The sequence below is a fragment of the Schistocerca piceifrons genome, chromosome 7, assembly GCF_021461385.2.
Source record: "Schistocerca piceifrons isolate TAMUIC-IGC-003096 chromosome 7, iqSchPice1.1, whole genome shotgun sequence".
NCBI lineage: Eukaryota > Metazoa > Arthropoda > Insecta > Orthoptera > Acrididae > Schistocerca > Schistocerca piceifrons.
The window spans coordinates 293,257,933-293,330,021 of record NC_060144.1 but is presented as its reverse complement, the minus strand read 5'-3'; the positions used below and the strand labels follow the sequence as shown (position 1 = coordinate 293,330,021).

Genomic DNA, 72,089 nt, shown 5'->3' with positions numbered 1-72,089 from the left:
GGCAGAAAACTGATGATTACAGACTCAAATTGAAATAACAAATCTGTACTTATGATTCTAGGAGGAGGGTGGATGAGTGGGGTGGGGTGAGAATCAAGTGCCCCCTCTCGCCTACCCTCCCCCTTTGCGAACACCTGTGTATGTAGTATAAGTATCTACATCTCGTAAATCACTCTTACTATGTTTTGTGTTATAGGGAAATTCAGTGCTGACAATACGACAAATTACAGAGTGAGACATTTTGATGCTGGGAATAGCTCAGAGTGACGGTGACAGATTGAAGCTGAAGTTGAATTTAATCACTCAGTGGAAAGGGAAATATTCTGAAGAAATCCGTGCAGTAGTGTGATATATGGCAACATAAGCAGCCACACATACAGCGAATTCATTGCTTTTATTTCAATTGCAAAAGTCTTTACCCCAATCATAAGTGTTGAAAGTATGTAGCCAAAATTGTATCCTTTTATTCAGTGAAAGTATCAGTGATAAGATTGTTCTAAATTAATTATTCAGCAAACCTGCATCTGACTGCGTCTGTGAACTTGTTTCTTCCACTCCTCCATTTTGCCAGAAATGCAACAGACTCAGCTATCAAATTTAAGAGAATAATGCCGTTTGTGCACTGGCATTAAGATGGTACTGGAAAATTAACTTTTGGCCCTGGTGTTTACTTGGTTCTTTCATTGGTGGGTAACTTTAGTTTACTACTCATTTTCATATTCAATACAAGCAAAGGATGTGGATTATGATTCACGCTGTTAGATTTAAACACAATGTTGATCTCAGTATACATAGGTTTAAAATTTTAAGTCATACACAAAACCTACTATTTCAAATATTTTCGTAGCACGAATCACTCTTACAAAAAATTTTACAAAACTCTTACTGCGTCAAACCTTAGACATACAAATCCTAACTCTGAACAGTATCTAACAAAAGCCAACTTGAAATGATTATATATCTTCTCTCATTTACATGCTAAAGTTTGGTCAGGGGCAGCGACCTACCTTAACGCTGTCACCACACGTCTGCTTCCTCCGGGCACCTAGCTGCGACTCCTCCCTTAAAGCTGTTTGCACACGTCTGCTTCCTCCGGGCACCTACCTGCGACTCCACGGTATTTAACTACGCGCGCCCGGCTGTCTTAACCAAGATTCTCCGACTCAATGATATTATACTCGTTCCACCTTGCGGTTGGCAACTACCGACTATTTTCTGGAGCTACCCTGATCAGACCTTAGCACATACCTTTCAGTGTAAAAGCGCTAACATCGATAATAGTGTCAGCATATTCGAGTGAAATTCTTATGCAGATCGCCGTCATTCCAATACGAGTGTTGTCCAGAATGTAAGTTCCGATCGGTCGTGAAATGGACACCACAATGAAAATCCGATGAAGCTTAGCACATATGTGATGGGTAGTGTCTCCAGTATGACCATAGATCGCATTAAGACGCTCTTTTCAGTTGTGAGCGCACTGTGTACGATTAGAGGTGCCTATAACAACAATGTCTTCCGCCAAGTAAGAGGGGCTGCCGAGAGGCTTCGCCTTTATGAATGCAGCCCACCTAACACAACTGCCACGCACTTCTTTCTTCATAGCAATTCTTAGCCGCACTGGGCAGTGGCAGTGAAGACGCTCGTGCAGCCTCTTCGATCTGAAGTTTTCGTTTACCCGCAAGACAGCCCTAATTGACTCGTCCTGAGTATCATCTCTGTTCTCATGAAACGCTGTATATGAAGACAACACGTGGGCTCAGGCTACGCGCTATAGACCAGCATAGAGAAGTATCGGAAAGCACAGGCGGCTGCCTATTATGATGATCGCGTTGCAAATTTGGTATAATGCTCAGACAAATGTCTAAGTTGGAGCGGCGATTATGTAGAGAAGTATCTGGAAAGTATAGCTAACTCTTGCTAATAAAATGTTTCTGATTTTCACTGTGGTTTCAATTTAGCGATCGATCTGAACTTACTTTCTAAACAACCGTCGTATTGCCTATATCGACGTGCATTCGTAGCGTGGGAACGTTGTAGCACTGCTGACAGCAAGGTCTAAGTAACCTTAGCTTCGGCAATATTATGAAAAGATTGATTGCTACTCACCACACGGATGACATGTTGAGTCGTAGACGGGCACATCAAAAAGACTGCTAAACATGTGAGCTTTCCTCCAAAAGGCCTTCTTCGAAAATAGACAACAGACACACTGTCAACGCAAGCACAACTGGCACACACAAGACTGCTGTTTCCACCGATGCTTGTCTTCTGGGCAAAGACAGTGGTCATGTATGTGTGAGCTGTGATTGCGTGAATGAGTGTGTATGTGTGTGTGTGTGTGTGTGTGTGTGCGCGCGCGTGTGCGTGCGCGCGGGCGCGCGCGTTTGTGTGTGTGTGTGTGTGTGTGTGTGTGTGTGTGTGTGTGTGTGTGCGTGTGTGTGTGTGTGTGTGGTAGTGGGTGTGGGTTTGTGTGTGTGTGTGTGTGTGTGCGTTATCTAGTTTAAAATGAAGTATTTTGCACGAAAGCTCACATGCTTAGCAGACTTTGCTTATATCTTTCTCCGAATCAACATCTGTATTTGGTGAGCAGCACTATATCCTTTTCGTAATACTGTCATTATTCCATCCCGTATTTTCGACCGTAGTTTTGCGTTTTGACTAGGGGACTACAAATAGTCGGTTGTACGTCGCAATCACAAGTAGGCATCCACTTTCACATATAATCGTCCATCCACACACGAAGCATGCCGCAAGTAGTACTTCTAATTCTTCGACTTGTCTTGCTCATAGAGAAAGCGGGAAGAATTCTAAAATCTCGTCTTCACCGTATCTACGAGACCGACACATATGTCGGTGTGGTATGTTCCTAGATGTTGAGCGTACAGGGTGACAGTTATTGAACTATATAAAATAATATCGTCGTAGATTCTGAGCGGTTTGCACTACGACGTTCAAACTGCGCTGTTAGCCGCGGTTTATGATGGGAATTAGTATCCGCTGTATGGTTTGGTTTCGCGACGAAGTCCACTTTCATTTCGACGAGTTCGTCAATAAGCAAAATTGGCGTATTTGCGGGATTGAGAACCCGCATTTCGCGATCGAGAAGTCTCTTCACTCTCAGTTAGTGAGTGTGTGGTGTGCAATGACCAGCCACGGAATAATGGGTGCGATATTCCTTGATACCACAGTGACTACCGAACGATTTGTGAAGGTTTTGGAAGATGATTTCATCCCCATTATCCAAAGTGACCCTAATTTCGACAAGATGAGGTTCATTGAAGACGGAGCTCGACCTTATCGAAGCAGAAGAGTGTTTAATGTCCTGGAGGGGCAGTTTGGGAACCGCCTTCTGGCTCTGGGATACCCAGAGGTGCTGGAATTGTCCTCGATTGGCTGTCATATTCGCCGAATGTGAACACATGCGACTACTTTTTGTGGGGCTACATTAAAGACAAGGTGTACAGCAATAACCCCTAAACCATAGCTGAGCTGAAAGCAGCCATTGAGGTCATCGACAGCATCGATGTTCCGTCATTTTCGCGGGTCATGCAGAATTTCGCTATTAATCTGCGCCGCATCATCGCCAATGATGGCTGTCATATCGAACACGTCATAATCTATATCCAAATATCTCTAGTGACATTTACATGTTGAATAAAATGTGTGCACGCCGTAGATTCTAAATAAGTAACTTTTTTTCGTATAGTTCAATAATTGTCGTCCTGTAATAGTGGATTTTGAAATTTTGTAGGTAATGACTGTATAAGTGGTTGAGAACAATACCACTTCCTTAAATAATTTCCAAATCATGGAGAAAAAAAATTAGCCGATATTTACGGCAAAAGTAAGCTCACGGTGTGTATGCTTGTCGGTAATTTCCAATTAGCTACGACGCAGGGAACACATTGCAGGTGCTACTGACACTGTAATTAATATTAGGGTGATCTTGAACTTATGCGTTGACCTATAATACTGCAAGTATATTAAAAAATCAAGCAGATATCAACTTCACTATTAAACGGAGAAATTGTTAACTTCCAGTCGAGGGCTATAAGTAATAGTCCAGCAATTATTTACTTCCATAAACAATTTTATTCACGCGACTTTACACTTCTTCGAGTAAACTGGCAAAAACTCGATTTTTTACAAGATCGAACTCACGTGTATAAAGGAGCTGAAAACGTTTGACTGCTGTACAAATGATTTAATGTGTTAAATATTTGACGTTAACGAAGTAAGCGTCAGAAAGGTTGGAGTAGGTTTGAATTTATGCTTAAAGCGTGTTAGAAATTGCTAAGTGGTCTTATTATGAAACAGTGGATGAATGTAGTCTGGGAAATTTATGCCCCATTTCAAACAAGAGCTAATTTTCCATGCATCTAAGTGATGATGACGTCATTTCCCCTAACTATGTCTCGCACAATGAGTAATTTCGCAAGTACGTTCAGTGGTATGTGTAAATACTGTCTGCAAATAGTGTTTAGAAGAGGATCTGTAGTAAAGAAGTGATGAATTTTGAACAGAGGCTAGTTGTTTTACTGTGCTAAACTTTCATGACGTCATATCTCCTGAACTATGAGTCTTAAAATGATATAATTTTGTAGGACCATTCTGTTGTGTACGTGGATACTATGTTGCCAATATAATTGGCAGTAAAGGAGCAGTATTAATTTATATCTAATGCCGCTGTTTTATTGCACGTACAGCAAAAATGACTTAAGCGATAAACCTGTAAGGCCCCCATTACGTGTTTCTGTCTGAAATTTAGTCCAGCCTTACCTCTCACTCTATAAAATCCTACGTATTACCAAAACTACATGCCCACGAACTGTTATTCAACTTAAACTCGTATGATAACCTTTGACTACACAGAACCTAATTTGAATTGAACTGTAACTGGTCTTAAGGTAACTAATTTTTATTCTTAATGCGGAACTGAAGTAACACAGGTATCAGGCCGTCATCAAAATTTCCACTTACCTCGCGTCTTGACAACATTGTTGCAGATTTGTCAAAAGTACAACAGCAAACAGGCAGCGGTTAAACTAGATTTCAATTTTTTAATAAAATTTCCAGAGAATATTCAAACTGTTGCTTACCAAGTGGTGCAACCTAGTAATGCGTAATGATTAACCCTCGTTAAACAGTGGGCTGGTGAGAGTAACTATTCCTATGGAACGATATTCCAAGACAACGATTTTTGATCAGAGTAAGTTTTAAAAAAGACAGAGTAAAATTTCGCGTAATCTTCACACATATCACTGGTCTGAACAGTACTACGCTTAACAAAAGGGATACAACGCTAACAGTGAATTTCTATAAAAACCACACAGCCTAAACAGCCTAAAAGTTTATATCTTAATGCATGACTCAGGGAAGTGGAGTAGTCTTTCTAATAATCATTCCGAACAAGTAGCGGCGCCGAGCTGCCGTCTTATCTCAAACTTCTCCTCTTCAAAAATAATAATACTATTCAAAACTTATACTCTTTTGTTTCATATTCTTTCTTGCTGTCCTTTACAATAAATATCTCTACGTCGAACAGATACAGTCACAAGTCAACATAGCACTACTGAAAATGTTCGTCAACCACCACACTTCCGCTAAGAATGTATCAGACTGCGCTGCGGCAAAGACAAGATCAACGATTGTTTGACAGAAACATAACTTGAAACTTCTCTTCATTCTAGTAACAGAACTTGCTTTCACTCTGATGTGCACATCGATAACTTACAAAAATCAAAATGACCTGCCCACCTTACAAATTAGTTTCCTTTATCATTTTATGGAGTACGTCAGCGGAAAAAAAAATCTTAAAAAGTTTGAAATTATGCGTAAAGTTAGTTGGAAGTCGCCAAGTGCTCTCGTTCTCAAATACTAGATGAATAAAGTCCCAGTACTGGCGCGCCGTTAGTTTCGCTTCCTCAACAGAAATACACAAGCTCCAATTCAAATACTTGCCTTGTTGTGTTAAATTTTTGAACAGGAGCATACCTCTTAATGAATAGATTATGACAACATTATAGTTTTTTAAACTCGCCCAATCAACACTCGAAACACTGAAATCTTTTTTTTTTGTCTCTGGCAGCTGGCAGACAGGCAACACCTTCACCTCTCCTCCTTCATTCTGAGTTACAGTGGATATCTGTCACACTTCCTGCGAGCTGATTTTGTTCCCTAGCCCTGACACCATTTGGGGCGTCATAGATGTTGCAATGAATGTCGAAAGTGGACGCAGGAATGGCGAGACTTTGTTTTCCCTGGGACCCTGGTTCAGCCTGGGTGCAGACGTTTGTTACGCCAGACGCTAGTGGACGCTTACCTGGGCAAATATTTGACCTTGGAAGAGTTAGCTCACCAACACTGCACAAGTAGCTTTTGCAGTGTTTCTGGTACTGTGGTTCCGTCCACAGTGCAGGAAATAATTATTCAGCACTGATGGCTGACCAAGGAAGGCAAGGCACTTTTACAGAAGAAATATAAAAAGCATGCCTTAGAGATCTACACACTACTCAGATGCGAAGTACTCAGTTGAACAAGAAATTTACTGAAAGCCTTTAATCGTTAACAACAACCTCTTCTACTTAAATATTATATTTATGTTTTCATGGTACGGTTCACTCACCTCTAATTCACTTAAAGATTGCTTTTCATTGTTATAAACCTTCATTATAGTGCTTAGTAGTCTCTTAAGTCTCAGTATGTATATGAGCCTCTTCTTTCTGCAATACATTTACATGTAATTATATTCTTATCCGCTCCTGTAATAATGCGCCGTTACAGCTACAACTGTAGCTATTGTTAAAAAAGAAAATTATGACGACGTAAATATGAACAGCAACTATTCAGTGATTATAAATCGGCTTTCGATTTATTTTCCTTGAACGGTTCTGGTATTTTGGTACACATGTTCAAAATTTCAGCCTTACTGTAACTTTGTGAAATGGGAATTTAAGCACCTGTAAACACCCTCTCCCTACATTTTTTTGCTAAGGCTTAATTTTAACAGTTTGGTTTTCGGTGATCACATATACCAAAGAATGATTTCAGACTAACAGTATTGCGTAAAGTGCATCTTCTTAAACTGGAGCAAAAGTATCCCAAGAATTATAAAGCAACTACGAACACTATGGCCACACAAATTAAGATTTTAATGTCTTCTTGTCAAGCATTTAAAGTTGGCCTCTATTACCAGTTTAAGAAGCATTTTTTTTAAATTTGTATGTAACAGCTGAAACCATCAGATTCAATAACCACTGCAAACATGATGATCAAATGCCAAAACACATAAATGTAAAGATGAAAAACAGTTCGAAAGTAGCAAAAGTTGCCAGACAGGCTGCTAAAAATGCCTGGCTGAAACACGAAATTAAATCATTATATGCAGAGAAACAGACATTAAACCAAGAATGATACGAAATTCACCTTCAGCTAGCACAGTAGTTAAATAATCCGGCTATTTTTGCTTCATTGTGGGAAAAGTCGAAGGCTGCACACGCAGAGTTTTAAACAAAATGCGACTAAAGCATAACAAGAAAATTAAAAATCTCAAATCGCGCGACACAGAACCCCACAACAGCAAACACATTCCCACACACCATGTCTATCCTATGATCGTTAATCTTCTAGATGAAAACGAAAAACAACTCTTAGGAGAAATTGTGAACAAAAAAATGAAAACAGTAGTGTAAACACAGGGCCAACTATGGAGTTAATAAAAGAAGAAATTAAAAGCATAGCAACACAGATTAAAAAAGAAAACAATACGTTTAAAAATAATACTAATGATACAAAGCTTAAAATTCTAAAGAAAAAAACTGCTAGCAGAAAACCTCATTATAACAAAATCTGACAAAGGTAATAGTGTTGTACTCATAAAAACAAAAGAATACATAGAAAAAACAGAAGAACTCATCAGAAAAAATAACATAAAAAAGTTAAAATTAAACGAAAACTAACAGATTTCAAACATATGTCAAAAACACACTCAAAATCATACAGTATACACTTACAGACACTGAGAAACAGAGACTTTAACAAGAAAATCCTCAGGCCCCTGACATGAGATGTCAAGCAAAGGTCCATAAAGAAAACTGTCCAGTCCAATAGCAAATTGCAGAGCAGCTCCTACATACCTACTAGCAAAATAAATGCAGTCACAGCTCACGCAGTATTGTAAACTAGAAAAAGATAGAACAGTCAGAAATACCTTCAAACTGGTACAACATATAATAAAAAACTAAAATCCTTGACACGGCAACTGTGCTCTCCTTTGATGTAGAATGTATGAACAGTTTCATCCCTGTTAATGGCACCATAAAAGGAATTGAAGAATGCCTGAAATCACAAAACCATCTACCTCATGAGCACACAGATGAAACAATAAAAATATTACAGTTAATAACACAACAAAATTATTTTACAGGGTGATTCAAAAAGAATACCACAACTTTAAAAATGTGTATTTAATGAAAGAAACATAATATAACCTTCTGTTATACATCATTACAAAGAGTATTTAAAAAGGTTTTTTTTTTCACTCAAAAACAAGTTCAGAGATGTTCAATATGGCCCCCTCCAGACACACGAGCAATATCAACCCGATACTCCAACTCGATCCACACTCTCTGTAGCATATCAGGCGTAACAGTTTGGATTGCTGCTGTTATTTCTCGTTTCAAATCATGAATGGTGGCTGGGAGAGGTGGCCGAAACACCATATCCTTAACATACACCCATAAGAAAAAATCGCAGGGGGTAAGATCAGGGCTTCTTGGAGGCCAGTGATGACGTGCTCTGTCACGGGCTGCCTGGCTGCCGATCCATCGCCTCGGGTAGTTGACGTTCAGGTAGTTACGGACAGATAAGTGCCAATGTGGTGGCGCTCCATCCTGCTGAAATATGAATTGTTGTGCTTCTTGTTCGAGCTGAGGGAACAGCCAATTCTCTAACATCTCCAGATACTGTAGTCCAGTTACAGTAGCACCTTCGAAGAAAAAGGGACCAAAAACTTTATTGGCTGAAATGGCGAACAATTGTACAACTAAATGAAACTTCATAGCTCCCTTAATTCGCCGACAGATAGTGCTTAGCTCTGCCTTTTGTCGCTGCAGAGTTTTAAATTCCTAAAGTTGTGGTATTCTTTTTGAATCACCCTGTATATTTAATCAAGAATAATACATGCAAGACGAAGGTTTACCCATTGGAACACCTATTACAGGAACATTACCCAACATCTTCATGAGTCATATAGGAAAATTAATATTTGAAGACATAATAACAAAGAAAAGCTACAACGTCATGTTCTGTTACAGATACGTTGATGACATAATATTATTTATTGGAAACGCACACATGCGGTGCAAAGGATTACATTCACATTACATTACATTAACATTACTTGTCTTTGTTATAATCTACGATGGATTTCTGTCTATTCCTGCTTTTGATAATGTGGTATCGGTCACAAAATTCCAGGCACAACTCACACACACTCTCGTCATTTAGTTCGTGAAATATTTTGTTGCAACACACCTTGTGGTGAAAACCATGGGTTGCCAGTCTCGTCATCACGTGTCGCATTTCATGGTTAACTTCCACCAAGGTCCTGTCTTGCATAGCAGACGTTGCATAGAAGTCCATCGGTATCTTGTTGTTTTTTTTTTCTCATGCAGATCTTGTAGAAACTGAAGTCGGCACTAGCTGGGAGTGTGAGCTCGCGTCTAAGATCCTCTATCAGGAAGGTCTTCCTGGTAAGCTCGTACACCAACCTCGGACATGAGTTCTGAGGGATTCCTAAAATTCCCTTCGGGTATCTAGCCTTTACTCACTCCGATTGTTCCAGCTGTTCGTATGTAAGATATTCTTCTACTTATTCTGGGCCATAGGTCGGAACAGGTAGTATCTTAAGCCTAAACAGGTCCATAGTTGTGCTGACCGATAGTTGTGTGACTTTTCTGATTTCATTCATAGCTCTAGTGGCCGACACTGCTCTAGATCGTTTATGTAGTATGAAACTTTTCCCCGCTGTTTGGATTGTGATGCCTAGATATTTGAAACTGTTAACCCTATTGAGTGGTTTTACACTGCACTTGTAGTTCTCTGCTTCAGTGAGTCTTCCTCCTTTTCTGAACACTACAAACTAAGTCTTCTCTTCCTTTGTCATTATGTCATTTCACTCTGCCCATTTGCTTAGTGTGTTTAGCGCTACTTGTGGCTTGTCTGTATCTGTCGCTGCGATGACCATGTCATCAGCGTGTATATAAGTGCATGTTCCTGCCATTCCTTCCGTGACATCGTGCGTGAAGGACATAATCATAAGAAAAGGCAAGAATAAACAAACATTTGACGTTTACAGGAAACCCACAAGTGACAATATCTTACAAGCAACCTCAAACCACCCACTGAACCACAAATAAGCAGCAATCAGATACAAGTAAAAAAGTCTGAACAGGGTACCCGTAAACACTTCTGATCACCAGAAAGAACTAGCCATTATAAAACAAATAGCATTAAAATGGACACAAAGAAAGAATGGTAGATAAACTAAACAAAGAAATAAAGAGATAAATTATGAAAAAACTAACCAAACCACAAACTCATTAAACTTGCACTACATCAAACAAATTACATATAATGAGCTACCACATCAAATTCACGCATAAAGTAGGTAACATATTCAAAAAACTAGGCATAAACATTGCTTACAAAACAAACAATTCCATACAAAATCACATCCCTAAACTGAAATCAAAACCATATGAATACCAACAATCTTGTATCTGTCAGCTCAGTCGCAGAGATTGTCATAAGTTATGCACTGGAATGACTGGCAGGACATTCGACACAAGACATGAAGAACACATCAGAGCACATAAATACGGTACAAATCATACAACAAGTGCCGATCATCTAAAAGAAGAACACCATAGAAAAGATATGAATATCATTTAAAAGATATGAATATCACAAAAGTCAGTAAACAGAGACAACTCTTCCCTTTCCTAAAAAATTTCCACGTACAAAAATCATTAACACAAAATAAACAGTTGCTGAATGACAAATATGGCAAACCAGTCTCTCCATAAAATAATAGATGAACTTACATGAAAAAGAAAAGAGCCTTTTCCATTCTTAGCCCCCTCCCACTCTCTCACAACCCCTTACCCCTCACCACACACAACTTTTTTCACTTCTCGCTCCTCACCTTCCCCTCTCACAATCCATCACACTGCTATACGTTTATGTCCACTCATCATGGTTTCTCCCTCACCTACACCAAAAAAAGAAAAAAAAAACTTCATCGCTACCCCTTCCCTTATCGTACACAGTATATAAATGCACGAATGCACGGAAACATCATTAAATAGATTTACACACATACAACAATCTAAAAAAAAGTTGTAGGTCAAAGACAGAGTAGTGGAAAGTTTATGTTGGCAACACTTCAAAACACAAACCACAACACATGTATAGAAGTACACAAACAAACAGAATGCATTGGTGTGCGTAAAAGTGTGTTATTGAAAACATAAGAATTGCATAGTGCTACAGAACAACTAAAAATTAGATCAAAATTGTCAGTGTCTAATGCAGAAAAACAACGATCTGCTAGCAGACGGATTTTCCCGATGTAAGCAAGAAATCAATCGAAAATGATTGTAAGTACAAACCAACTTATTCTTAAAGAAGTTTTTTCAATCCAAAGGTAAATCATAACGTAAATAACTTAATCACAAACCACTGATGATTTTGTACCTCAATAAAACGAAACGGGTATGGTGAAAAATATTATGAAAAATATTACCCATTCTTGTACTTGCAACGACGGAACAAAATTATCCTCAAGAACCACTGTTAATAGCAGCAGTGATCACGACAATGTACGGTCGCAAGAAGACCGGGCTCCGGACGGCCACGTGGCACTACCGAGAGGGACGACCATCGTGTATGGCTCAGCTGCATTGTACTGCATGTGCAGGAGTAATTTGGTCAGCAGTTGGTACCATAGTGACACAACTAATCGTTGAAAATTGGACACTTCAAGGAAAAGTCCGAGTCAGACGCCCAGTTGCGTGCATTCTACTGACCCGAAACCAAGGCCATCTGCGATTTCAGTTGCGTCAAGCGATAGTTCATCGGACAGCAGCGTGGTACGTTGCTTCTTGATGAAAACTGGTTATACCTCGGTGCCAGTGATGGCTGTGTGCTGGTTAGGATGGCCAGTTGAGGGCCTGCAACCAACCTGTCTGCATGCTAGACACTCTGGACCTACATATGGAGCTTTGGTCTGGGCTGCAATTTCGTATGACAGCAACAGCACCCTTATGGCTACCCCACACACGTTGACTGCAAATTTGTACGTCAGTTTGGCGATTCGACCTGTCGTCTGCCATTCATGAACAACGTTCCAGGGGTGTCTTCCTAGAGAATAATGCTCGCCTCCATACCTCTGTTGTAATCGAACATACTCTACAGAGTGTGTACATGTTGCCTTGGTCTGCTCGTTTACCAGATATCTCTCCAATCGAGGAAAAAAAATGGTTCAAATGGCTCTGAACACCATGGGACTTAACTTCTAAGGTCATCAGTCCCCTAGAACATAGAACTATTTAAACCGAACCAACCTGAGGGCAGCACACACATCCATGTCCTAGGCAGGATTCGAAACTGGGACAGTAGCGGTCGCGCGGATCCAGACTGTAGCGCAAAGAACCGCTGGCCACTCCAGCAGGCCCAATCGAGCGCATAGGGACATCATCAGATGACAACCCCAGGGGTCTTACACAAACATCATTAACCGTCCTTGTATTGACCAATAAAGTGCAACAGACATTGAAGTCCATGCCACAAACTGAAATGTACAACAGAATGCAAGCACGTTTGCATGTTTTCATTCGACTTTCTGGCTGTTACTCCTTTTACTAACGCACCAGTATTTCACATTTGTAATGGAGTATCCCGCGCTTACATTAACCTGTGACCCTGTAATGTTAATTATTTACGTGTGTTAGCTAGATAAATGTATTCCCGAAATAGCTTTGCTCTACAGTAATTTCGTTTTGATGCCGCTATTTTTTCCGTCAGTGTGCGTTAAACTTGTATTTCGGGGCTTACAAGATGAGTAAGTTTGAAAACGTTTCCGAATTACAGCACTCGCCCCTACGTACTATATCTTCTCTAGATTTAATGACATTCCGTTAATATATGTTAATGGTCTCAGACATATAGCGATCATACTATGTATCTTGGTTCTAAATTATTGTCAGGTACATAATACAGTGTTTTTCAGTATTCGATGTGGAAAGCAACAGAGTGATTATAAAATGAAATAAAGTAAGCTTATTTTATGTGGTAGCAGTAATGTCTTACACAGGCGACTGGTTTTATGGCGCTGCAATTATTTTGGTCCGGTTGGTTGGTTCATTGCTAATATTACATCAGTCGAATGGAAAGTGTTTGACCTACAATTTATGTCATTTAGATTGAGCCATTTTTGTGTTCTTGGCTTCGACCAGTCTGTCTTGAATAAGAAATCACGTATCCTTTTCCCGCAGCATTGCATTCACGTAATACAAGGAAATTTCTCTACTGGTAAGAAAGTTCAGTCTGACATTATTATAGGCCTGTCTTGCGGACGAGACGAGGTCGGATTAAAAAGTTGCTCAAGCGTCTCTCACTGATTTGAAAAGACTTCTCAGTATACGTGAGTGTTACAAGGTCCACGAGGAGAATCCTGCACAAGTAGGTTGGTAAGGAACATAGACACGCAAGTCGTGTGCACGCACACCGTAGCAGCAAAACCTCGCTGCCAGTTGATGCATGGGCACCGTCTGTAAAGTGCCTGAGGAGGAAAGTTAGTTTCGGAAAAGTTTGCACGGCCGAGTAGTTACCTTCACAAGAGGCGGGACGAAAGCAGGTCGTGCAGAGGAGGAGGTGAATGTGAGATATACCTACGTCCGGACGAAAGCTAACACACAGTTAAACATTCTACTACCTGCTATGTTCAATACAACATTTTTAAATATTGATTTCATCTGTTGATGCAGATGATATCTGTAAAATCTTTATAGCGATAGCACAAGCGGGCATAGTTTCTCGGAATGTGCCACTCTTATAAAAACGCTGGAGGCATAAAGAACTCAATCCAATGGCTGTAATCAACAAATGGCTTCTAAGAACATGGAAAAACCTGCTTAATACATTCAATGGAAAACTGAACCATCCTTTTGTATCACTCAGAAGTAAACATTGGAATCACTTTCCTTCTGTGGTTTTATACTCTTATATAATCTTTTCTCAACAATGTGTGGGTGATGACAAAGCAATCTGTTATATGATCATCGATATAAATTTTTACAGTCTTATGACTTCTGTGATTAGCAAGAGAATAAAATTACTCTCTACAGCTTCCCAACTTTTTCATTTGAGCTTAATTCCTCAAGTGTGTTTAGTTTCTTCTTCGTTTGAGAGCTTGCTCTCACGGGCTAATAATTTCTATTGTCACAGTGGGTCCATAGCATAATTTTGTAATCACTTACCCGCAATCGCAAACCAAACAGTTTCCGTTAACATAGTGGAACTGGATTCACAGCGCCTGTCAAGTGTCTGTGAGGTATAAAAATTTATGGAGTCACATACATCTGTCGTTTCTCTGGCGGTAACTACGGAAAGTTCTGTATATTCTACTGCTTGCCTTCTACAGTATACACGGTTTGTACTTCATACTCACATCTTTTCCCCTGATGAGAATGCTCTGGAAAATGAACATTCATGACTCCTGGAAGATGTTGTAACTTTGAGACAATCTTGCATAAGTCATGATACACATGGTCATTAAGCCATCTGATCTACAAATCCGACACACGAAGAAAGCAATAACTGCGTATTGCTGTGATCCTAATACAATTGGTAAACAACCCTCCGAGCATAGCTTCCTCGTTCTGTTAGTAGAAGCTTCATCAAACTAAGATAGTCGGTTACTTTTCTGCACTGTTTACTCTGATGAAAATTGGTAGGAGAAAGGTAAACCATCGGTTGATGCAAAGAGGTTACCTTACGAATAGAGGACGGAAAGCTTCTTGTATCAATTTGTGCAAAATTGTGGCCCCCTCACTGAAACCTTGGCTACGTGATATCTAAGAGCATCGTCAGAGCCTAACGCCTTCCTATTCTGAAATTATCTACTATAACTCTATCCTCATCAGACAGTTTACACCAATACGTTTCCCTTTCCTCAGCTGGTGTGTTCAACTAATATGCAACGGTTATCCGGGAGGCAAAAGCATATGCATATGCTCAGCACCTACGGGTGATGAGTGACACGCTTCACGCTTTATTACACAAGGTCCACCGGTGTATTCTAGCTCACTTTGTTTGGTTCTAGTATACGAGAAAGTCCTTCATTATGTCCTCTGCTAACCCTTCTTTTTATGCCACATTTTGTGATGTTAAAAACACCCTCTTGAAATCACTTCCATTGTCACGAGACTACCACAGAATCCTTTGTCTCAAAATCTATCCAACCATTACATTTACTCATACGTATGTAATCATTTACGCTGAAGCGCCAAAGAAACTGGTATGGGCCTGCTTATTCAAATACAGAGATATGTAAACAGGTAAAATACGGCAATGCTCTCGGCAACACCTGTAGAAAACGACAAGTGTCTGGCGCAGTTAATAAATCGGTTACTGCTGCTATAATGGCAGGTTATCAAAATTTAAGTGGGTTTGAACGTGGTGTTATGGTCGACGCATGAACGATGGGACACAGCATCTCCGACGTAGCAATGAAGCGGGGATTTTCCCGTACAAGCATTTCTACGACATCGCTGCAGCCGAAAAAAGATCCTCCAAGAACGGGACCAACGACGACGGAAGACGAAAGTGACAGAAGCTCAATCCTTCCACAAACTGCAGCAGATTTCAATGGTGGGTCATCAATAAGTGTCAGCGTGCAAACCATTCAACGAAACATCATCAATATGGGCTTTCGGACCCGAAGGCTCACTCGTGTACCCTTGGTGTGTGCACGACACAAAGCTTCATGCCTCACCTGGGACCGTCAATACTGACATTAGACTGTTGATGACTGGAAACATGTTGCCTGGTCGGACGATTCTCGTTTCAAACTGCATCGAGCGAAGTGACGTTTACGGGTATGGACACGACCTCATGAATCCATGAACCCTGCATGTTAGAAGGCGACTGTTCAAGCTGTTGGAGGCTCTGTAATGGTGTGTGGTGTGTGCAGATGGGCTGATATTGGATCCCTGATACGTGTAGATACGACTCTGACAGGTGACAAGTACATAAGCATCCTGTGTGATCGCCTGGAATCCGACGGACAGTGCCACACCTCACACATCCAGAACTGCTACAGAGTGGCTCCAGAAACACTCTTTTGAGCTTAAACACTTCCGCTGGCCACCAAACTCCCCAGATATGAACATTATTGAGAATAAACGTGAGATGATTTGCAACGTGCTGTTCAGAGGAGATGTTCAAACCGTAGTACTGCAAGTTTCATGGTGTCAGTACCCTCCATCACTACTTCAGACCTTAGTCGAGTCCATGCTATGGCGCATCTGGATAACCTACCTCACTACTGGCCTGGCCTGTAAATAGAAACAGTAAGATTACGGACTTAAAAAGTAGAAAGCTACTACGGGCTATATCGTAACCATGAAAGCACAGAAACTACAGAGGCTATGCACTGCGATTCACGTTTCGTAGTTGAAAATCCTGTTTCGTACAAAGTGTCAACAGAGTAGCATTCGCGAAATATTGATTAATAAGAAGCGAATACAACTGCGATTTACTTCAATACGCTGAGGGCACCTTGTCTTTTGAAGGTCTCCTTTTTGGATCTAGCGAATCTCTGAGGCTCCTACATTCCTTGTTTGCAGGAAATAACTGAATTAATTTCTAGTTTTCGTTGTTGTATTGTCAAATGAATATATGTAAATTAAATACAACCAAAGTGGTCTAGAAAAAACCGTGCCTTACGAAAAATGCATTTCTTGAAGAAACAAATAAAGAAAGGACAAACCCACATTATGTTTTATGTATAGAGTTCCTTTGTTATTGAATACCATTTACTTTTGTAGTTGTAACACCAAATTGACATCATTCTTGACTCTCAAACAAACTGAATCATAAACGTCAACCATTTGTTAATAAGAATTTATATTTCTCTAAATATAATTTGAAGAAATTTTGATACCGAAAAAAGAATTTTTAAAAAGTCTTACCTTGAGGCTCACACGGTATAGACTGGAAATATGACACTGACTTGAAAAAATGCAGAATATCACGTAAATTTTGGAGAAAACATATTTTATGTACAAAATATCCAATTCTGAGATTGCACGTAATTTAAATTCTTAAAAGAATTATCAATGACAGAAAAAAAAGTTACTAGATCGTACAACAAATCTCTTGTATTTCTTAACTTCAAAACAACGTTCTGAAACAGTTTATGTTTGTGTGCTACAAATGATTCGTTTTGCATTCAATTATTTACGAAAGTCAGATAACATTTTCTTTCTCAGCTTCTGCACAATTTGAGTGGTTTTTATGGACTGCCAAGTATTCCATATTACATGACATTACACCTTATACTTCGCAACATCTTCTCAACATCACAAATGTACCAACTATACCCATTACCAAAACTCGAGGAATACGTCAAGATTTACCACTCCATTGGTTAGTAAAATGCGTAGTTTAATCGTTAGTATACATTTTCAATAACTATGGTATATTTTCGAAAACTACCTCCGAAAATTTTGTCCAACAACGAAAACAAATTTTCTGTTCCGTATGTCATCAGAGAGGAACTGGATCCTCTATAGTGCACCACGGGAGCATTTTCAAATATATCATGCATCTCCAGCAAGGGAGCACCACTCGTAGGGTGAAAAATCACGCAGTTCCATATTCCTGTGACGTTGTTCCCTTGGAACAAGCTGATCAAGTCTCGTGTTCCTGTATATCAAGAACCTCTAAACAAACGACTCAACTTTAAGGGCAGTAAAAAGAAGGTGGTGCTATTATTCTCATTTATAGTGATAATATAAACTATTACAAATTCTGATTAATTTCAAATTGATTATACTTATGTTCATTGATTTCATTAATTTAAATGAAAATTAAATTCAGACCAATATTATTATTGTTGGTTAACGGCATGCTTGGTGACGAATAATCGTGTACACAGTTAATGTTCATACAAAGAACATTAGTTTGTAAAAAGTTAGCCGGTGGATTAAGATGCAGGTTCGACGTTCAAACCGCAAAATTATGTACGATAGGGTGCTTATGGCACTCTATCATTGCGTCACCAAGCACAACATCAGAAGTTTACAGTTGTCAGTCTTCTAAAAGACATTGGCATTTTTAAAACTGTTGTCAGACATTTCTTTATGGTTCACTCACGGTTATCATAATGTGGCAAATATTGAAATTGAAATAACAGAATATTTACGTAGCAGTCAATAAGTATTAATATCACCTAGCATTGGTGTTCTTGTAATGACTCTAAAGGACTACTCATTCAGGCACGAGAGTTCACCTTTGTGGTTTTTAGCAAAAGTAATTGTAATTATGTACACCAGCTGACGCCGATAGTTGCACTTACCCTGCAACTCAGTTCTTAATTTCATCATAGACCGGGTGCTTCAAAATTCATCTTATACAATGTATAAGTTTTAGAACAAACTTAGTATAACAAGTTCTTAGTAGGAGCCTTTGTCCGGAAAAGTAATCCAGTGACGCTATAGAGCGTCAAAGTTACAGACGCGGCCCCTGTAAATCTACCTGTATGCATGGCAATTCACGAATGATAGTAAAAATTTCTAGGATGATGGAGAAGAATTAATGTATCAGTCCGAGGTAAGCGTCCCAGTGACGGAAACGAACCAGTCGAAAAGTTGTAAGCGAAAACTCTTCTGAAGGTTCTGACAGTGGAACACCTGTACTGGTGCTGTTCTTGCTATGATTTTAGGGTAGGCAACTTTCAGAAGTGGTACACGTCTCCTCTATTCAACAACTGCTCGTGCTCATGGTCCTTAAGGTATGCCTTTTAGAACTCATGTTTACTAGACATTTCTTCTTGTTTTGGTCCATATTACCACCTTTAGAACTGTGTGACATGAATTGTGAAACGACCTGTATACAAGGTGCTCCATTGATCGTGACCGGGCCAAATATCTCACTAAATAAGCGTCTACAAAGAACGAAATTTGTCTAGCTTGAAGGGAGAAACCAGATGGCACTATGGTTGGCCCGCTAGATGGCGCTGCCATAGGTCAAACGGATATCAACTGCGTTTTTTTAAATAGGGACTCCAATTTTTTATTACATATACGTATAGTACGTAAAGAAATGTGACTGTCTTAGTTGGACCACTTTTTTCGGTTTGTGATAGATGGCGCTGTAATAGTCACAAACATATGGCTCACAATTTTAGACCAACAGTTGGTAACAGGCAGGTTTTTTAAATTGAAATACAGAACGTAGGTACGTTTGAACATTTTATTTCGGTTGTTCAAATGTGATACATGTACCTTTGTGAACTTATCATTTCTGAGAAAGCATGTTGTTACAGCGTGATTACCTCTAAATACTACATTAATTCAATAAATGCTCAAAATGATGTCCGTCAACCTCATTGCATTTGGCAATACGTGTAACGACATTCCTCTCAACAGCGAGTAGTTCGCCTTCCGTAATATTCGCACAAGCATTGACAATGCGCTGACGCATGTTGTCAGGCGTTGTCGGTGGATCATGATAGCAAATATCCTTCAACTTTCCCCGCAGAAATAAATCTGGTGACGTCAGATACGACGACCAATCCACCTGTCATGAAATATGCTATTCAATACCGCTTCAACCGCATGCGAGCTATGTGCCGGACATCCATCAAGTTGGAAGACATCGCCATTCTGTCATGCAGTAAAAAATCTTGTAGCAACATCGGCAGAACATTACATAGGAAATCAGCATATATTGCACCATTTAGATTGCCATCGATAGAATGGGGGCCAATTATCCTTCCTTCCATAATGCCACACCATATGGATCTACAGAGGACACTAACAACTGTTGGAGTTTTACCTACAAATAATCACATAGATGTCGTGTGACCCGCCAAGGTCACTGATGTTACCTTTGTCGCAGCCATCGTGGATTTTCCGGTGCCCAATAGTGAATATTATGCCGGTTTACGTTACAGCTGTTGGTGAATGACGCTTCGTGGCTAAATAGAACGCATGCAAGAAATCTGTCATCGTACCGTCATTTCTCTTGTGCCCAGTGGCAGAACTGTACACGACGTTCAAAGTCGTCGCCATGCAATTCCTGGTGCATAGAAATATGGTAAGCGAGCATTCGATGTTGATGTAGCATTCTCAACACTGACGTTTTTGAGATTCCCGATTCTCGCGCAATTTTTCTGCTATTGATCTGCGGAGTAGCCGCGTCAGTAGCTAAAACACCTACTTGGGCATCAGCATTTGTTGCAGGTCGTGGTTGACGTTTCACGTGTGGCTGAACACTTCCTGTTTCCTTAAATAACGTAACTATCCGGCAAACGGTCGGGACATTTGGGTGATGTCGACCAGGATACCAAGCAGCATACATAGCACACGCCCGTTGGGCATTTTGATCGCAACTTCCGTACACCAACACGATATCGACCGTTTCCGCAATTGGTAAACTGTCCATTTTAACACGGGTAATGCATCACGAAGCAAATACAGTCCACACTGGTGGAACGTTACGTGATACCAAGTACTTACAAGTTGTGACTATTACAGCGCTATCTATCACAAAGTGAAAAAAGTGGTCAAACTAAAACGTTGATATTTCTTTACGTGCTACACGAATATGTAATAAGAAATGGGGGTTCCTATTCAATAAAAACCGCAGTTGATATCCCTTTGACCTATGGCAGTGCCATCTAGCGGGCCAAACATAGCGCCATCTGGGTTCCCCCTTCAAGCTAGACGAGTTTCGTTCTTTGTAGTTTTTTCGTTTGATGCTTATTTCGTGAGGTATTTGGCCCAGTCCCTATCAATGGACCACCCTGTATACATGCGGCTAGACGCAAGAACAACCAACGTCAAAAAATAAAATGTTGTGTAAATCAAGCATTGAAATTTAAAGACAAGTTTCGTGCTGTTGAAACTGTTCTTTATCATATTTAACACTAATAAAAATGATTACAAATGCTATTATTTGTGCTGTCTGAAAATGATACGGCATTTTTCTTAGTCAGAATTTTATGAATTTATTTCTTTTTCATTGAACCAGTTTAAGTGGCTTAAGAAGGTGTGCTGTTTTTATTACATTTATTAAATGTAAGATATGTCTTCTTTGACCTTTTTAAGCAATACAGTAATATCAGGTACTTGTATAATTAAACACACTTTCATGTTCTACATTTCACTCCCACACCCGTGAAATGGGAGACAATATTACATGACGCTTTATTTTACAATATTCGAAGACATTCTCCACATAGAACTGTCGCTACGAGTATCAGTTCATAGCAGAGAAAGGGGAGACAACATTTTAAAACTCAAATATAATGTAATTTTCATGCTGTAACATTACTCATTATCACTTTCATATGGTAAGTACTCTACAGAGTCTCCTGGACGGCCTGGTAGGAGTTTCTGGTAAAATTCCCTGCTATTTGGATCTATACAGGACACTAACAACTGTTGGAGTTTTACCTACAAATAATCACATAGATGTCGTGTGAATGTTAATCGTGATTCGCTGGATGTCTGCCACTTATTGTTAGATAATTTTAATATGTTTAACACTAATTAGAACTGAAGGAAAATTTATGGAATAAGTTTTGTGTTTCCCATGTCTGTCTCTACCGTCTTCATGCGAGGCGCCACAATTACTGATGTAATACTTTTCAACCGTTACTCGAACTTTCATTAAGGTCAAAGCTACGGTGTGTAAGTGCATTGTGTGGCGCAACTGGACAACTGTTTCTAACGCTAGAGTTTTGAAAGAATTATTTTCTTTAAAAGTGATGTCTGCTGGTACCTAGTATACTCTCATTTTCTAAAGTAAACAGTTTTCTTAGGATATTCCTCTAAAGAACATTTAAGTTTATGAAACTCGGTAATTTTTTTTCCATTCCTGTTCATCAAATTTGCTAAAGCATTTTCTCCGATATTTACACGATTTTCACGATCTTTCACCTAGCCGGTGTACTCCAGGTGTCTAAATGCATTGCATCCCTTATATCCCTGCTGTTTGTCAAATATTACGAGCCCATTTGGCCGTGTCGGATGTTCACTTTGTCGTACACTTTTGTCGTTGAAAATTTTGCCTTGCAGTTCCATCAGGTGATAACATATGATCAACATTGCCCTCATTTTCAGTACCACGTTTTTCTCTGACTTTGTTTACTGCTACAAGCTAAAATCGCAAAGTCGAAAGACTCTGAATTTGCTGTTGGGCTGCATTGTCCGCAAACCATGAACCTACGCATTGAGTTGCTGTCACGCTTTCGTATGAATCAGCTGCACAACGATTGGAATTCACGATATCAAGTTTTATGGCGCTATACGATAAGTTCGTTGATTTAAAAAAAGGACATGGGGCCCGAAGATGGCAAAGTGAGTTGCCGAAACTTGTTGTTTTCAGAATGAAATAAAATATGTTAAGTTGTACGACTGTTGGTAAAGTTTATTGAATTGAAAAGTACGTAGCAGCCGATATCCACTGACCGTAATGTACCAACAGAGATTCAAGTTAACATTGGCTGTTCTAGTAGTGAAAGAGATGAGAAATCCATCATAACTGTATACAGTGGTTATTATTGCATGAAGTACCTGAGCGTTAAGATGTAACATCGGTTTTCTGCAAGTTATGTTCTGCCGTTCCCGTTATAGTTAGACTTTGGTTATTCTCACATCTAAGACTTTGTAATTTTCCCAGCCGATTGCGCTACTTAACCCTAATTCTAAGAAATTGATACTGGATGTTCTTAAATTATACTACAAATATGTGGGCGTGTGTGTGTGTGTGTGTGTGTGTGTGTGTGTGTGTGTGTAAGGGACAACACACATGCTACACTTTGGTTCTGGTTCTGTTTGGGAGCGATCTTTGCTCATGATGTGATCATGTCTATGGCTTTCTACGTACATCACACAAGATGTAAGGACATACCAATTACTTAAAGAATGTGCCGTTGTTGTGGTCTTAAATCCGAATGCTGGTTTGATGCAGCTCTCCATGCTGTTCTATCCTGTGCAAGTCTCTTCATCTCCTAATAACTACTGCAACCAACATCCTTCTGAATCTGCTTCATGCATCCATCTCATGGGCTCCCTCTACGACTTTTAACCCTCGCAATTCCCTCCAGTACTAAACTGGTGACACCCTGATGTCTCAGAATGAGTTCCATCAAACTACCCCTTTTTTCTAGTCAGGTTGTGCCACAAATTACTTTTCTTCCCAATGCTATTCAGAACCTCCTCTTTAGTTTTGTGATCTACCCATCTAATCCTCAGCATTATTCTGTAGCAACACATCTCCAAACTTTTTGTGCTTTTCTTATCCAACTGTTCATCGTCCATGTTTCTCTTCCGTACACGGCTATACTCCAAACAAATATCGTCAGAAAAGAATGTACTGTGGAACACGAACAATACCGATTCTATTGTTGCGGCGACAGCGTGGAGTTTTGTGTGGGAGAGGATTAGTATGCTGGACCCAGTGCCCCCGTATTATGTGAAGGAAATATTGATCACCACAATGGCGTGAGGTTCTTGCAGCATTCGTTCCATATCACATATCACTAACTATTTCTGACTCCCTGGATATCATTTGCGCATTATTTCTTGCAGATTACACGTTACTAATGTAGTTTGCAAAGCAAGATTTCCAGTACTTTATACTACCCTTTACCAATGAGTAACTCTCAACTGATATTAAACAGATGCGCTACGTCCACATCAATATTTTGTTATACATCTATGTATAAACAAACTCTAGATACTGTAAGTACGTTGTGGGAGACATGCAGTTTGCGATGAAACTATTGACAATAGATTTTGCCCGTATGAAGAACTTACTTCGTTATTATTTCTTGGAGAATCTCTGTTCACTGTATTATCGATGAATATTTCCATTTATTATGTCATATCCATCCAGCCTTCTACATATTTAACCAACTGTGGTGAATTTCTTCCATTATCAAGAAATGAAGTGATTAATATGTGTCAGTATTAACGATTTGCTGTATTCTCTCAACCTCAAACAGTCAATGTAGAATCTAGTCACTGGTTTTGGAAACTAGTGACATGTGTCATAGCAGCCAGATCGACATCAGAATTGGAACTACTGGATTAACTTCTGGATGATGCAATTACTTCGTCAAGGTCACGATCATTTCTTCCTTAACGCAAAAATATAAGAAAATATGCGGTAGTTAGAAATAAAGCCCTGGAAAGCAAGTCCAGGTTAAGGGTCCAAACATACAGTTATTAATGTATGATAGAGGAACAGGTCAGGAAACGTTGTAAAATAACCTATTCAATAATCCACAACGGAAAACTCACTATAAAACATAGACGCAAACACTAGGAACACTGTTATCTGCTAGGAAAACTATGAATAACCACAAACTAATATTTTCGCACAATCATATTCGTAAATTTAATAGGCGGTTTGGGATTAATAATATGATTAAAAGGGAAAAGTGAGTGTATGGGAAGTCTTCCATCACAAGAAGAATTCTACGGCAGAATATAATAAAACACATTATAATTTTCAAAACACCCATTTCACTTATGACATTTTTCTTATGTACATCTACGATAGTACCCTAATGGGCCACAATTAAGTTATAGCTTAAGAAATAGGCATAACGTCGGTTACTTTCATAAGAATACTATCTTCCCACAATATTAAATGAACATAGGTACAATAAACAGATGGATAACGACAGTAAATTATTAGAATTAGTCTTTGATTGTGAAAGGATATATTTGAAGACATTTAGGTAGAGTGAATGTATGACTTTAGCAAAATGCTGAATCTCTGTACCCCAAGTTATAAAGTCATTATGTGTGTAAGAACAAACGGTAAAGAATACACTGTTGACGGAAAGAGTGTAGAAAAAAGAGTGCGGAACGAGAAGATAATGTTCAGTGGCAATGGTCACAAGGGAAAGGGCGGAAAAATGTAGACTGTACTACACAGTATATGTTAACAAGCATAGTCAAATACCTAAGGTGAAAAAGAAAATATTTTGCAAAATCTCTGTCAATAAACGTTCGCTCTAATCATCATAATTTCTAGTATAATGGTAGTTAAGAACTAGTTTATACACATCCGATTAAAAATGTGTCAAGAAGACGATGATTCTCTACTTGAGTTCTCGCTGTTGTTTAGTAAATAATCGAGAATTCTTCTAAGGCTTGTGCTAATAGGAAAGAAAATCCGACTTCAGCCCATGAAAAATCACAGAAAGCGGAGAAACGAGAATGAGCTGCGGAAGTTGAGCCTCCATTCTTGGAAATGATGCGGTATTTCTTGAGACGTGCGTGTCTTATCTGGCTTTCGCAAGTTCCAAAGCGCCTTAACACCGTTAGACGGAAGTTCCACTCCCGGCAGGAGCATGGAGCAGCGTATTACGCGAAATTGTATTGCCTCAGGATTAGAACTTTCTGTTGGCTGTGGCGGCGCGCGGGGCCATGTGCAACGTTCCCACGCACTGAAACTGTGTGTCGAATCTCATATCGATCCAAACAGTCGAAATACGGCTCGACTGCCTCCTGTGGCATTTCGTCTCCGATAATTCGTTGAGTCAGACCCAGAGGAGAAGGGTCTTATTTCAGTCGCTGCCACACACAGCAAATGTAACGAGTAGTATAGAAAAACGTATGTAGTGTGAAATTACTGTGTGCCACGTAGTCATGTATACTGCTTTCCCAAATCTAATAACTGTTACATAAATTCTTTCAATTATAGTAAGCATACAGTTGTGACACAGTGTAAGGTCCTTGCTAGGTTGAACAGAGAGATCAAATGTTATGATGAAGTAGGCTAACTGCCTTATTAATTTAGACCTAAAAGTTGCACAATGCATCCTCCTGCAATTCTTCTTTGCGACGGCTGACTTACCACGCTGTAAAATACATTAATAAATCAGCTACCGGTCTAAGGCGCTGCAGTCATGGACTGTGCGGCTGATCACGGCGGAGGTTCGAGTTCTCTATCGGGCATGGGTGTGTGTGTTAGACCTTAGGATAATTTAGTAGTGTGTAGGCGTAGGGACTGATGACCTTTGCAGTTAAGTCCCATAAGGTTTCACACACATTTGAACATTTGAATCAGCTACGTGTTCAGCGACCTACACGGATAACTTCGTGCACTGAAGGTACAAACAGTCAGTTCTAAAATTATGTTAAACAAGTATTTCCTTTTCATATTGTTTACCAAATGAGATACGCTCTTAGTATCATATCTGCTTGTAGGCACAGACGGAACAGAGCGATACCCGCAATGTACCGAGGTCGTAAGACTAGGTTCATTCAAAAAGTTATGCCACCGTATTCTTTTATATGTCAAGAATTTCAGATGCAGTTACATAGTTGAAAACCACAACACTGATTGTTAGTTTACTACTTCTCGTCACAATGTACCCCCAGTTACAAAATTTCGGACCATCTTCTAACAAAGGCAAGTATTCCAGCGTGATAAAGCCTACGGTCCTGCTTCCGAAGCCATTAACGCACGGACATTTTCACGACCTCTTCATCTTCAAAGTGAATCCCACGATGAGCTACTTTTAGCGGCATGAACGATGGAAAGTTTGATGGTCCGAGGTCAGTGCTGTGTGGGGAATGAAGCAAGACCTCCCAACATATTTTCACAATCTATTCAGCGGCATGACGACTGGAGTGTGTTCTTGCATTCTCATGCAGGATTCCCCATACCTTTCGTTGGGCGAATCGCTGAAGACGTGCTTTAAGATGTTTGAGAGTCTGACAGCATTGTACTTTTCCTCTGATGCCATTCCACTGACTGCCTCTTTGATTGTCGTTAAAAAGATGAACCCCGTCTCGTCTTCGGTCACATTTTTTCCAGAACTCCTCCCCCTACAAACTGGAGGCAATTATTTCGCGTCCCTCTTTATTCTGGTCGGCTAACATTCTTGGTACTTAAATTGCACAAACATTTGTGGGTCTAAGTTACTGAATAGTCCTTATCGCAATGACTACTGAGGGAGGTGGTCAGATTCAAATCGTCACGAGCCTACTGCAGTGCGTTCCGTCAGCCAACGGTGTCTACTCTTCAGCTTCGTTACAACTACGAACCCTTCATTTAACAGTGCTGATATCCACTGTTGTGTCACCGTACATTTTTCAGTCTTTCAAGAATGCGAGTGGGCATTTCACTGTCTGCTTTCAGGAATGCTGTCTAATAGGAACATCAATGTCGGCCATTTTGCGGGGAACTGCAGTTTCAGCATTTGTCGATGCAGAAAGCTGGTCCTGCATTGGATTGAAGAAGAAGCTTCTCAGAATAACGCCAAAAGTAGATTCTTCACTTCAAAAGTTTTATTTTTTTGCTGACCCTTGTAGCATAATCACAACAGATACAAATAAACTGGAACAGTCAGTCACTAGTGAGTATGGGTGATAAATATGGATCAAACGTAACTGTATTGCCTAAATATATTAAGAGAAATAGAGCGTTAGAGAAACTAACCAAAAGGAAGCATACATGAGTAGAAACTACCACGTGTACGAAATTTTAGTGTGTTTCGAAGAAATGTAACAGAAATAATTTTATTATGTGACAAAAATGGCACAGATGCACCATATTCCAGCTAAGGACCCATGAAGGTATTTTACAATGACGCTTAGAGAATTTTCTAAATCTTCCGCATGATGAATATTGTCTTATTGACCTTCCATAAAGTGTTGTCCTTTTACATTAAAACACAGTTGCCGTCTGTGTGATAGTAGTTGTCGAACACGCTCAGAGCAAACAGATGCTTCACTAACAATGGCTACAGATTCAGCCTAACGGGCATACATCTCTTCCGGAGCGACTGTCAGTGTCTCGTAAGCCAATGCTTGATCTCCCTCCACATAAAGCAATCAATAATACATCAGCAACATCCTCAACACAATATTCATTTCATGGATTATGAACGCCGGCTGAACAGTACCGTCTCCAAGGGGCTCCGGTGGGGAAACTCTGAATCTGAGGCATTTTAGTCAGGTAAAAGAGTGTTCCTTTTTATCTCTTCTAAACACCCTAAAATTTAGTATACAAAGTTTCTTTCACACTCTCTATATGCTATAAAATGGCAGGATTCAGAAATACGTAACATACAATCAAATTACAACAAATTAATTTACTATGATTCGAGAACAAAATGTGTTAAACTCTTTAAATAGGAATCCCGTAGTTTGAATTGATTAATAGTACGGAATGTAAAACGGTTCTTAATTTATCATAATATCTCTCTGTTTAGCTGCGTCTTTTAGCTTTACTACAACTCGAATGATTCAAATAACTTTTTACACTTGGTACCATTTTATCAAAATAAATAAAAAACTGAACAGCTGTCAACTCTGTACTAACACGTTGAAATGTTTCAAAAATTCGATGAAATGAGATCTCGTCTACTATTCTGATGCACACACACCAAGCTCTTTATTATTCTCCTTATGTCTATTTAAATAATAGCTACATACAACAATAAACAACTTCGCTGTTTCGTGTCAGTGTCTCATGTCTTCAGTTGCTAATATAACCAGATAACATTCTGTCTAACTTCCATACCACACAGTAGACCATAAAGAAATACTTATTAAATACAATAATGTTGATTACTTAAGTGATGTGGTTTGTGTTTACACTGAAGCAAAATAATCAAATATCGATTTTGCTATACGAATTATCGTAATGTGAGCTTAAAATACTAATCGAAAATTTGTTTGTGTTTATCTGAAAGCTATACAAGCATCTGAGCGTAACTGCTGGTATACTACACGATGTCTGTGCCGGCCGCGGTGGTCTAGCGGTTCTAGGCGCTCAGTCCGGAGCCGCGCGACTGCTACGGTCGCAGGTTCGAATCCTGCCTCGACCATGGATGTGTGTGATGTCCTTAGGTTACTTAGGTTTAAGTAGTTCTAAGTTCTAGGGGACTGATGACCATAGATGTTAAGTCCCATAGTGCTCAGAGCCATTTGAACGATGTCTGTTTATCAGACATCTGCTAGAAGAAAAGCTATCAAAGTTTACAAAGCTGCATGTGTATCTAGTTCTGTTAAGATGATTTTTTTTCTCTAGGTCTTTTTTTAAAGTGAATCTAATTTATCTTTTCTTATTTAGGTCCTGTTTTTTAGAGGATGTTTCGTATATCTTATTACGTCATTAAGCATCACTGAGGCGTCAGATTTTGTATTGTGGAGTGTCGACACGTTCATCTGTCAGTGCATTATTGTTTCCAATTTAACAGTTCCAAAGATGTAAACTGGCTCTCTTCTTACCTGAGATGTCGTATCCAGAGTCCAACATAACACTCGCGACATACCGTTTCTTTTTCGTTACCCACTGCGATTGCAGCACGCCAAGCGACAAGAGAGCTATACTATTGAGTTCGGCGAAATCTTGTGAAAGCGAAAGCGAACCGTAGTTATTTATATTGGTCTATAGAATGGTTTTTACAAACGGGAGAGTCTGAGAGGCAATAAACTGCAGCATTATTTGTCGGTTTTCAGGTTTCCCAACGATCCCAGGAAGTGTAAACCGCTGCTTTACGGAACAGCTTATTTACAATGTTCCTGTAATCTACAGATATTTACTGGGAAATTTCGCGTTCTCTAAAAACAAAACAAGAAATGGTAGTAAACAAAAGAAGAGTTGAATTTTTTGTGGTATATCTAATCAGTAACGTGAAATTTTGTTCCACTCAAATCAGTAAATGTGAAACATACGAAACGTGTGTGGAGTACAATACCTTCATAATGTAACGTAGCAGATAAAGTACCACAACTGTAGCTGAAGGAAAAACCACGCAGCTATTATAGTGAAAGAACACAAGCGATAAAACTGTTTCCCAACAGAGAAAAAACAATTTCCGCAATTGATGCTCCATATGGGCCGTTAACGACAAGAATTTGTAACACACTCGCTTTTGAAGCAAACGTAATTACATTGACAAAAATATAAATGTATTAGAAAGTTTAGTGAAGTTTAGGACCGAGCGAAAAATTTGGCACCCTACAATTTTGTTGCGTGTCAAGGAAAGTCTCTGTCATAACAAAAACAGACAACAAAAGAAATATATTCTCCTCCTGCACGAAATATATGTTTTCAAATGGTTCAAATCGCTCTGAGCACTATGGGACTTAACATCTGTGGTCATCAGTCCCCTAGAACTTAGAACTACTTAAACCTAACTAACCTAAGGACATCACACACATCCATGCCCGAGGCAGGATTCGAACCTGCGACCGTTGCAGTCGCGCTGTTCCGGACTGAGCGCCTGAACCGCTAGACCACCGCGGCCGGCATATGTTTTCATTCTCTTGTTTTCAGCGGAGTAAGCTGCAATTACACACACATTCGAAAGCATTTCTTCATCGTTAAGTTGTATCTTATGTCACAGAATCAGGGAAATTCGGCTGTTTTACACATACATGTTTCTTGCTGATTTACTAATGCCTTTAACCCAAAAATGTAATAGGTACTTCTCTAACCAACTAGAAAAACATTAAAACAAACATAAATCTTCCAGCTGCTTTCTCGAAACTTGGGGTGTTAGTGTCACACCAACAGTCCGACACTAACAATCTCTACGGCAGTAAGCTGAACTGTATATGTTAGACGGTGGTCGTAACTGCTGCGTGGAAGATTGTTACAGCGATCTCTGGTGGTCAAAATGTCGCTGAACCAAGATTCTGACGAATAGGCGACTGTACTCGATTCACGCGTTGTGAATTACGTTAAAAACATTTTTCCCTAAACGAAAACTTTAAAAATCAATTCGGTGAAATGAATTATTGTAAACGCTTCACAGAAAACTGAGAAATGGTATGCAAATGTGATCCGTGGACAAAACATACACGCTATATAGTATTAGTGCCCCTGTCGCACAGGTATATTTCGTCGAACAACGTGCATTTGATTGAAAAGTTAAATAAGAATCTCAATAAAATGTAATATGCACACATATTGTAATATTGGACTAACAAAATGTTCATTTATAACTTGATATAACATCTGTAGATTCCAATTACCAGTTAGGTTTTATCTCAGAGTGCATATACACAACGCGGTCCGATCGGCTGAACGACAGAGTTTACGTATCTCGATTTCCGGCACAACACACTTCATTCAGCTTCTGCTATAGTCCGATCCAAGAACGATGGCGGTTTGCGCATGTCGAAGCACGGAAGGGAATTGTATTGTTGGCGATTAAAAGCAACAATTGCGGTAAGCGCATTCGTACGCTTTCCGCTCGAAGAAAGCGGATATCATGCTATTTGTGTCTCTTGCCTGCTTATGCAGAATTTATCAAATGGTTTTGAGCACTATGGGACTTAACTTCTGAGGTCATCAGTCCCCTAGAACGTAGAACTACTTAAACCAAACTAACCTAAAGACATCACACACATCCATGCCCGAGGCAGGATTCGAACCTGCGACTGGTCGTGCGGTTACAGACTGTAGCGCTTAGAACCGCTCGGCCACTCCGGCCGGCAGAATTTATCACTTATCACCACTATCAGCAACGGCAACTTGCAGCAAATGGAATAAAAATTCACTAAACAAATCGCTGTGGTCATGTTTAACGGCTGCATTAGCTACGACTTTCACAGCCGAGCACTCAGAACGCTTCTGGACGCTCATTAGATGTCGGAGAATGCGTGATGTAGATGTGCAGAACAAGCCTAATGTCGACGGCCATCATTCGTGACTTCAACTATACGAAATGTGTTCCTAGGATCCAAGTAGTAGGATTCAAGTCAAAGTACACTCAGTTTATCAGCTCTTGCAAACTTCGTCGTATACGCTGCTGGCCATTATGCAATTGTTGATTGTTCTTGCTTCTCTTCTTGTTCACTAAATCTTCCCCCCCCCCCCCCCCCCCCCAAAACAGAATTCACTTTCGCTTCTGTCAGTATGTCAGCCTTATTGCAGCGTCTTCATTGCTTCTGAAGATTCCGTATGCTTGATTTTCAGATAAGATTTTGCCAGTCCGTTCCACGAAGAAGCAGTTCCTCAGTCTCTGACAAAAAATTCGTTGTAGCGTCTAATAACCTTCCAAATCCCCTTTAAATTAGCCTCTCCTGGTCATCTTTCCTCTTCCTCGTTCCGTTACACACATTATTCAACAAAATTTGAGTCGGGACATTTCTTCTCTCTGTCACTGGAATCGTCGTTTCAAGAATGTGTCTCCATCGAAGCCTCCCCTCACTCTACACCTTTAATTGTCCTTTTTATTTAACTACATACAGAACACTACACGATTAAAGAATAACTTTTTCCAAACCGCGTAACTGCGAGGCTTAAGTTGGAAATTTGGCCCAAAGGTACGTATGATCTTCCTACTTAATGGGATAAGGAGTCGAGACACGCCAAAAAAAAAAAAAAAAAAAAAAAAAAAAAAAAAAAAAAAAAAAAAAAAAAAAAAAAAAAAAAAGTTCATTTGACTTTTATGGTAGGTTAATGATGTCTCATTAGCACTTAATTTCATCACAATTTTTCACAACGCCACTGTGTATGTGTCACGCGATCGAAAGATCGTCATACCCCCTTTTACACACACATCAACTCTTCTTTTGACGCCTCTTCGATGGAGGAAATAACGCGGGTTCCTTATGAAATGCGAAGGAAGATATTTCGGATACACCGCCCCTCGAAATCGGCACGGGAAGGCCGCTGAGGGTGACATAAAGTGCGTCAGTAAAACCACCCCTTCTTCTGGGGCTTTTATTCTCAAACATACTGGGGTCGAAAACGACAGTTCACAGTGCGATCAGCAACAGGAAGAAGTTCTAGACAACCCTTGACACTGATGACACCACTAAACATTTTCAAACTTTCTCTATGGACACTGAAGCACTGAATCCCCATCGAATGTGCAGTCGTTTGGAGTACAGAGCGAAGGCAATTATTCCTCCTAGTGACCGTTCAAAACCAAAGGACGAATCTGAAAGTGATCTGAAGAAGCAATGCGTGCCTATGCATTTTCATCCATCCTGTTCCCTTGTTTCATAACAAGGGGGGGGGGGTGGCATACTTTAGTAAAACGGCAGTGTGTCACTCTAAGATCCCCAACTTCGGAAAAAAAACCTCGGTGGCACTCAATGACCTTTATTTAAAATATTAAAAATTCACCTGTACAGGTATAGTCGTAGGCACTTGCGTATTTGCAACCCCTTCGCTACTCTCGGATTCCGGACGGCTTGCAACCAGGAGCAAGAACAACAGTGTAGCTGCGTAGCCTGCCTGCAAGAGCAGGGCAACTGCTGACAGATTCTGTCTGTACAGGTATAATTTTAAGGTTTCAACAAGGTGGGTGGGTCTTAGAAGGACTCTTTCCCGTTTTATTCACACATGTGTTAAAGTTGTGTCCCCCCCCCCCCCCCCGTGATCACGCAAAATAGGACTGAAAGAGTATAAGCACTATTTGCTGCTTCGGATCAGGTTCACATTTCCTTGAAAAGAGCTAAACGGTCCGTATCATTCCAACAAGTACACGAGAGGAAAAATTGCTCTCGCACTGCCCTCCAAGAGTTTCAGGCCATATTTGATGCAGCCACACGATGTCCTTAGAGAAGGGCTGAAACGCCCGAGGGCATCATAAATGTCAAAGGTTGATTGTGAACAGTCGTTTTCGATGGTGAAATGTGAGGAAATGGCCGCAGAAAAAAAAGGGGGGGGGATTCAATGGGGTCGTTAAGCCAACCACTGAGACATTTCCGAGATGATTCTAGAATACTTTTCTCTGCCATTCATAAGGAAACCGCGTTATTTCAACGCTGGGTGTTCTAACCTCCATCGCGAGGCACAAAAGGAAGGGGCGAAACTTGTTTATGAGAGGCTTCGACGATCTTCCCGTCTTGTGACACATCCACGGTGACATTAGGCAGAACTGCGGTGAAGTTTGGTTCCAGTATTACATCATTAACTCATCTTACACGGCCCGTGAACCTCTGAGCTATGCCCTTGCGTGGTCACCGCTGTCTGAGACGTCGTCGATCCAGAGGGTGGCATAGCAGGAGCCACGATTTTGCATCATTACAGACAAACATTGTACGCCCACTGAAGGCGAATTCCAAACTGAAGCGTCGCAATGGAATTATGGGATAAAAAAATGATTCTGTAACTCCTTTGCACAGTGTGGACGTTACGTTTTATGCTAGTGGGCATACGTCATTTACAGAAATTTAAATTAACTTAACATGAAGGCACAACAAACATGTACTGATGAAATCTCATAGATTATCATGTAAATTTCATTCCCGTATTTGTATGGAAAAAAATCTGTAAAATATACATCAAATCAGCATTAAAACCATAGAAAATAAATGCAGAGAATGTTAGTAGAACAGATCTACTACATCAATTACGGAGGAGAAATTTCCGTCACAAACCCACGTAACGCCAGCTGCATGCCGTTCCCTCGCAACTGGCCCGACCGATGGTTCATTACCAGACAGATTCGCGCCTACAGGTTCTTTTAAACCTTCTGTGCGGGGTAGAGGTTCTGTGATGTGATCTACTTATCAAAGTATTTAAAATACAGCACACTGTGTCGTCAAACTTCCCTCCAAGGACTCAATGATCTACGTGTATTGTGTCTCTCCTAAGAGTCGTCAGGGGCTTTTCCTCCCGTGTACCGGCAGACATTTGCAATATAGTTTCCGCAGTGTGTACCTGGAGTCCGCCCAAACAATACTACTCATCACGTCTTCTATGCGACGCCCAGGTTCGGCAGAAAGCGTCAGTTCGTTTCCTGTTACAAACAAAATTATTTATAAAGCCGCATTTTACGCACCATTCCGAGAGAGAGATTGCAAATTAGGACAGTGCGATGTTCGTCTTAGCTACGTCTATTAACAGGGACAGTACATCATCAAGCGGCAACTCTTATGCCGCCCTGGTCCGCGGTAACTGCTATCACCATGCACCAGAACTACTCTTTCATTGCTTGAGTACTCTACTGATTATTCTTCCTGATGTTAAGTAATGATTCATGTATGTTATAGACGCAAACATGATCAGAGATATAAGACAATGTAACAGAAACTGTTGTTCGTGTAGTACTCTAGTGCTGTATGAAATTCTAGGCATGTCACGTAAGTAAATGACCGGCAAATATCAGTCAGCGAAAAAGGCGCAATCTCTTTCTGTGACCTCTATCTTCCCACATAGCTGTCATCATAAGCAATCTGACTTGCTAAAGGAGAGAATTCAGTTTACTAATTTTGACTGACACTTACTCTAACTGGCAATTACTTTGCATGCAGCATCTCACTAACTAATTCTATTACGCTTATGTCCCATTGATCACGCAGAATTCTCCATCTTAACGTAGTTATGTTACAGTAGTAAAGGCATTCGTGGTCGTTTTTGGGAGTTCGTTGTTAACGTAGGTGCGTGATATTGTCACAGCAGAAGCTGAGTAGCCCCGATGTGTAGTGGTTATGATTCTGAACTGTTGCATGGAGGGTTGTGAGTTCAAAACTCACCTAGACTGCCCACTTTTAATTTCTATTTTCGGTTCGAGTGCATTCTAGAAGTATCCACAAATGTCAGGAATCATTGTACTGGAATGTTCTGTGGCTGTATATATACTGTATGTGTTCTGGCTGGAGGCAGTTCGCTCCGCGCTGCTACATGTGCAAGAGCTGAATAAACCTTCGTTTGCTCGTCATTCATCTAATTACACCTTGTTCTACGTGACATTATTCTGTTGGAGGCGCCGTGTATTGGAACTTGTGATAGCGCACATTATCGACGACACAGTGGCTCCCATCAGGCCACGACAGAACCACCGCTTACTTGGCGAGAAACCCGAGTTCGATCCATATTCAACAGACCGCAATCTATCGAAGGAGAGGACGTTACGATAGCAACTGTGTGCCACCACATGAGACATCTTTCCGGCTTCTCTGGCGACGATGGTCAAGATCCAAACAAGTGGCTGATGTAAATGAGCGTATAGTATCATCATCATCATCATCATCATTTAAGACTGATTATGCCTTTCGGCGTTCAGTCTGGAGCATAGCCCCCCTTATACAGTTCCTCCATGATCCGCTATTCAGTGCTAACATTGGTGCCTCTTCTGACGTTAAACCGATTACTTCAAAATCATTCTTAACCGAATCCAGGTACCTTCTCCTCGGTCTGCCCCGACTCCTCCTACCCTCTACTGCTGAATCCATGAGTCTCTTGGGTAACCTTGCTTCTCCCATGCGTGTAAGATGACCCCACCATCTAAGCCTGTTCGCCTTGACTGCTACATCTATAGAGTTCACTCCCAGTTTTTCTTTGATTTCGTCATTGTGGACACCCTCCTGCCATTGTTCCCATCTACTAGTACCTGCAATCATCCTAGCTACTTTCATATCCGTAACCTCAACCTTGTTGATAAGGTAACCTGAATCCACCCAGCTTTCGCTCCCGTACAACAAAGTTGGTCGAAAGACTGAACGGTGCACAGATAACTTAGTCTTGGTACTGACTTCCTTCTTGCAGAAGAGAGTAGATCGTAGCTGAGCGCTCACTGCATTAGCTTTGCTATACCTCGCTTCTAATTCTTTCACTATGTTGCCATCCTGTGAGAATATGCATCCTAAGTATTTGAAACCGTCCACCTGTTCTAACTTTGTTCCTCCTATTTGGCACTCAATCCGTTTATATTTCTTTCCCACTGACATTACTTTCGTTTTGGAGATGCTAATCTTCATACCAAAGTCCTTACATTTCTGAACTAGCTCTGAAATATTACTTTGCAAACTTTCAATCGAATCTGCCATCACAACTAAGTCATCCGCATATGCAAGACTGCTTATTTTGTGTTCACATATCTTAATCTCACCCAGCCAGTCTATTGTTTTCAACATATGATCCATAAATAATATGAACAACAGTGGAGACAGGTTGCAGCCTTGCCTTACCCCTGAAACTACTCTGAACCATGAACTCAATTTACCGTCAACTCTAACTGCTGCCTGACTATCCATGTAAAGACCTTTAATTGCTCGCAAAAGTTTGCCTCCTGTTCCATAATCTTGTAGAACAGACAATAACTTCCTCCTAGGAACCCGGTCATATGCCTTTTCTACATCTATAGATACAATTCCCTGTTCCACTCATAACACTTCTCCATTATTTGCCGTAAGCTAAAGATCTGGTCCTGACAACCTCTAAGAGGCCTAAACCCACACTGATTTTCATCCAATTGGTCCTCAACTAATACTCGCACTTTCCTTTCAACAATACCTGAGAAGATTGTACCCACAACGCTGATTAAAGAGATACCTCTGTAGTTGTTACAATCTTTTCTGTTACCATGTTTAAAGATTGGTGTGATTACTGCTTTTGTCCAGTCTGATGGAACCTGTCCCGACTCCCAGGCCATTTCAATTATCCTGTGTAGCCATTTAAGACCTGACATTCCACTGTATTTGATGAGTTCCGACTTAATTTCATCCACCCCAGCCGCTTTATTGCACTGCAATCTATTGACCATTTTTTCCACTTCCTCAAATGTGATCCTATTTCCATCATCATTCCTATCCCATTCTACCTCGAAATCTGAAACATTACTGATCGCATTTTCACCTACATTGAGCAACTCTTCAGAATATTCCCTCCATCTGCCCAAGGCATCCACAGGATTCACCAGCAGTTTTCCTGACCTGTCCAAAATACTTGTCATTTCCTTCTTACCTCCCTTTCGAAGACTGGTAATTACACTCCAGAATGGTTTTCCAGCAGCTTGACCCATAGTCTCCAACCTGTTTCCAAAGTCTTCCCACGATTTCTTCTTGGATGCTGCAATTATCTGTTTGGCTTTGTTTCTTTCTTCAACATAACTTTCTCTGTCTACCTGGGTTCTGGTATGTAGCCATTTTTGATACGCCTTCTTTTTCCTTTTACAGGCTGCCTTGACAGTATCATTCCACCAAGCTGTTTGCTTCATCCTACTTTTACACACTACTGTTCCAAGACATTCTTTAGCCACTTCTAGTACTGTGTCCCTGTACCTTGTCCATTCCTTTTCCAATGACTGTAATTGACTACATTCAACTAACTGGTACCTTTCTGAGATCGCTGTTATGTACTTGTGCCTGATTTCCTTATCCTGAAGTTTCTCCACTCTTATCCTCCTACATATGGACCTGACCTCCTGCACTTTCGGCCTCACAATCCCAATTTCACTGCAGATTAAATAATGATCAGTGTCATCAAAGAATCCCCTGAATACACGTGTGTCCCTCACAGCCTTCCTGAATTCCTGATCTGTTATTATATAGTCAATGACAGATCTGGTTCCCTGCCTTCCCAAGTATACCGGTGAATGTTCTTATGTTTGAAAAAGGAGTTTGTGATTACTAAGCCCATACTGGCACAGAAATCCAAGAGTTGTTTCCCGTTCCTGTTGGCCTCCATATCCTCTCCAAATTTACCCATAACCTTTTCATACCCTTCTGTTCGATTTCCAATCCTGGCGTTAAAATCACCCAAGAGCAGAACACTGTCCTTGTCCTTTACTCTAACAACTACACCACTGAGTGCCTCATAAAAACTATCCATCTTATCTTGATCTGTCCCTTCACAATGCGAATATACTGACACAATCCTAATTTTCTTGCTAGACACTGTCAAATCTATCCACATCAGTCGTTCGTTTACATACCTTATTGCAACTACGCTGGGTTCCATTTCTTTGCTGATGTAAAGCCCTACACCCCATTGTGCTATTCCTACTTTGACTCCTGACAGGTAGACCTTGTACTCTCCCACTTCCTCTTCTTTCTCACCCCTTACCCGAATGTCACTAACAGCTAAAACGTTCAGCCCCATCTTACTTGCAGCCTCTGCCAGCTCTACCTTCTTCCCAGAGTAGCCCCCATTGATATTAATAGTTCCCCATCTCATTACCATTTGTTTGCCAAGTCGTATCTTAGGAGTCCCTGGTTTGTCAGTTAGAGGTGGGACTCCGTCACCTCCAAAGGTCCGAGGCATTTTGCTCTGATTGTTGCCAGCATCATATTTAAAGTACCAGGGAAGCAGGTTGCTAGCCTTACTTGCCCCGAGTCCCATTGGGTTTTCCCCCTAACGGCTGAGGGACTAACCAGTGGATTTGGTAGTCTTTGCCATATGAGCACAAAGGTGCCCACGACTCAGAATATGTCTGAGATGCCCAGCCTTATACCAAAGTAACTGGTATCCCGACTGTCGGGACCACTTACTTGGCCACTCATACGTTACCCGTGGTTCATGAACTAGGACATGACTACAGGAACATATAACAAATGGGTTGACATCGTGTGTTTGGCTAAAGTATTTTTTTACTTGGAGGGCACCGGCAAGCAACGGTATGAGAACAATCAGGAGATGTTCACAAGCTGGGAAGTTAATCCAGACGGAACTGCGCAAGAACTTCGGCGACACACAAAGACAGAAGACATGACTGAAGATAAATTAAAGTGCAGGCCACAGCGTCCAGGAGAAAAGACAGTGTCCTATATTCAAGATGTCTTGGAAAATAGTGGATCCCAGAATGAAGGAGGAAAATAAGGTTGCACATCTCATGAAGGGTGTGGTTGAGGACATGTATCAAGCCTTATGCTGAAGGAGGTTTCGACAGCAGACTATTTCATAAATTGATGCCAGTATATCGAGACAATGTATCAAAAAAAGAATTACACGTAAGAGGTTTGAACGGCTTCCAAACGTCGTATCGATGTCCGTGTTGGAGGAAGAAACTTATTTCACAATTGTTCTTCGTCAGATAGTGAGAGAGGAAGATCAGAAGGCCCTTGGATTGCATGGCGAGCAAAAAACCAAGACGCTTCAAGAAATCATAAGGAAGGAAGTTAAACATACATTGAACCCAATCTCTAGTCTTTCATTTCCCTTTAAAACGTTAAAAAAGTCGAGACCAAGGCGAAGTTACGGTCCTACAGTGCCGCATGAGCAACCTGTTTGGGAACCAAGGAAGACTGACGTCTGTAGGACCTAAGATAACCAGCCAATATGTTTCCGCTGCGGATGACCGGGACATGTCACTATTCTCGATTGATGACGCCCGCGGCAGAAAACAGCAGACCGATCTTACCCGAGCCGACGAAGATTGACAAAAAGATGTGGGTGCAGGACGACCTACGACAGCGTCACCGCAACCTAGCCGCTGGAAAGGACACTCCCCATCATGTCGATCAAGGTCTCCATCTCCGTTTAGAAGCTCCAGCCGATCACCTAGCCGCCGCAACCTTGAAAACTAAAGGGTGCGACCCTCCTTGGAGGTGCGGCCGCCGGAGAGAAAAATCCTCCTCCGTCGATCACAACAAAAATTATAGCAAACTGCGTCGATATCCTCATGGATGACCGACCAGCCCAAGCTCTTGTGGACTCTGGAGCATCATATTCAGTCATTTTGGAGACGTGCAGTCGCCAGTTGCAGAAAACCGTATTCGTCGACAGCAAAACATCTCTGCTGAAGGTGGCTTATGGGAAATATGTAAAATTTACACGAAGATATACCATTTGTGTGGGCATAAGCGTGTGGATTGGTCGCCTTAAACGAAATGTCATTCTCCCGTCTTAGAAGAGCAATGATGATTGGCAGACGATATTTCTGACGCCTTGAGCTGAAGGAATAATGGAAGAGACCGAAAGATATACTCCTTCACGTTTGGCGTGGAGAGAGGCGGTTCAGTTGTCGCTCTTGGAGCGAGAACACGTAACGAGAGCGTGCGCGCTCCTATGTGTACTCGAAAGAGCGAGGTTCAAGTCTCTCCTCAGTACTTCACAGGGAGAGCACCTGCGTCGAGAGAGAATCAAAGAGCGACACTATATTGAGTCCTTGCCATTAAGCATGGTTCACTGTGTCGGCCGACACACTTATTGTGCGGTGTGAACGGACAGAGTTATAATTAAACGCCAGTGAGTGAATTTTGAGTGGCATCAGGGTGGACTGGTTACCTGACTGGTGTACCACGCCAATAGTTAGACTAGGGGCCAATAGGAATCCTTGACTTCATCAAGGCGTAGGGAGAGTTTAATTGGCGAAGGTCAATCCAGATAGAACGAGAGTTATCTTATTTGTCAGCAGCGAGCGGCGCAGACAGCAGTCATCGCAGCTTACGGTATTGTGCGCTACAGCTATTGCGAGCCCCATATTTCGTCTACAACAGTACACTTCACTGCATTTCACATGCGACAACCTCGACCATACCTAGCAACATTCTAAAGGATAATTTTTCACGTTGAGTAGGCGCACCTCTCAGCCATTCTGCCAAGGCAACAAGCATTTTATACTTTGTGTAGAAATTTCAGTAGCGAATCCTATCTTTGAAAGGTAACTTCACATTCCGAAAAGAACCAGGATATAACTTGTTCAATTCATAACTAAAAGTGTCATTGTGATTTTTCAGAATTTTTTTTCTTACACTAACTATCACGACTCCAGTACCCAAGTATCCCATTAGTTACGTAAGAAATTTTGTGAATTTTTGTGTCATTTCCTTACAGCGGACGACTCCAGAAGATATTTATTGCTGACAGTTTTTCAGGCATTTCTCTTTAGAACGTTAGGAGCGTCTGTCTGACTTCTGTGGGGTGGAAATTGCATCTTGCAGGAGCCACAGGGTAACGGGTACATCTCAGATTACTCCGTTGCGCAGAATAACAGAACAATAGATCAACCCCCCACATCTCAGACCTCTCGTCTAAAAAGTTTTGGCAAGAAGTGGGTACTCCAGAGACTTATACCTTACATGGGAATTAATAAGACGAGTCTAAATTTAAATATCCTTTTTTTAACCACAACACAGTCTTGAACAAATGTAATGTAGCAGAGGGAGACACCATTTAGCGTTTCCGTACAGAGTCAACAAAGTCATGCTACTTCGCCTGTATTGTTCAGTACAGTGCTTGAGAAAGTGTTTCAAGAACTATGAACAAAATGGGTAAGTGCTGTACTGAAGAGGGCAACGAATGATGTGACCTTGAAAATAATGTCACATCAGCGTAATACTCTGAAACGGAGACGGAGGACACTGTGAGAAACTTAGACAACAATTCTAGCAATGTATGACCGAAGAAGATTGCAAAGAAGGCAGAAATGGAGCTTCTTTCCAGAGTACCGTCCTTACAGCTGAGGTTTAGACGTTTCTTCGGATATTTCTGTAGGGAACATTAGGTATCTGGGCACCTACTACGTCGGTTACACCATATACATCAAATTAAAGCAGCAGATCACCAACATCTTGTTATGGATCCAAAATAGAATTCAGTATAAAAGAGATTAAGATCACACGCACTGTCTCCAGCAACAAAACCGAAGGGACAAAATGCAACTACAATTCGAAAGGTGCTGCATGCAACTGAGATGTTGAGTTCGATAGTGACAGAGGAGAAACTATTAATCCGATCTTGAGCAAGACGATCAGATGGCTGTAGAAGAATATAAAGTCAAGGATTGTTGACAGAGATACAGTAACTAAAATTTACTGTAAAATGAAGGCGCGAAGGCCTTCATAAGCAGTGCGTGTGCCCACTTGGCGGACACTGGAGGTGATGAATGGATAAAGTCAAAGACATCTCGATTGAGAAGCATAAAAAAAGTGTAACTGTAGTTGGACAAATTATCTTGAAAGTAGATAAAGCATTAAAAGAAGTAATCTTGTGAGAGCCTAATACCAAGCAGTTCACCAGTTGTACTGTGCAGTAATATTCCAAGTACCCTATTCCGATCTAAATAGCTTCGTATCAAAACAGAAGTGTAGTTCATATTCATTCCATGTTAATATTGGAACCGGCAAAATTAATTAATTAACCATTTGATTTTTTACCCGGTTTCTTTTCATTATGTCATCAATTATTACTAAACTGCTTATATGCATCGGTACTTTAAGAAAATTTCATAGTAAAATGAAGCAGATAATGAGAAATCAGATCGGGTACTCTTAAATTGAAGTGAGTACGGAAGCCTGTACAAAACTGCAGTAATTCAGTCCCTACACGGAGTGATTACAAGTGAAGCAGGGAGGTCGGTACGTACTACGAGACATAGCTCAACAAAAGTCTCAGATGCTGCTGAAACTTTGTATTTCAAAAGGTGTACTGTAGCCATCAGCGTCTTTCTGCCGAAGAAGAATCTGATCTTTAACCACGGTAACGAGGGAAGTCAGGCAAGCTTCTTTCGTGTCCTTTGAAGAGAGAAAGACACCCAATTTACACGGTTATTTTGCAGCCAAGTTCATTCATGCCAAGCTACCGTAGTTTCATAGGTAGTTAAGATTTAGATTTTTCTGTGAGTATTTGTCGCTTTTTGCTGATCCATTCGGGAGGGACGGAGTTAAAATCATCGTAACTCTATTCATAATTATACACAGCCTGACAAAAAAGTAAAGCACCCACAAGACACGGTAAGATGTCAATGTAACTTCGTACGCCTACACACTTTCGCCAAGTATGAAAATGACTAGAGTTGTAATTATCTGTAACGGGTACGTCGACTGCCAGAGTGCATTAATATTGTTCGTTTTAGTATTTTTACCAGGACTAATAGAGAACGTAAGTAGCGTCAACACCGCAAGATGCTGTCTGATTACTAGGGCCCGGATTTGAATCACCTAAAGAAGAACGAGATGTGCAACCATGAATGACCTAAATCGTATATAAATATCAACATAAAAAGCAAAATATGACTTTATAAAACTTTATTTAGAAATATTATTGCTGATTTTTTAAATATTCCAAGTATTACAAAATTCACTTCTGAATAAATTGTGAGTATAGCGCTTACTTTTTACAATGTTTGAAACTAACTAGCATATATTTTTGAAATGTTTGCATGTGTCTGAAAAAATACACCATGTACAGTAAAAAAAATAACAACTATCTGGGCGATAAACCATGCTTTTACTACTGCGCACATATTAAAGTATTCCAAATTCCTGTCAGTCTCAGTATTTGCAGAGTTGCACTGTATATGAAGGAGCATTTTAAGAGTTCCATTTTCATAGCACTGCGGCTGTAAGTGAGAATAATTTTCCGCCTGGGAAAACTCCTCTACACATCACAGGACGTCACAAGAGCGTATTTGAAAGCACCGAGATCCCTGCAGGCCAGCAGGGGATCACTGTTTCAAATGTCGTGGCATTAGTAGAATGATTGTCGCTAATTGTGCACATTGTAGAATATCCAGCACTCTGCAATTTGTTGTTCACTTTGTCAGCCATATGACTACGACCTCTACCCAACGCACAATATACAGATCGTCATACAACTGAGTAGTAGCAGCTTCCAGTCGTGTGATGGCTTTTGACACCACTGAAAATTTGGCGATGATTTATGCCAAGTTTCTAGGCACCTATTTCACTGTTTTAAAGCAGATGGGGCCGGCCGAAGTGGCCGTGCGGTTAAAGGCGCTGCAGTCTGGAACCGCAAGATCGCTACGGTCGCAGGTTCTAATCCTGCCTCGGGCATGGATGTTTGTGATGTCCTTAGGTTAGTTAGGTTTAACTAGTTCTAAGTTCTAGGGGACTAATGACCTCAGCAGTTGAGTCGCATAGTGCTCAGAGCCATTTGAACCAAAGCAGATGAGTCATCGGTGTAAAGCTCAAAAGTTTTTCTTCATTTTGGGTTAAATAGTGCAGTAATACTCAGCAGCATTTAGTCAAGAACTTTATCGTGTTAGAAGAGACTGAGGGGGAAGCTGTAGTGAAATGAATGTTCCTTGAGTTTATACGCCGGCGGCTGAGCTTTCACATAGGTTTTCTTGTCACAGAGAGTGAATTTGTGCACATCGGGCTGGTTACCTTGCACCTCTTCTGCCACGCTGTGTAATGCATGAGCAAGGCAAGTGCGTACACGATACTGGGGTAGAGAATCTAACACCCCTTGGCTGCTTTGGCCATCTATGAAGCACCATCTGTTATTAGCAGCAAAACATTGCCTCTGTTAACGGCACTCGACCGCAGATGCTTCATAGAGTTCTGAAAACAAAATGGCATTTACCATGTTGTTTACTCTCTTGAGAGCTTCACATGTTAGGAATAACATTTCTCCAGACCTGCAACTTATAGAACACCACCAACAACATTTACAACATAAACCCACTCACATCAGTGATTTTATTTGTGGGCACCCAGATCTTTTGGCCAGTAGTACTAATTCGTGTTTTGTTGATCACATCCTCGAAGAATACGGATAAATTGTTGTTTATCAATACAGATTCCTCTGAATGTGGATGTATTGTGTACTCTTCAAAGAACTTTCTGAAACATAGATTCTTCAGCTTCTCTAGTCGATAGTTGGAAGACACCATCAACTCAAACAAGCCCTTGAAGAGTGACTGCACAGTTGAAGTTGGATCAATCTGCTTAAATAACGGCAATTGTATGCTGTCACCTTAATTATTCTCTTCAAACAGCCTCTGCGTTGGCAGTATTACAGTGTTCTTGCACGCCAAAGCATTTCTCTGCACTAGCTGTAACTTCACATAGCTTACAAAATAATATTTCCCCGTCAATACTGAAGAACCTCTCCTCAGAGTCACAGACAAAACTTCTCTACTTCATGCTGTAAAAGCAATTAACTTTCTGCATGTTGAATCCGACTGAGTTTGTATTCAAACTGAATAGTGTCACCATGGGTGCGATATTATTAAGTCAGAAGCCCCCACTGTTGTCTATGAAGTCGTTTCGTCAACTCCGCGGAACGGTGTCTTACTTCAGCGAGCCGTCTAGTAAGTTATGCTGCTTCTCAACTCGCTCTCTCTTTCCAAGCAATTATCCTGACTTGCTGGGTCTGCTGTTATGGTTAACCGAATTTGGCACTTTAATTTTTTAAGGGGTGGCCGAATGCCCTTCCTGTCGCCACCCCCCGTACCCCCCCCCCCCCCCAGGACGGAACGTGTGTACCCCTACTGTCTGTGTCTAGTGTAATCCATGGAATAGTGCGAATGTGTTTCAAATGTCTGCAAGGCAAGTAACTGAGGCGGAACGTGGGGACCAGCCCAGTGTTAACCTAGCGGGATATGGAAAACTGCCCAAAAAGTACATCCAGGCTGACCGGCACACCGGCCCCCGTCGTTAGTCCGCCCGGCGGATTCGATCCGGGGCCAGCGTGCCTACCCGAATCCGGGAAGCAGCGCATTAGCGTTCTTTTTTTTATCTCATTTTGTTCGTGACTGTTCGTTCAATTTGTTCGGGGCGGATGTCCCATGACGTTTGTTCAAGTTCATCGTCATTCCATTAACTCAGTTCTGTTATTATAGAGAACGGCTAACCCTCTGACCGAACACGCTGAGCTACCGTGCCGGCATGTCCTGAGCTACCGTGGCGGGTGTTAACGCTGAGTCTCTACTATGTCCTAATAAATACCGCTTTGTAGCAATTGTGATTATTTATGGCAATATCACTTTAAACATTGTCACGTGAGCAGCATTTCCTTGTTTTTATTCTTGTGTTCATAAAGGTACGACAAATGTATGCATTTTTCCCAAACGTTATCCGAAAACTATTACTAAAAAGGTGTGATTGTGACTTTACTTGCACAATAAAAGTACCTGGATTCATGCATATAATGTTGTAAAATTCATTCCAAAGGTCAAGGAAAAAATATCGCTTGTCATTAAAATCCAGACCTTACTGATCACTGTGAAGGACACTGAGATGTAATATACACGTGTGAGGCAGCGTTACTAGCACCTTACAAAGTTTGGGAGGGAACTTATTGTCAATTTCCATTTGTACTCGTGCAAGACAGCGATATCAACATCCATTAAACTTTCTGAATGTATTATTGTGGTCTCCATTTGGCCGGCTGGTCAAATCCTGTAATGTGTAATTTTTTTTGGCAGTAGGACGTCACAGTGGCCCGATGTTGGTCTGTATTGGAACATATGAACAGGTATACTCGTCTTCAAGGTTCCTTCCGACAACTCAGGCGGGATAGTTGTATTGGGCGCCAAGCACATCTTAAGTTCTTCACATATTGCGCCTGCCATCCGCGGACAAGGAATGGATTCCCTGCAACATTCTGTTTCATCCCGCGCTGTCGGAGACTAACAGTAGACGAACTAGCGAATTAACACCCCATGTGAGGGCTGCCGTTAGCGCCACTACGCAAACGGCTGCGTTTGGATTCGATCTGAGACCTGGCCTGTTGATAAATTACGTCGTATGGTATTCTGCGATGTAATATGTGGGATGATATCCTTGGCAAGTATGGCCGGGATCTAGAGAGGGATACCACTATCACAGTGTTCTGGGGATGCACAGTGGCGTTACTCCTGGCGTTATGGCGTGCGGGGCCATCGGGTATGACTTCAGTAGCGGCTACCAGTGACTGAGGAAATTCTGATGTCACAACATCACGTCACGGACGTTGTAAGACCTCATGTGCTATCTCTCTTGCACAGGACTGTGTTATCATCTCGTAAAAGGACTATGCTCGCTTATGCGTGTCACCTGAACTGTGTGAGTGATGTTGAGGGACTTTCGACGCCAGGAAGATCCCCAGAACTGTCCTCAATAGAACCTGTTTGCAACCAGCTCGTCCAATTATGCCAGTATCCGTGATACACGTTACGACTGTTGTGTGCCTGCTTGCCTTTAGACATGGCTCCGCAGCACATTTTCCAACCGATTCAGTTCGAGTACCCAGGTCAGAGGGTTGCAACGTCATACTGCTAAGAGGATTGATATTGTCAGCTTTTGTTTTGGAAATTTGATTTAATTTTGTCGTCACTTAAATAACGCCGCTTTCTCTTCCAACTCGTAAAGTTTTCGTACCTTTCCTCCCTCCTTCCGGGTACGTCACTTTTTTCGCCATGTATATTTTCTACTGTTTTCTTAAATATTAGAAGATGTATTTCGGAAAGATTTCTTTGAAGACACGAATTTTGTGACTCGCCCCTGACCAATCCGTTTCTAACACACTCCTCATCGGCCGTTACAGTTACAGTTGCCGCCTTCACACTGATCACTACATGGTGACTCAGTAAACAAGACAGTATTCCCATTAGTTCATCCTCGTATTAGATGATACGTGGCACTGTTCACCTTAACGATACACAGGAAATAATTCACAGAGTGTGTTTCCCACACTACTGGTACGAAACAGATCGTACCAATAGAGAAACAGTGACCCTGGAAAAATCATTTTCGACCTTTTTGAAAGACAATGATGCATACCTTTTATGTATCAAAAACAGTGTGTAATATTTAAGATTATAATTTTGTCGAATGGTGAAGACGACTATTCACCAAAGCACTGTAACCTATTTCACACGTGTCGGGACAAATTAGATAAAGGTACAATAATAACAGCACGCACGGTGGCTTAGTTGTACGCTCCATCCGCGAATAAAGCGAATAGAAAACTCCATAATGTGGGAATTTAAGAAAAGTTCAATAACACGGGATTTTAAGAAAACTCCCCTCACAGATTCCTACCTGACAGAGAGCACGCTAGTCAGACAATGGTCTGAATACTATGGGTGGCTTCAGGTGTACCACACCGAAGATTTTTTAGCAAACTTGCGAACTAATATACACTCTGGTTCAGAAAAGACAGAACACCTTGAACGACTGCAGACAAGACGTTCATATAATACTATGTTCTGCAGGAATGATTAGCATTTCATCACCTGGATTCAGCATGTGTCCTGTTGCCCACTAGGCGCAGGGTACGCCATAGGCCCCGATGAATTGTTCCATGCGGGATGGCATCGACGCTTATATGGCGGGAATGGCGTCCTGTGGTATTCCCTCCGTACTGCATTCATCTGGTTCCAAAGTTCATTTGTGGTGGTCAGCATTGGATCTAGCCTTGCACCCACTGTTTCACCATATCTCACACATTTTAAATTGACGACGGTTTGATAAACTGGCGGGCCAGGGCAAAAGACTAACATCCTGCAACACCAATAAGAAACGTGTGATCGTGCATTATCTTGCTGAGAAATGGCATCTGGAGCGTTGTGCAGAAACGTGATGGCTGCGGGTCGCAGGATGTCATTTACGTACGTCATACTGGTCACACTGCCCTGGGAAGAAACAAGCTGTGATTTATGGATGTACCCAATAGCAACCCGTACCATGCCTTGAGCTGGCGCTATACCTCTTCTGCGAACGCAGTCACTATGATGCCACTCCCCCTGTTGCGGTGAACCGAAGTGGGGCCACCATTTTCAAACCGTATGGGATGCCTTTTCTGACCCAAGCGGTGTCATTGCGTACACCACTGGCGTCTAGCATGTTTCTGCACATTCGTCAAAGGTAGGCAGGAAAGCGGACGACGCGCACGTAACCATGTCGCAAGAAACGGCGGCGGACTGTCATCCATGACAGTGTACGATTAGTTACAATGTTCCGTTGTTGCGACAGAGCCGAGGAGGACACAGATCTGTCCTGGAAGGCCATTCGGATGAGGCGGCGATCTCGATCTGGGTGGTGAAACCTGACCCATCTCGTCGTGTTCTATGGCCTTCCGTGAAACATTCTGCACACACCCGTTGTACTACCGAAAGGCTTTGTTTCAAAAGAGCAGCAGTTTCCTGGACGGATGCATCACATTCTCTCATGCCAATAAGGCACACTCTTTCAATCTCACTGATCTGGCGGTGCGGTTCGCTCATACGTCTGCGGGGCAGCCTGCATGTCATACTGTTCCATCAACTTAGGTTTATAGCGACAACGAGAGCTACTACCAGTGTATTGAGCATAAGCGGCTCACATGCTTACAATAATCAAAAAATTCGCCATTGCAGAACATTGTCTTGGTACCAGTCATTCTATTGAATATAATGACGTGTAGATTCTGGCATTCTGGCATGCATTTCCACCTACTGGGATAGCTTTATTAGCACAACTGTTGAATATAAATTGTCAAGCATCCTTATAAATAGAGACGATGGTTTTTGTTTAAATTCTGCGTGGAATCCTGTTCTATCTTAAAAAACAGGGGAACAAAGATTATGCTATCTCACCCGTTGATTATTAATTTCACTAATGATATCGTCTGACGTTGGTCATCTCTGGTTTGTGATAGCGTTAGTGTTTACACGGTGTGTGAGTCGTATCTTTGCGGAGTTTTTCTTGAAAGCGAATTTTTAAATTGCTGAGGTCATCGGTCCTTAGGCTTACATTCTACTTAATGTAACTAAAACTCACTTACACTAAGGACTCGAACCTACGACGGCGGGAGCCGCGCGAACCGTGGCAAGTCGCCCCTGACCTTACAGGTACTCGGCGAGGCCACCCCTGTCGAAACGACGTCACCTGTCAGCATTCTCCTAAGATTTTTGAGATGTGTAGGGGTACGCATGTACACTCGCGGATGCTCTTTGCCCACTGACTTATCGTATTTAACTGTCATTATGAAGTTGTGCAGTAATGGGAATGTCCACCCTTACGGGAACTGAGTTCGGAAGTGGGACATGTATAACCGAATCCGTGTTTATTTATATTGTGCTGATAATCGTCACCGAAATCGGTGAGTCAGGCTATGTGACAGATCTTTCCTACAGATCGATAGATGTTGTGTTAATAAGCGATAGATCAAAGGCTATTTCAGCTAATTTTTTTAAAGGTTTGGATCCGTTTCGACCGTTCAGCAGCGCCGAAACGGCTGCTGCACCAAGGAATCAGCATAAGCTACGACCAAATAAATACTATAGTTTTTCTCATCGTGCTCGGAAATGACATACCTGGGATCTAGTACTTGGGCAGGCAATCAGCGATACTAAAACGAGACAGTTTTGTAATGCATATAAAATTCATGCCACCAGATTCCTAGACGGGGGAGGGGTTGGGGGCAATTTCCCGTTCTTGTCCTCTATTGTGAACATCTACGGCTCCACCTATTCCGTAAATGTACTCCGTAACCTGCCCAAAACTGCCATTACAAACAATACTCAAACTTTGCAAGAAGACGCAACACGTTACTGAGCCATATTGCAGTAATATAGTAATGTGGAGTTAATGAGTGTTAGTCCATTTTTGTTGGAAAATTTTTAAAAAGTAAATTATTATCTTAGTTGCCTAACTGACAGAATGACGACAAAAAGAAGCGTCTAGAGAGAAGAAAGCATACATCAAAGACCTTAATCCGCAAATACTATTATTCAAAAGAAGTTTTTAAGTTAATAAGTACATGTAAAATTTTTACGAAAGACGCTTCAGTGATACACTCTTATCAGATTCGCCGTTTTGCCATTGCAGAAATCTGTTCTCTTACTTTGGTTTCTGTGTCAGTTCCTCATACGGAATAATATACGACACAATATAGTCGTGTGTAATAACTAGTTTTCTCATTTCAACTCACATCTACACCTGTATCTACATCCACATAATACTCCGAAAGCAACAGTAAGGTGCTTAGTGGAGGGTACCTTGTTCCACTACAGCTCATTTCCTTTCCTGTTCCACTCGCAAACAGGGCGAGGGCCAAACGAGTAAATACCTCCGTACGAATCCCAACTTGTCTTAACTTGTCCTGGTGGTCCTCAAGCGAAATGTACATACGATTTACTGGAATCGTGCTGCATTCTGCCACAAATGCTGGTCCTCTAATTCCCAACACCGTTTCTCGTAAGTAAAGACCTCTTCTCTCCAGGGATTCAAATTCGGGTTCACGAAGCGTCTCGTTAATACTCGCATGTTGATCAGGACTATCAGTAAAAAATCTAGCAGTTTTCGGAATTGCTTCGCTGTCCTCCTTTAATCCTACGGGATGCGAATGCCAAACATTCAGGTAGTACTCGAAAATGTGTCGTACTAGTGTTCTACATGCGTTCTCGTTTGTCGATTAGCCACACTTCATAAAATTCTTGGAATAATCCGACTACCAACCTTGTGTACTCGTTTGAATTTATATCGTTTCGCAGCGTTACGCCAAGATATTTAATCGACGTGACAATGTGAAGGCGATGATTTCTAAATCGGTAATTATTTGTGGACAGAATCTTTTCTGTCTCAGGGAATTTTATTTAATTAGAACGTGGAATAAACATAAAGATTTTGCAGCAAACCGATGTTACGGACATTTTCCTGGAATTTGGTGGGTCCGTTCTTTTACGTCACCTGCACTTTTTTACATCCAGTTACTGATAAAAACTAAATCTTAGGATAAGCCTATTCAGATGAAGAATTAAATGAGACTGAAAATTCTCGCACCCATTTGTCGCACCCTAAGGCCTGAGAGACTCGTCTGCAAAAATATACACAAGCGCTCATCTGCTTAAAGGACAAGAAATGTAATTCGGGTGGGGTATTTGTAGAAACTCTCTAGACTTTTCCCGAATAGCGGAGTTCTTGTCCGCCAACTATGGCACTCATGTTCGGAAATACCATATCGCTCGCATTCACAACCACCCACTAGGACTGTTGATATTTTTAAAAATATCTGGGATCCGAATGTCGATATTTAATAAGAATATTACCATAGACTCCCGATATGTCAAGAGACTGATACATCTAGGTATCGTAAATAAAATATCGGCCTATTGACCTATAAAATAACGGCTGCACATTATAAATATGCTTCCGGTTTTATATCCGTATAGTTGAATATTCATTTGTTATTAGATATTCTGCACATCAACAAGCTAACTGTCTGCCTATCCCCCTTAGAGCAAGAACTGAAAGGAAAAGAAAACGTTGGAAGTTCAAGCTTGGCGATAACCACTTCGCTAACAGTTGTAACTGCAAGTAAGTGACACAATAAAAGGTGTCCGATGGGTCCACCGCTCGGTTTCGTCACATAGCCGATTTGTATTTCTGCAAATGCGAGCGACCTAGCAGTCAAAACTGTGTGGCGGAGCTAAAAGTTGCAGTTCCTGTTGGTAGAGGCGATCGGCAATTACCTCAACATATTCCTTCATATGTCTCCGCCCACCGCAAAAACAAATCTTGTCATTCAGATTATGGCCATCTTTTCCAGAAGCAGTTTTCAAGAACGACGATGTGAAAAAATAGCACCGTAGGAGCGATAAAAGGTTTTTTTTAACGTAACTGATTTGTTATTTCTCCACATCGGAAATCTTGTAATTCCATTCACGCCGTCATCCCCCGGTGCAGTCAGACTTTTTCTTTGTGCTACCTACACTTGATTCACACAGTGAAAGAGAAAAACTGGGCCTTATGGGATCTCAAAAAGTAGTAAGCTCCTTCAAACAGTGAACGTAAAACTATGTTCAGCTACCGTTTCAAAAGAACAATGTCATGTATTTACCGAAAATCGCGAAAAAATATAATATAAAATAAAAATATTGGCACTCCTTATTGCCATTTAGATACCGATATATAGATATATTGAGGAAAATATGTCGCCGATAACTGTGTGTCGATGTCCTTTTGTGAACCAACGGTATATCTGTATTTTATCGACATACCTACCACTCACACACCCACACACACACCACACAACATGCGTGCACGCATACCAATACGTGCGCAAGCAGGCAAGCCCTACAGCAACGCAGCACGTCGAAATCACGCAGCGCGGTTCCCCGACCTGATTTGTGCTTTTTTCACGCTTTCGGCACCGCACCGCAAGCGCGACCGATTCCGAACAGGAGACGGAATTCCGTTGGCTTTACAAAGTGCAATGGAACTTGGAGCTGCCGACATAGTCCCTCCCCACCACTCGGCGGAGCCGCCGGGGGAAGTCGTTGCGAGAGAGACGCCCGCAGGGCCGTGTCCTCGAGCGATATAGTTAGCCAAGACAGCGGACGAGAAAATGGAGGCAAAAAGGGGGCTTCCCACGTGCTCGGGTATTTTGACATTCACGGCTGTAGAACCAGTGGACCGTTTCGGCGCGAGCGCACGATCGCGGAGGCCGTTTGCCTAACGTGTCCATGTATCGGTATCCGAAGGTTCTGGAAAAGATACAGCCGGCTGGTGTATAAAAGGTGTGGGACTGCAGGCTATCAGCACAGTTCGGTGCAGGTAGCACTCGGCGAACACACACAGATAGTTCTTCTAACGATGGCGCCGAGACCGACGAGCCGCCTTCTGGTGTTAGCGTGCCTGCTGCCAGCGGCGTGGGCTGGCGCCAGTCCGGATCCTGCGCAGGACATCCGCGGAAAGATGTACATGATGCGCTCCGCCAGCAAGGACCTCGACTCCTCGGCCACAGGGTACATATACCAGTCCGACGGCAAGGGGCCAGTGCAGGTGGTGAAGCTCGGCGACGCCGGCGGCGATGGCAGCGCCTACTACGACCACTACGCGGACTACGGTTCCGAAGGCGTGGAAGGCGGCGTGGGACTCGGCGGCGGAGCCGGCTACGGCAAGTACTACGGGCCTGGATTCGGCAAGTACTATGCGGCAGGTGGGCTGGGGCTGAGCAAGCTGGTGCTGCCTAAGGGCTTCGGCGCACTCGGACACGGAGGCGGCCTCGGCGCCGGCGCTGGGTTGGGATACGTGGGCGGCGAAGGCATCGGACACATCGACTACGACGGAGGTCTGGAGCACAGTGCAGCTCTGGAGGACCTGGGTCACGGCGGGGGCGGCGCTGGCGGCCACAAGGGCGCCGAGTACTACGGGTCGCAGGGCGGCGGCTACCAGGACTCCGGCTACAAGAAGGGTGGCGGTGAGTCCTACGCCGCGGGTCACCACGCTGCCAAGGGCGGCAAGGGGGACAAGGGCTACAAGGTGCAGGAGTCATTCGACAAAGGCGAGAAGGGCGTCCACGCAGCCGAAGCCGATAAGGGGCACTACAGCGAAGGAGCTGGCGAGAAGAAGGTAAATCTAAACCACCATTATCATTATTTTCTAAATTATTTTGTAGTAATTTTTGGCTTAGAGAGCCTACTGGAAAACTCAATGCATTCATTCCCCTTGTGTTCCATATGACTCTTATATATTTTCACCTCATTCTTTTGCTGTACGACCCACCAGTTTATCTTTTGACACAACAGTTCCTCGTCTACTACTTTCTCTGCCTCTATTTGCGTTCTCTCGAGGTTATTCTCATCCAGCTGCTGAACCCATGATATATCCGCTAATTTTCCGACATGTGTCATAAATTTGTGTGCAAGTCTCATTGTTGGCACTCTCTGAACATGTCCTCAAAATATGAGCCTAGTGTCTGCTGCCAGGTTTGGTAATTTCTCTGTCACTTTACGGGATTTCAGGCAGTATCTGTCCTCATTTATTTTGGTCCAATAATTTTCATCATAATCTTTGGTTCTTCCTTTGAGATTTTTTTCGAGGTCGCCTTTTCTGTTAAGAATTAATGTTTCGGCTGCACGTACAGCTTCAACTTTGATCACCGTACTGTAGTGCGTAACCTCTGTATGTTTTGACATGCACTGCTTCTCGTAGATGTCATGCGTTCCCCCGTACGCTCTCTTGAGTTACTGTAATCTAAATCTCCGTGCTTCCTTTTCTAGATCAATCCCACCAAGATACTTTAAGGGCCTGACCTCTTGATCTGCGTGTAATTCGTGGTTAATGCAAGCGATGTTAAAGTCAGCTCGCCCAAGTTGGCTTCCCGAATTATCTTGTCTAGGATGAGGTTGGAGTGATGGCAGTCCGCATCATTAGCCTAACATCGTTTTTAATTGAAAAGTGCTCTGTCATCTCTCCCACACATTTTACTTAACTTTGCGTCCTCAGTGTTTCTTTTATGAGGCACAATATCTTTGAATCTATTCCCTGCCCTTCCAGGAAGTCAAGAAGAGGCTGTAAGTCAGTCGAGTGATATGCTTTCCTGCAGTCGAAGAAAATACCGATGATTAGGCTGTTGCGGATTGAATAATATTTCAATACTGTTACTAACTCCCCATGAACCATGGACCTTGCCGCTGGTGGGGAGGCTTGCGTGCCTCAGCGATACAGATGGCCGTTCAGTAGGTGCAACCACAACGGAGGAATATCTGTTGAGAGGCCAGACAAACATGTGGTTCCTGAAGAGGGGCAGCAGCCTTTTCAGTAGTTGCAGGGGCAACAGTCTGGATGATTGACTGATCTGGCCTTGTAACATTAACCAAAACGGCCTTGCTGTGCTGGTACTGCGAACGGCTGAAAGCAAGGGGAAACTACAAACGTAATTTTTCTCGAGGGCATGCAGCTTTACTGTACGATTAAATGATGATGGCATCCTCTTGGGTAAAATATTCCGGAGGAAAAATAGTCCCCCATTCGGATCTCCGGGCGGGGACTACTCAAGATGACGTCGTTATCAGGAGAAAGAAAACTGGCGTTCTACGGATCGGAGCGTGGAATGTCAGATCCCTTAATCGGGCAGGTAGGTTAGAAAATTTAAAAAGGGAAATGGATAGGTTAAAGTTAGATATAGTGGGAATTAGTGAAGTTCGGTGGCAGGAGGAACAAGACTTTTGGTCAGGCGAATACAGGGTTATAAATACAAAAGCAAATAGGGGTAATGCAGGAGTCGGTTTAATAAAGAATAAAAAGATAGGAATGCGGGCAAGCTACTACAAACAGCATAGTGAATGCATCATTGTCGTCAAGTAGACATGAAGCCCACGCCTACTTCAGTAGTACAAGTTTATATGCCAACTAGCTCTGCAGATGACGAAGAAATTGAAGAAATGTGTGATGAGATAAAAGAAATTATTCAGGTAGTGAAGGGAGACGAAAATTTAATAGTCATGGGTGACTGGAATTCGTCAGTAGGAAAAGGGAGAGAAGTAATCATAGTAGGTGAATATGGATTGGGGGGGAAGAAATGAAAGAGGAAGCCGCCTTGTAGAATTTTGCACAGAGCATAACTTAATCATAGCTAACACTTGGTTCAAGAATCATAAAAGAAGGTTGTGTACCTGGAAGAATCCTGGAGATACTAAAAGGTATCAGATAGATTATATAATGGTAAGACAGAGATTTAGGAACCAGGTTTAAAATTGTAAGACATTTCCAGGGGCAGATATGGATTCTGACCACAATCTCTTGGTTATGAACTGCAGATTGAAACTGAAGAAACTGCAAAAAGGTGGGAATTTAAGGACATGGGACCTGGGTAAACTGAAAGAACGAGAGGTTGTAGAGAGTTTCAGGGAGAGCATAAGGGAACAATTGACAGGAATGGGGGAAAGAAATACAGTAGAAGAAGAATGGGTAGCTCTGAGGGATGAAGTAGTGAAAGCAGCAGACGATCAAGTAGGTAAAAAGACGAAGGCTAATAGAAATCCTTGGGTAACAGAAGAAATATTGAAATTAATTGATGAAAGGAGAAAATATAAAAATGCAGTAAATGAAGTAGGCAAAAAGGAATGCAAACGTCTCAGAAATGAGATCGACAGGAAGTGCAAAATGGCTAAGTAGGGATGGCTAGAGGACAGATGTAAGGATGTAGAGGCTTGTCTCACTAGGGATAAGATAGATACTGCCTACAGGAAAATTAAAGAGACCTTTGGAGAGAAGAGAACCACTTGTACGAATATCAAGAGCTCAGATGGCAACCCAGTTCTAAGCAAAGAAGGGAAGGCAGAAAGGTGGAAGGAGTATATAGAGGGTTTATACAAGGGCGATGTACTTGAGGACAATATTATGGAAATGGAAGAGGATGTAGATGAAGATGAAATGGGAGATACGATACTGCGTGAAGAGTTTGAGAGAGCACTAAAAGACCTGAGTCGAAACAAGGCCCCGGGAGTAGACAACATTCCATTAGAACTACTGACAGCCTTGGGAGAGCCAGTCCTGACAAAACTCTACCATCTAGTGAGCAAGATGTATGAGACAGGTGAAATACCCTCAGACTTCAAGAAGAATATAATAATTCCAATCCCAAAGAAAGCAGGTGTTGATAGATGTGAAAATTACCGAACTATCAGTTTAATAAGTCACAGCTGCAAAATACTAACGCGAATTCTTTACAGACGAATGGAAAAACTGGTAAAGCTGACCTCGGGGAAGATCAGTTTGGATTCCGTAGAAATGTTGGAACACGTGAGGCAATACTAACCTTACCACTTCTCTTAGAAGAAAGATTAAGAAAAGGCAAACCTACGTTTCTAGCATTTGTAGACTTAGAGAAAGCTTTTGTCAATGTTGACTGGAATACTCTCTTTCACATTCTAAAGTCGGCAGGGGTAAAATACAGGGAGCGAAAGGCTATTTACAATTTGTACAGAAACCAGATGGCAGTTATAAGAGTCGAGGGACATGAAAGGGAAGCAGTGGTTGGGAAAGGAGTGAGACAGGGTTGTAGCCTCTCCCAGATGTTATTCAATCTGTGTATTGAGCAAGCAGTAAAGGAAACAAAAGAAAAATTCGGAGTAGGTATTAAAATTCATGGAGAAGAAGTAAAAACTTTGAGGTTCGCCGATGACATTGTAATTCTGTCAGAGACAGCAAAGGACTTGGAAGAGCAGTTGAACGGAATGGACAGTGTCTTGAAAGGAGGATATAAGATGAACATCAACAAAAGCAAAACGAGGATAATGGAATGTAGTCAAATTAAATCAGGTGATGCTGAGGGAATTAGATTAGGAAATGAGACACTTAAAGTAGTAAAGGAGTTTTGCTATTTGGGGAGTAAAATAATTGATGATGGTAGAAGTAGAGAGGATATAAAATGTAGACTGGCAATGGCAAGGAAATCGTTTCTAAAGAAGAGAAATTTGTTAACATCGAGTATAGATTTAAGTGTCAGGAAGTCGTTTCTGAAAGTATTTGTATGGAGTGTAGCCATGTATGGAAGTGAAACATGGACGATAACTAGTATGGACAAGAAGAGAATAGAAGCTTTCGAAATGTGGTGCTACAGAAGAATGCTGAAGATAAGGTGGGTAGATCACATAACTAATGAGGAGGTATTGAATAGGATTGGGGAGAAGAGAAGTTTGTGGCACTAGAAGAAGGGATCGGTTGGTAGGACATGTTTTGAGGCATCAAGGGATCACAAATTTAGCAATGGAGGGCAGCGTGGAGGGTAAAAATCGTAGAGGGAGACCAAGAGATGAATACACTAAGCAGATTCAGAAGGATGTAGGTTGCAGTAGGTACTGGGAGATGAAGAAGCTTGCACAGGATAGAGTAGCATGGAGAGCTGCATCAAACCAGTCTCAGGACTGAAGACCACAACAACAACAACAACTGTTACTAAATGGAACATGTTTTTCACGAGCACCCTGGAAGAAACTTGGTTTGGTATTCGCTGATCTTCTGTTAGAGCTGTGTTTGGGTTTTTTGAAGTAAACTTGAAGGCAATATCTTTTACGGTACTTGAAAAACAAAGATCTCTTTGTTATTATTTACGATTGTCCTGTCACCTTTCTTTAGGAATGGGTAGACTGCCATAAATAAATCGTTTCTGAACTTACTTTCCACGTGCAACAGACACCCACTGAGAGCCAAAAAACTGATCCTACTCATCCTAGAATACTGTACATGTATGCATCAGTACCACTGTCTTAATTGAACTCTACCAAGACCTGCCAAGTCACACGATCTTAGTCCTACACAAAACGTCACAGACTATTTGGATCAGCAAGTGAAACCCAGACGTCTGCGACTCCGCAGTTTGTAGCTTTACGTCACCTAATTTTAAATGAGCGGCTTGAACTGAATGTGGAATGCCTGAGGAGGCACGTGGGATCTCTTCCTCGCAGAAATGAGGCCAATTTCAAAGCTAGAGGTTGTGTCACGTAGGGCTGACGTGACGTTCTCATGGGTGTTACAGATATTTTGCACAATGTACTTATATTTCTGCACATATTTTACCTGAATTTATTCACGTTCTCTGGGTCGATGTATGAATACATTTCTCTCTTCATTCACCTTACGATGGGAGGCGTGCATTTATCTGTTTGCTAATCCTGTAAATTGCATGTCTGAAGATTTGATTGTTTAACAATTCGGTTTCTTGGATCTCTACAAGCGTCTTCCACGCTGGATGTGCTCTCTCCTATGAGAGAATATTATCAACACAAGGGATGATTTTAATACAACTACCTGTTGTATTATAACCGAAATTATTCCTTCAAGAACGTAGGTCTGTATACATGGTAAATTCACTGTTTCTTGCCAGAAAATGAGGTTTCATTGCGAGAAAAATGGAAGTTTCGATTAATAACTTACAATAGAAAAATAATTTCTGCAGCTGTATTATACTATCTACATCTTTAATTTTACTGTCTGTTGCACATAAGAAGAAATGATTAGATTACAGGCAACTGCTTGTTAAAGCAACTAAATCACGGTTGGTATTTGGCATTGGGATGTGGTGCCTTGAAGTTTACTTTATTACCATACACTTTTAATACCGAGAGTGAAACTTTAGTTGCCATTAGGTTAACAAAAGCACAGTGAGTTGTTAGTTAAAATGTGCAATGAGGAATTATTGTGTTGTTTTCAGTAGACTTCCAGAGTATGTATTCAGAAAGATTTGTCAAACCTATCACTTGAAGCGACCGATTAAAGTGTAAGAGTTTTCAGTCAGTGAAACGTTACTAAAGCTAAAAAACACACACACAAAACTTGTGTACACGATAAGAGTTTATGGGTAATTCAAGAAAGTTTGTGGATGTCAAGAGCACGAAAGGAAGAACTTGCACATCAGAAAGATCATTCTGTATGGTAGTCAGTCAAAATTAAAAAAAAAATTACTCATTTGCAATAAGCGCATATGAGAGAATTTTCGGTTCACTTTTAAACGCTAGATCACTGACTTTGATTAGGAAAGATGCGCGTACGTCTGTGTGGAACAGTAATCGAAATAACTTTATACAGTATGCAGTACGGAACTCTCCTGACTTTCATAAATATCCGTTACATCTCTACTTCTATATCTGCTGCGCTATTCACACAAATGGCTTTTTCAGGGAACACATTTTGATTCCTATGAATTTTGATTAGCATGCTACAGAACTGAATATTAGATTATAACTTCTTACTGACACTACGTTTAGGGCCATCTGCGTTGTTGCATCCTGTGGTCCGACTTTAAAAATCTCCTCGCAATTCTTTAACGATATACTTCTTGGATTTAATTCACAACATGAATAATTACTTCGATGTAATGTTCTGTAAGGAACAAATATTCTTGGCGAATCCTTTTCACTGTTCATAGTTCCTTGTATGATGTTAAATCAGTTTTATTTTTTGGACGTCGTTCCACCTGTTACACAATAACTAATAACGAATAGTGGAGATAAAACTCAGTGCGGCAGCGGTTCTTTTAAATAGTGTCATCATATATAGCGTTTGGGGTTATATGGTATGTAAACAACGTCCTTTATACTTCCTTTTATTTCTTAGTTATTGGTTTTCGGTATAGTCAGGTACTTTCTCAACATCCTCCAAAACTACGAGCCTTTGCTACTCCCTTAGCTGACATTAAATACAGACGTCATTGGTACAGAGTCAGTTTCAATCTGCTGTTACTTCGCTGTTTGACAGCGTGACTATATTTTGGTTGCCTATGTTTGGTGGTTTTGTGTACTGTGGTCGTGGTACAAATATTGTTGTGCACCATGACAAATGGAAGTTGACTAATAAACCAGGTTATAGTTTTCATGCCTCTACATCAGTTACTAACGATTTTTGTTAATCTGTGGGAAGTTACTGCACTGATTTACGGGACGCACGGCTGTACTTCGGAAGATGTACCAGTTTTTTTAATCTCATCCTTTAGCATCAAGAAGGGAATCATGTTATGTAAACAAAGATATCGTGCGACTGCCTTTTTCAGTAAGGCAGAATCAAAAGCTATCCTTATTATGAATGGGACAATTCAGTAATAGCGTGTATATTAGCACTTTCTTTGGAATCATACCAGCACGTTGGTACGCGAGAGATACGTGGCTGAGCGTGGCTGTTTTGAACGCAGGCCCACCACGACGAGGCTGCGCACTACGGTGCCCAGCAGCAGGGAGCCAAGGGCTTCAAGAGCGCCAGCTTCGGGGAGGAGGGCAGCCACCGCAAGGGCCACAAGACCAGCGGCTTCCACAACGTGTACCACAAGGACGAGTACAAGAAGGACCACGAGTTCTACGATGACGCCCACCAGAGCGGCCACCACAGCAAGGACGGTGCCTTCGAAGCCAAGCAGGCCGTCAGCCACGGCGGCTACAAGAAGGGCGGCCAGTTCGAGGGCGGCCACGCCGAGAACGAGAAGGGTGAAAAGGGTGCCTACTCAAAGGTACGTCCTCTATTTACTGTTTGTGTTATTGCGTGGCAACTCCTTACACTGAAAGACCACAAGAGGTGCAGATCACAATATTATGACACCCAAGCACATACACTGCCCACTCAGTTTCATACCTAGGCACAACTCTCCTCCAAGGACTTACACCAAGAATAATTGAAACACTTTTCATAGTGGAATGAGATTTTCACTCTGTAGCGGAGTGTGCGATGGTATGAAACTTTCAGGCAGATTAAAACTGTATGCCGGACCCAGACTCGAACTCGGGAAGTAAAACTGTGAGGACGGGGCGTGAGTCGTGCTTGGGTAGCTCAGTTGGTAGAACACTTGCCCGCGAAAGGCAAAGGTCCCGAGTTTGAATCTGCCTGGAAGTTTCATATCAGCGCACACTCCGCTACAGAGTAAAAATCTCATTCTGGAGACATCCCCAAGACTGTGGCAAAGCCACGTCTCCACAATATCCTTTCTTTCAGGAGTGCTAGTTCTGCAAGGTTCGCAGGAGAGCTGGAGAGCTTCTGTAAAGTTTGGAAGGTAGAAGACGAGGTACTGGCGGAAGTAAAGCTGTGAGGACGGGGCGTGAGTCGTGCTTGGGTAGCTCAGTTGGTAGAGCACTTGCCCGCGAAAGGCACAGGTCCCGAGTTCGAGTCTCGGTCCGGCACACAGTTTTAATCTGCCAGGAAGATTCACTTTGCATAGTATTTCGCTACGTGAAATTGCAGATAGTCAAAAATGGTTAAAATGGCTCTGAGCACTATGGGACTTAACACCTGAGGTCGTCAGTGCCCTAGAACTTAGAACTACATAAAACTAACTAACCTAAAGACATCACACACATCCGTGCCCATGCCGTAGCGGTCGCGCGGTTCCAGAATGAAGCGCCTAGAACCGCTCGGTCACAACGGCCGTTGCAGATAGTCCTTCACTGGGTTCAGTATATGCCAAAGGTTTAGAAACAAGTTATTTCATTAGGTAACCGAAGGTGGTTGTAACAGTAGTCATGGAAATATCATTACCATATTTTGAATGTTTAGACGCCGACAGGCACATGTGCATTATTAACGTGATGGTTCCAGAACTCAGCTTCAAATTCTGCGGCTTTGAACAGGATTTCTCGTTTGAAAAAGCTGTTTTGTAGTATATCTCATTCGTTTCCAACGTTCGCTCCTAGTTGCAAACCACCATTTTCACTGACTCACTTGTCGGTTCTATGTGATCTTCCCCAGGTCTGACACACCTGATTGCTAGCACTATAGAACTGGACGGAGCCGCTATCGATTTTATAATGATGTAAGACACCAGCATTCTCGCTGTAACAGCAATTACTGAAAATCATTTCCCATGCCTTCGACCTCAGTTCTAAATTGTACGTGCAGATATCGCTGACCGTTGAATAGTCACGTAAGTTACGCTTGTAGCAGCAAACAACTTCGAACTATGCACAATGACGTTTTATCTTCCACAAATCTTCAGCTGATGCTGTTTATGGAGCGTCCAGAGGCATAATTTTATGTGTTCCCTTGTTTCTAATGTTAATATAAACGCAGTTATTTACAAAAAATCTAAAAGTATCATAAAATAGCTGATAACTGATAACATGATCATTCTCTGTCGGCGTTTCACCGTAGCGTAACTTCGGAGAATCATTACATAGATCCAAATCATAACACCTGAAGATGGATCCACGTGTTCCGAAATATTGTGCATAATGTGAAGTTATAAGGACGGAATTTATGCATACATTCATTTGAATTAATGACATTAAGGTTATATGAAACGTAACGGAGCAGAGCGTAGCGCCGAATCTCTTTTTTGAACTTCTGCACACGTTGGAAATTGATATTTTGCACACTGTTTATCTTGGAATCAGCAGCATGCATTTTTGCCAAATCCGGAAGAAATTTATCAATTGTGCAAGACTTCATACATTCACATTTGGATCAAAATATTATTTTAGACCACTTATCTTAAATTTGATACTGACATCCCCTCTTGTACCCATTGCTTGTTACACCTATTACTTATGACGCATGACGTTACACGGTTTATGGTGAATATTACTAAAACTCGTACTTCTCGTCCTGTTTAGTCGCATATCGTAGGTTGAACAGTGTGTCTGGCTACGACATGAAGGATCGAAATTCTATCCTGGGCAAATGCAAAGATGATATGTTCGTAGAAGGGTTGGAGTAGAGTGGGACTGGAATAGACTCAACCTATACTCATGAACTAAAATAAAACTGCTGACCACTTAAAGAAGAGGCACTGATGCTAGAAAGACGTCTTGAATATCCATCGCTGATAGATGATTACATATTTCAGCCCCAAAATTGCTGTCCTTTGTACCATCCGACATAGGGCAAAGTAGCTCTGTACTTTCAGCTCAGTACTTTCAGAATGATTACCTTTTCTCTCAGAAAAATACGCTTTCATTTGTTCATCCACCTTAACGGTCAATATTTTCCCTCTAATTCGTGCTGCCCTCTGGTAAGACATCTCTTTAATTTCGCAAACTAGTGTCAAGGTTCGTAACAAGTCATGCGAAATGCTTTGGCTTTGGACGTTTTCGCAACAAAGACTAGGTTTGAATTCCCAAAAAGAATTCATGACAGCTGAAAGCGTTCCTAAGTACCACATTTTGCTTTGATTTGATAAAAATCCATTTCGTCATCTCATGGTCTGCCAAATACATAAAAACCCAGCTTCATATTGTAAAATATTTAGCCGTCGCTTGCCTTCATTTAACTATTTTTAGTGGTGAATAGCACTGCTTTTGGCATGCATGAAGGCCCTCTCTGGATTTAAATTCGATTCATACAACTACTCCTCCGACACCCCGTTCCTACTACGTTGGGAACTATAAATTAAATATGGAGAGTTTATTTTTGCTAATGTTATAGTTCGCTGTCTGTAAAAGCTTATCCGAAGAAGAGAAATACATTAATAGCAAGTAACAGCAAGTTTTTTTCTAAGAGCATGTGTCTGGAGACTACCTTCATATGGAAGCTAAATGTGGACGTTACACAGTGCAGATTAGAAAAAATGTGATGTTACAGATAAAAGTACAAAATTGTGTGGGTAGGTTAGATAGTTAATAAAGAGGTATAGAACCGAATTATGGATAATCGAGTTTTATGCAATAACTTGACTAAAAGAATGAATAAGCTGATGGGAAAAATTAAGGGGCGTTTTGGGAGTAAAGAGTGAGACGGTCAAAACTGTAGAGCGGGACAATTTTTAAACGCAGGATGCACGTTATAATGGATATAGCTTGTAGAAGTTGTGCAAAGAACAGTGGAGTTACACAGTATGTACTTACTAGGTATGCTGCATCCCAGCTGTCACTGACCAGATAACTATGACCACTTTATTGTAACTGTTTTGGATAATGTTGACTGCCTACAATAACCACATGCCTTTCACAATATCTATACACAATATAAATACGAACAGTGAACACCAATGTGACTATCTGTGAGTTATCGTGACCATCCCTTCCACTTAGGGCGCCCACAGCGACGCAGCTAGCGGACACGATGCCGCGCACGGCGAGAAGGCGTACCACGGGCACGACGAACAGTACGGCGCCGAGGAGCAGGCGGGAGGCGGTCAGAGCTACGCACACGCTAGCGGTGGAGGTGACGCCGGCTATGGAGGCGGCAAGTACGTCGGGGGCGGCTACAGCGGTGGCAAGTACCTGGGAGGCGGCTACTGATCGTCGCCGCGGCGCCAACGCCCCGGTGGGGCACTTAGTCACATTCTGTTATGTTAAAGCTTCTTGTATGTAAATTAATAAATTATTTATGTATTTTGCAAAACGTACCGTCTTTCAAATTTACCTACCAACTCGTTAACCCTTTGACTGCTGGGGTCGTGTTAATCCGTCATGCCTCGCCGTTGCCCTGGCGCGCCAGACGGGGTTAAGCTCGGCCCTTAGGTTTTCCCTACAGCGATAAGGACATGTCGACGCGAACAGTGCCACCAGGGGTTCATTTGAGCAATTACCAGACAGCGCCAGGCAACAGGCTGTACTGCACATTCGCAGCTACGATGACGTAGGCAGCCCGTGCTTGGTGCTTGCTCTGCTCATTGGATTTTCGTCGAATTTCTGGTGGAATTTCGTGGTGGGGCATCACGTGACCATGTGCAGCCCTGCGGCATGTTGTTGAGAGGACATACAGAGCTGTACTTAGAGCAATTGTTTAATCATATCCTACCCAAATAAAGGATGCAAATAAGGAAGCAGTTCTTGGCAAAATATCATTTCAAAATTAGACTCCACAGCTCGAAGTAGCATAACATTTTGATATGGGGTGAATTTGACAGATTTTTTTATTAAATTCGTCCTCTGCAATATTGTTATGTAGCATTGCCAGCATTGCAAAAAGCTACTAGGATGGAATACAAATTTCTTGGGAAGAAAAACAGTTTCTTGTGTAGCTTACACCGGAATAAAGGACAATAAATTTCACGACTATTTCAAAATGTGCAAAAAATTAACAAGGTGGTCTGTGAGGCAAAGAAACCGTACAACTGACGGTTTATATTTTACTCTAGGATTAAATATGAAGCCATGTACGAAGTTAACACGATAAAACACGTCTACAATTTACCATAGAATGTCATTCTATAAATTTAAGACGTAAACACAAATTTAAGAAATAACTTCAGGCCTAGAGGAAGTACTAGACAAGTGCCTTGTGATCGAAAAACACTTTCGCAGAAGGCAGATTTGTAAAATTCTGCTACAGCTGTCATTATATTTGAAACAAATATTTAATTCAAAACTACGGACCAAATTTGCCTTCTTAGTCAGCTTCAAGTAAATGTTTACGTATGTTTGTACGTATATAGCATTAAGAGATCTTACAGTGTCATAAAAGGAACGGGACATCAGAGACTACTCCAGCCAGCATGGGAATTTCATAAGCCACTGTAAAATGCTTCATTCCGGTCTAATTGCACATTTCTATATCCAGATACACTCTGAAGTACTTGATATTCAGCTTTTCATGTGGTTTTTGTGATACCAATTTTCTCAGAGGTCCAATACTGTATTCTCATCTTAGGTTCTTTATTATGGTATAATGTCATTCGTCCCAGAAAACGAAAATTTGCACTTGAAATTGAACTAAGTTGAAAGTAGCCAATAGTGCGGAATGAAATACTTCGTTCCAAATAAACTAACTGCCTCAGCAGAAAAAGAATTAATGGAAGAAAATTTCTCTACAAAACAGACAGAAATAGCTTCATTAAGACATTAATGATTGATTACTACGTGAAAATAATATAAAATCAGAAAATTGAAACCACTAACTTATTTTGGTCTTTCATTGTTATGAGAATGCATATTAATTCACTTGATGGCTCCCAGCCCCAGAAATCTATTTTGATTTAATTTGACGTGGGAGCTGTAAACGAAGGTAGCAGCAATATTTCGAAGACACGAAACATATACACGGGTCACGTGGGGAAGGATTCCCCCCCCCCCCCCTATAACTCAGCTTGTTCTGCGCATGCGTGAATCTGGCAGCTTGGGCGCACCATAAAAAATTTTTCCTGGTAGCATCTGGCTACCTGCTGCTACTGCCCATACAGCAAACAGCCACACTTCAAGTAGCCAGAAGCGGGAGGAAGGCACTGCTCATATGCGAATTCAGCTCTGCGCATGTGCACGAGCCCGCTGGGAACTGCTCATACGAACCTCAGCCTTTACACCGCTAGGGACGAGTTTAGGCGCGCTGAATCACAGCTACTTGAGCGCGACAGACGTGAAAACACGCAGAGCCATCTTTCCGCCCTGCTCTTCCATGAGCTGTTCAGTGGTCTGACTGTATGGTTCCGGAGTGCGTATATGTTCGTTGCTATGCTCCTCCTTTGCAGAATTCGACTTCGCTTGTCGTGTATGCGTCAGTTTTCTTGCTCTCTACGGGAGATACATCACGTCGCCGTGGTTGCACAGATAATAATATCCTTGATATGCTCACTAGGAGCGACAGTGAGTGTGAATTATCTGATGTTGCTAGCAGTGATGAATCTTCAATAGAATCTCGAAGCTGTAGTCCTCAGTCCTGTACATCAGAGGGGAGAGCAAGGATTACAGTCAGCAGTTCCTCTGAATCCGAGGAATCAAGAAGTAACAGTGAAACACTTCGGAAAAGAGCGCGCTTAAATGACTCGTTTGACTGGAAAGAGACCGATTTCCAGCCGTTGTATGATTACTTTGATGACTCGACCTCAGGATACAAGTGTCAACTAGATACTGACCCAACCACCTATTTGTGATATTTACATCTGAAGAACTGTGTCAATTTATTGCTGGCGAAACAAATCTTTTTTCGTTTACACCAGAGAAGATACTATCGAATCCGTGAATTCTCGGCTGTCAAAGTGGAAACACGCTGGATCTGAGGAAATGAATTGTTTTGTTACTATTTGTCTTCTAATGGCGCAAGTTAAGAAGTTAAAATTAAGTGTTTATTGGTCCATAGATACACTTTTGAATACACCAGTTTTCAGTGTAATTATGTCCCGAGACCGATTTAGTCTACTTCTGAGAGTGCTACATTTCAGTGATAACTCTGCGAGTACCGGGGGCGACAGTCTATTTAAAATTAGGACGATTGTTGACAAAGTTCGTAAGACGCTTCGTAATTAATTTCTTCCACATCACAGTTTTTGTTTAGTGTCTTGCTGTTCAGAAGACAATTACCTTTTAAGAAGTATTGGAACAGGGTCGTATTCTGTATGTCGATAACTGGTACTCGAGCCCGGACCTGTCACTCTGGCTTCACAAACATGGAACAGCAGCATACGGAACTGTTCGAAATTTGCGTGAAATCTTGTGAGACAAGAACACACACCCATGCCCGAGGGAGGACTCGAACCTCCGCCGGGACCGCATACGGAACTGTTCGTGAGAATAGACGTAAAATTCCAAAACTGCAGAAGAAATTAAAACGAGGAGAAACTGTCCACTGACAAAATCCTTGCTATCAAGTGGTGCTATAAGAGAGAGCCGGACGGTGTGGTCGAGCGGTTCTAGACGCTTCAGTCTGGAACGGCGCGACCGATGCGGTCGCAGGCTCGAATCCTGCCTAGGGCATGGATGTGTGTGATGTCCTTAGGTTAGTTAGGTTTAAGTAGTCCTAAGTTCTAGGGGACTGATGAAAAAAATGGTTCAAATGGCTCTGAGCACTATGCGACTTAACTTCTGAGGTCATCAGTCGCCTAGAACTTAGAACTAATTAAACCTAACTAACCTAAGGACATCACACACATCCATGCCCGAGGCATGATTCGAACATGCGACGGTATCGATCGCCCGGCTCCAGACTGTAGTGCCTAGAACCGCACGGCCACTCTGGGCGGCCGGAACTGATAACGTAAGATGTTAAGCCCCATAGTGCTCAGAGCCATTTTTTTTCGTTTGGAGAGAGGTGTGCATATTGACCACAAGTCACACAGCACAAATGGTTGAAACAGAGAAGACTGACAGAAATACTGGCGAAAAAATAAAGAAACCGCAATGTATTGCAAATTACAGTTCGAATATGTGTTCAGTTGACCGTTGTGACGTCTTACTGAGCTCAGTGAGATCAGTGCGTGGATTTATGCAGTCTAAATGGCCTACCGGTCTGTAAGAGAGCGGAAAATGGCACTCGCAGAGTTACACATTTCTCTCGTAAGCGAGATCGTAGAAAAAAATGCTACAGAACGGAAAAACAGCTAGCAGGAGAAGGCGAAACGATGACGAGAATCCTCTGCGATTTACAGGGAGACATTTTCCGGCTGTTAATGCGAGTGAACATTCGCGGAAAAGTACGCTAACGTGCAGATGCGTGGTTTGCACGAAACATACAGTGCGCCGGGAAACTAGATATCAATACAAAACTTGCAACGTCCCATTATATACCCTGCTTTGACACTTATCATACAAAGAAGCATTGCTGATCTCTGGGAACTAAATCTGAGAAAATTTATAGAAACTCCTGAATGAATTACCAAACAAAAATCCAAACCCCGATCCAAAAGAAGGCTGGGAAATAGAAGCAACAGGTGTACAATAATTCAAACAATGCCTGGCTTCACATGTAGCAGTTTTCTGGCAAATGAAAGCCATGGTGAATGCGATAGTGCAATATCTGTACTGTGGCAAATGTAATTACGCCGAATACATTGCCCCAGTATAACAAAACCATATATTAATCTAGTACGATACATTTAAATTATTAACATGTAACATAGACAGTTATTATCTTTTATCCTTAGTAGTACAAATACAGTTCACATTTCCTCTATTTATACAAAACCTGTTTTCCACAACTGGTTTCAAATACCTTTCACCAACAAGAAATAACATGACGAAGTTGAAAGCATTGTTCTCAGTGCGATTTTTCTTGCTACTTAGCCTCTGTTGTTAGCAAAATTGGAAATCAAACTCACTGTTCTGGGGAGGGTGGGAGCCTCTACATTGGTTGCTGGAATGAGACTGGCTTTGAAGCATTAGTTTAAAACGGTATTTGTAAGAGAAGTATCGAGTATACCCTGCTTTCGTCTTATAGTGAAAATCAACATCTTTTTGACTAATTTTTAGGTTACTGGAAAATAACATGGGAATATAATTTTTATTCCATACTTTTGTGCTGTCCATCTATTGCATTCTAAATTTCATTTTCATCACTCGTTCACTCTGCTAGATAAGCGAATACGAAATTTACATTGTCTTTGGTCCTGATTTTCGTGCCCAGCTTTCATTCCAATTATACAGCATTGAATGTTTGTAAGTAGGCTGTTTAGGTTCTTATATTGGTAACGCCAACGCCACGTAGAGCACTGTATGAAAATCACTGGCTGTGCTGTGTGAGGCTGGTCGGCATTGTTGCCATAATCGCTATTGTAGTGTTGGGCAGTTGGCTGTTAACAGCGCGTAGCGTTGCGCAGTTGGAGGTGAGCCGCCAGCAGTGGTGGATGTGGGGAGAGAGATGGCGGAATTTTGAGAGCGGATGATCTGGACGTGTGTCCATCAGTACATTTGTAAGACAGGATGTCATGAACTGCTATATATATTATTACTTTTGAACACTATTAAGGTAAATACATTGCTTGTTCTCTATCAAAATCTTTCTTTTGCTAACTATGCCTATCAGTAGTTAGTGCCTTCAGTAGTTAGAATCTTTTATTAAGCTGGCAGTATTGGCGCTCGCTGTATTGCAGTAGTTCGAGTAACGAAGATTTTTGTGGGGTAAGTGATTTGTGAAACGTATAGGTTAATTTAGCCAGGGCCATTCTCTTGTAGGGATTATTGAAATTCAGATTGCGTTGCGCTAATAAATATTGTGTGTCAGTTTAAGCACAGACGTTTATAATTGTTCTAAGGGGACGTTTCAAGAGGGGGTGGACTATATAAGAAACTGACTATGAAGAATAGGGAAAGAATGCATTGAGAAGTTGTATGAAAAAGACTGTACAATGAGAAATATTTATTTAACAGGGTTAGATACGTTTTTTTTTTGCGGGAACAAATGTTGAAATAAGAGGAAAGATCTATGGAATGAGGTTTGGGTTGGACTGCAGTACCAAATGTTACACTGAAAACCAATCCTGTCCTTTCCTTTTGTATTATTCCGCTAGGTGTTTGTGTACTCTTGTGTATTTGTGTTTTTCCTGTCTTTATGTGTTTAGCTAATAAGATTTATGTTGTA

General features: G+C 41.5%; 1 protein-coding gene across 1 annotated transcript; it reads left to right on the top strand.

Moving 5' to 3' along the window:
* The first annotated feature begins 54,254 nt into the window (after positions 1-54,254).
* On the top strand, positions 54,255-66,100 carry LOC124805636 (glycine-rich cell wall structural protein 1.8-like). Its single transcript, XM_047266204.1, has 3 exons — positions 54,255-55,013; positions 62,071-62,382; positions 65,891-66,100. Exons 1-3 carry the CDS (start codon positions 54,255-54,257, stop codon positions 66,098-66,100), a joined length of 1,281 nt encoding a protein of 426 aa, XP_047122160.1.
* Positions 66,101-72,089: the final 5,989 nt, after the last annotated feature.

What these genes read in the sequence shown, in the direction of transcription:
- LOC124805636 (XM_047266204.1), top strand. Translation starts at nt 54,255, where the DNA reads ATGGCGCCGAGACCGACGAGCCGCCTTCTGGTGTTAGCGTGCCTGCTG. An exon ending in AAGGAGCTGGCGAGAAGAAG is followed by an intron (nt 55,014 to 62,070) that starts GTAAATCTAAAC and finishes TTTTGAACGCAG; the next exon opens with GCCCACCACGACGAGGCTGC. An exon ending in AAAAGGGTGCCTACTCAAAG is followed by an intron (nt 62,383 to 65,890) that starts GTACGTCCTCTA and finishes CCTTCCACTTAG; the next exon opens with GGCGCCCACAGCGACGCAGC.